Source organism: Nannospalax galili, unplaced genomic scaffold (assembly GCF_000622305.1).
Source record: "Nannospalax galili isolate Female #2095 unplaced genomic scaffold, S.galili_v1.0 scaffold1296, whole genome shotgun sequence".
In the NCBI taxonomy this organism is placed as follows: Eukaryota; Metazoa; Chordata; class Mammalia; order Rodentia; family Spalacidae; genus Nannospalax; species Nannospalax galili.
Window position 1 is genome coordinate 998,159 of NW_008338720.1, and position 72,089 is coordinate 1,070,247.

The following is a 72,089-nucleotide window of genomic DNA, read 5'->3' on the forward strand; positions in this document are numbered from 1 at the left end:
GGGAACAGCAAGTCATGATTCTTTAACAGTGTCTTGTGATAGCATGCCACTGGATAGGAAAGGGCTCCTTATTGCTGTAGGATGAGGTACAAGTTAAGGCTCCCAGCTTGGTCTTCTCTGACACAACAAAGGTAGAAGCAAGGTCTTGTTGCTAGCTAGCCTAAATGAAAGCTCCAGAAATCTATTGGGCTTTCTGTGACACCTTCACAGAAAAGTGCTGAAGTACTTGGTTATAAGCTCTTAGGGAAGAAATCTAGGTTTCACACTCATTCTTTGCTGATGGGGTTGTGGTAGGCCATCATTGTCTTTGGTACTTGGAGTGGAATGGCTTTTAACAAAAACTTTTCTGTGTTCCTAGGCTGCCCTTTATTCTCTCTGGTTAGAGACAGTGACCTTTAGTGTTTGTTTGTTTTTTCTATCTGTGCCTATTGGTGTGTCTGCATCCTGGTCTTTTTTTAGCCCCGACTCTGGAATGTATAAGGCAGAAAGAAAATTCAAGAAATTTATCGCTACATCATTCCGTGGGTCCCAAGATCCCTAGCCAGTCTACCTTCTACTTTCTACCTTTCAGAGTCATCTTACATTTATTTAATATGTAACATCCAGGTTTTAGTTGTACTTGACAGAAAGAATTGGGTAAAGTAGCTTTACTCCATTTTCTGAAAATAAAGATAATTTGTGTTGACTATTTCAGAGCTTTTTCTAAGTTCATTATAATCTTTCTTTTATGAGTTATAATGCATGGATTTAAGTTGTGGATATGTTATTGCTCAATAGATATCCCAAAATAAAGAACAAAATAATTAAAAATAAGTGAAATAAAGGATAAAATATTCTAAAATAAAGTTTTAAGAAAGATGTATATAATACAGTATAGAAATATTTACATGCAATTAAGAAAACTTCTTTAAAGTGGCCATGAGTATCTATCTGTATTAGTTGGGTTTCTGTTGCTGTTAAAAACACCATGAACAAAAGCAACATGGGGGGGGAGAAAGGGTTTATTTTATAAGTCCATCATGGAGGGAAACCAGCATAGGAATTCAAAGCAGTAACCTGGAGGCAGGAACTGAAGCAAAAATCTTGGAGGAATGGTGCTTACTGGCTTGCTTACCTGGTGGGCTCAGCTTCTTCTTTTATACAGCCCAGGCCCACCTGCAGAGGGATGGCACTGCTCATAGTAGGCTGGGCCCTCCTACATCAACTAGCTATCGAGGAAACACCTCACAGACATAGCCATAGGCCAGTCTGATGGACAAAATTCCTCAACTGAAATTCCTTCTTTCCAGTAACTCTACTGTGTGTCAACTTGACAAAAAACTAACCAGCACACTTCTTACTTGATTCCTTGGTTTACCTATCTCCCCAAAGCCTTGTGCACTGAAAAATATAATTGTCAAGTTGTATACAAAGCATTATTCTCTAGTTCTGGAAAAATCATTGATGTGTTTTTTAAGGAGGATTGCCTTTACCAGATTTTCATATATGACCATGCTCATTTTCTTTTTCCTTATTTTCTCTTCCAGTTTAAGATTTAATTTAGAAAAAACAGCACCCAACACATTCTAATTCTTGGTTCATCTTTGTTTCTATAATTTCCTCAGGTGGCCCACGTCTTTAATCCCAGCAATCAGGAGGCAGAGCCAGGCAGATCTCTGTGAGTTCAAGGCCAGCCTGGTCTACATAGTGATTTCCAGGACAGCTGGGGCTACAGGGAGACCTTGTCTCAAAAAGACCAAAAAAATAAAAATGGGAACCTGAAATTGTTCATAGTGGCATATCCCAACTCTTAGGAGACTGAGGCAGAAGGACTGCAACTTTGAGGCCATCCTCTCTGGGCTGCATAGCAAGAGTTTGTCTCAAAGTAAAATTATACAAACACACACACAGTGTGTGTATGTGTGTGTGTGTGTGTGTGTGTGTGTGTGTATGTGTGTGTGTGTTTGTGTAGACCAGATTCCTGCAGTTGCTTTGGGCAAAAGCATTACAGTTCTTGATTCCCCTCTGCCTGTTCGTCTCTTCAGCTGTATACCTGAGAACCTGTTCTTAGTTTCTTTGCCATTGCTGTACCCTGAACCACCACCACCCCTTCTACTATAGAAAACAGATCTCCCACATTGACTTTCCCTTCATTCTTACTTTTCTTTCTCTTTGCTGTTTCTGTTTCCTTTTTAATCCCCATCTGCCATGTTCTATATCTGTTTATATAAACTTTGAGCTCTATGAGGGTAGGAGGGGTATGTGTTTTGTTTGTTGCTTTACCCTATACCCTAAACCAATATCTGGCATATTGTAGAGACTCAAGTAAATGCTGCTGAATGAATATATTTATAAAGAAGTGGACAGTATGGTATACAGGTGGTTTTAGTGATGACAGTGTTATCTTCATGCTTTACACTTTAATTTGTGGTATATTTTCATATTTTGTCTCATGTTGGTGCTATAAAGTCAAAATTTATCCTTTAAGGTATAAAATTAAATCCCCTGTTTAGAGACATAGACTCTAATGTTTCTAATAATTTACCAAAATGAAGATTGGGCCCCACCTTGGTATGCTATGCATTATGTAGTTATGGAACACGTTGTGGACGGTATGCTAATGAAGAGTACATCAGAGGCTGCACACAGGGTTTAATTGCAAGTCAGCACTGCAGTTGAGTCCAACCTTTCTGCATGCAGCCATTTATCATGAGTGACAGCCAAGAGAGGAGAAACAGCAGATCCTCCCATGGATCCCCCACCCCTGCCGCTCACTTCATCCCATCATTCGGTTTCCAATCCTCTTTGTTGGCCGCAAGCATTCCCAGAGGATATATTTATCACCAAAGGGAAGACTCAAATGACATCAGCAACAGCACTTACTACTCTGTGCTGTGATCCAATAAATAATGTGTGTTCAGCGCCTACAGTGTTATCAAGCCCCACGGTCATCTGGGTCCTAGTCAGATATGCAGAATCTCAGACCCCACCTCAGGCCCGTATTTTAACAAATGTAAGGCTTCATTGTTTGTGTTGATGCAGACAATTGAAAAGCACTGGTCTAGAGAAAATGTGACTGATACCCTGTGTGGCCACCTCTTTAGGGCACAGTTTAAGACTTTCATATTACAGTTAGAATCCAATTGAAGTAAGAAAGCTTCCAACTTCTCACAATGTGAGCATAATAGAAACAAAAGTTAACACATTGACTTGACTTGTGTGGGCATATGGTTTCTAAACCCTGACTTACACATTCTTTCCATTTCCTTCAAATTAAGTATTATCTCTGTTTTCAGCAAAGTGACCCTCCTCTCTCAAAGTGACAGGGAAAGCACATGAAGTAAAGATTGCCAGGATCTGGGCTGAGCATGGTTGCACATGCCTATAATCCCAGCACCTGGGACCCTGAATCAGGAGGGCTGTAGTTCAAGACCAATCTGAGCTACTTAGCAAGAACTTGTCAAGAAAAATTAAAAAAAACTGGGAATGCGATTCAGTGGTGTAGTGCTTGCCTAACATGCATGAGCCCCTGGGTTCAGTTCTCAGGACTGTAAGGAAAAAATAGTGAGGACCAAGAGCACCCAATCTAGTTCTCATTCGGCTTATCACAAGATTTTTAAAGCCTGTCTCTCTCCCTCAGTCTCTCCCTCTCCCTCTCCGTCTTCCTCTTTCCTTTCCCCTTTTGGGACTTTGTCCCCGGTGAATGCTCATTTCCCAATTTAGTTAATGTTGCTATAGAAGACAGAAATGAAGTATGCATTTGCATTGTAGCAGTTGGAGAGTGTAGTTAAGTTGCACCACTCAGCCTTGACTTACTTCTTGATGTGTGCTGTTTCTGAATTTGCATTTGCATTGTAGCAGTCAGGAGTGTAGTTAAGTGGCACCACTCAGCCTTGACTTACTTCTTGACTTACTTATTGATATGTACAGATGTTTCTGAATATTTTTTGAACATTTTAAGCAATGGAAAAATGAACATAATTTTTGGAGGAGTAATAATAAATTGTGAAGATTTGAGAAGAAAGACATATTCAGTGGTTCCCTAAAATTTTTAAAGAAAAAAATATAAGTGAAAAAGTAGACATTATCTAGCAAGGATTATATATCCTTTACCTACAATCTTGGCTGTCTGTGGAGCATGAACAAGACAGCATTGAGTGGACTGTGTTTCTGTAAACAAAGTGATCAATGATAAAGAAGTGTCTTCCAGAGCTCCAGACTGCCCTGGAGACTTGCATTTTAAGACACTTCTAGCTCTTCTCCATACTGGATAAATGGAAGAGTCGAAAGCTTTAAAACCTTACCATTTCTCTACAAATTTGACATTAGATGGCTGTTAAAACAAATTATTAAGTGCAATGGTGATGTGGGCTTTGTTTTTTAAGTATTAATAACCAGCTCTGCTCAGGAACTTTGGAAATCCAGTTTGGAGAGAATATAACTTGGGAAGTCCCTGTATTCTCATACCAGAAGGCTGCAAGTTGTAAAAATATGGGTCAAGAAATAATAGTTGATATTCTGTATGTGCACTAGGTCTCAAAGGCCCAAGCAATACGGTCTACACAAAGGGCCATCATGTGAATTCTCTATACAGCCTGCATTGGGCCATATTTTACCAGCAATCACTTAATTAAAAATTGGAGCAGTCTAGGAGGTTCATAGCTTATTGCCATTGCTTAATATTTGTTTTATGACCAGCAAAGAAAGGGTTGTGGAAACCAGAAATTTTTCTCTTGGGGAACAGATACAATCAGAGCCATCAACCCCAAGCATACATAAAACAGCATCTAAATCACATTTATCTTTCACAAGAGGACAAGAAATACAGTGACTATGTCTCTGGAATTAAAAATTAATAGCCATGGAAGGGACTATAAAAGAGGTGAAAAGGATGTAGGTTTTGTAACAATATACAGAGGGCGCCCAGGGAGCCGTTCATTTGCATTTTGGGGCTGAGGAGCTACAAAGACGGTCCACTCCATTTTATGGTTCTGAAACGAAAATGGCTTGTTTGTAAAAACTAACTTGAACTGGGCTAAACTTTTTTTTGAAATAAAAAAATATTTAACTTGAGTTTCTAGATCTCCTCACAGTGAAATGCAAGCCCATAATTACAAAATCTCTTTATTTTGTAATGCTTAAATACAATTTTTCTAATACTATTACTCATTATTTCAATTCTTTTTTAAAATTTTTATTTATTTTTATTTTATGTATATGAGTGTATTGCCTGCATGGATGTGAGTGCACCCGTGTCATGCAATGTTGCAGAGGTCAGATGAGGCCTTCAGATTCCCCTGGAACTGGAGTTAAGGATGGTCCGTAGCTGCCATGTGGGTGCTGGGAATAGAACCAGGGTCCTCTGCAAGAGCAGTCAGTGCTCTTAACCACTTCAGTTCCGTGATTGCTAAATCAAATATTGACTCTTTTGTAAGAAGTGAAAGGAGTTGAGCTCTAAACATAAAGATGTTATCAACCAGTTTATTTCTTAAGTTTTTCTTTTTTATACTTGAACAATATGAGCAATATATTATAAAATATATAGTTATATAGTTACACATGACTCAAAAACTTACTGGCATGCAGTTGCAAGCCTAGGATCCTAGCATTTGAATTATTAAGGCAGCAGGATTGTGGGTTCCAGGCCATCCTGGGCCACATAGTAAGACCCTGTCTCAAAAAACTAAAAAAAACCAAACCAAATAATAGAAATTTCCACCAATTAAAAATTCTAAGTGATAAAAAACAAGTATTGACTCATTATAAGGAAGAAAACCTCTCTTAATTTAAAATAAAATTAATATAATCACAATATTTTCTACCCCATCTCATAATACATTAGTATATAGCTATATAGCAATTTATTCATCTGGAGATATTCTGTTTTGAATTTCTAAAATGTATTACAATTTTTTTGTGTATGTGTGTTATGCCTGCATGTATGTAAGAGCATCCATGTTGTGTAGTGCCCACAGAGGTCAGAAGATGATGTTGGATCCCCTGGAGCTGAAGGTTCAAACAGTTGTTAGCCACCATGTGGGTACTAGGAATCGAACCTGGGTCTTCTGCAAGAACAGCCAGTGCTCTTAACCACTGAGCCATCCCTCCAGTCCTCATCCAGAGATATTTTCACTGTGGCCCACTTTTTTTTTTTTGGTTAAAAAAAAAAAGGCTGTCTCTGTCATCATTTTACTCAATGTAGCATTGGAAGTTCTGGCCATTGCCTTTAGGCAAGAGAAGAAAATGAAAGACATCTCTTTTGGAAAGGAGGAAGTCAAACTGCATTTGTTTTTATCAACATGGTCTTGCATGTGAAAAAACAATGTAAAGATTTCACTAAAAAAGCACTGTTGGAACTGATATACAAATCCAGCAAAGTTACAGGATACAAAATCAACCTACAAAAAAAAAAAAAAGCAGTAGTGTTTCTGTGTTAACAGTCAGCTTTTTGAAAAAGAAATCAAGAGAATCATCCCATTTATAATAGACATGCCCACAAACACATGCACATGAACAGACACACAAAATACACTGGAATAAACTTAGTTAAGGAGGTGAAAATTCTCTATAATGAAATCTATAGAACATTGATAAAATAATCAAAGATGCAAATAAATGGAAAGATAGCTTGTGTTTGTGGATTAGAATAAATAGTAATGTCAGCATGCATCTATTACCCAAAGCATTTAATGCAATCTCTACCAATATGCTTGTGTCATTCCTTACAGAAATAGAATAAGACCTCAAATAGTCAGTGATCCTAACTAAAAGAACAAAGCTACTGAAGGCTTCACATTACTTGACTTCAAAATATACTATAAAAGCTGTAGTAGCTAAAGCAGCATGACACTGGTGCAAAGTAGATATTAAACATATAGCCCATGAAACAAATAAATCCCCCAGAAATGACCCTATGCGTTTGAAACCAACTGACTTTGTTTTTTTTTTTTTTTTTAACTAAGGTGCCGAGAGAGTGGACAATGTCTTCAATAAATGATGCTAGGAAAACATGCAGAATGAAACTCAACACTTATCCCACCGGTTACAGAAACCAACTCAAAATTAAATGAAGACTTACATGTAAGACCAGAAACTGAAACCATTAGAAGAATACATAATGGAAACATTCCAGGACATTGGCCGGGACAAAGATTTTCTGAAAATGACCCTGAAAGCCCAGGCAACAAAAGCAAACATGAACAAATGGTATCACAGTAAAACAAAATAAAAACCGCCCAAAGCAAAAGCAAACGGGATTACAACAAATTTAAGAGGCTTCTGCACAGAAAAAGATACAATCAACAGAGCAAAATGAGAAAAAATACATTGAAAACAATGTATTTGATAAAGTGTTAAGATCCAAAATATATAGGGGACTAAAATAACTCAACAGTAAAATACCCCCAAATAATCCTATTTTAAAATGGGCTAAAGATCTGTGATTCATTATATATAGTGACGGGTTTGATAAAGATGTTTTCACACAAATATGTAATGTATTTTGATACATTAATTGCCACTCTGTCCATTCTCTTCCTCCTCCATTATTCCATCATTCCCATTGATTTCCCCAGTCTTGCATCTACTCTCTCTCTCTCTCTCTTTCTCTCTCTCTCTCTCTCTCTCTCTCTCTCTCTCTCTGATTTCCCGAGTCTATATAAGATCTAGGATCCACAAATGAGAGGCTGATTTTATAACTTACTGTTGAATAATGCTGCAATAAACACAGATGTGAAAGCATCTCTGTGATATCTAAATAGACATATCTCAAAAGAAGATATGTCAATGGCCAATGGATGCATGAAAAGATACTCAATATCATGAACCACTAAATCAAAGCCACAGTAAGATCTCATTCTACTTCAGTTTGAATGGCCATTAGAAAAGAAAGAAAATACTAAATGCCAAGAGGAGACACAGAAAGAGGAGCTCTGTCCACTTAGTGGATCTGTAAGTTAGCACACCACTATAGAAAACAGCACAGAAGCCCCTCTGAATTCTAAAACTAGAAGTATTGAAACATTGTATGATCTAGAAATCTCATTATTAGACATATACCCAAAGAGACATCTGCACCACCATATTAATTGCAGCATTATTCACAGTAGCCAAGATATGGAATCAACCATGTGGTCATTAAGTGAATGAATGCATAAAGAAAATCTTGTATAAAAGCTTCAGACAGCTAAGGCAGTCTTGAACAAAATAATAATGCTGGTGATACTATCATACCTGATTTCAAGTTATACTATAGAACAATGGTAACAAAGGCAGCATGGTACTGGCAAAAATGAGGCCCATGGAATAGAATAGATGGCCTGAACATAAACCCAGACAGCAACACACATGATTTTTTTTAAAGATGCAAAAAAAAAAAAAAAAAAAAAGGCGTTGGAGAAAAGACAGCCTCTTCAAAAAATGGTGCTTGGAAAACTGAAGAAGAATTGAACTAGGTCCCTGCACAAAAAACATCTCAAATGGATAAAGATGTAAGAAATGAACCTCTGAAATTGTCTGAGGAAAAATTAGGAAAAACGTTTCCAGAAATAGAAATGGGTAAGGACTTTCTGAATAGGACTCTTGAGGAAATAAGACCAATAAATGACAAGCGGGACAGCACAGAAATAAAAAAGTTTTCTATACAGCAAAGGAAACGGTTCATTGAATGAAGAGATAGCCTGTAGATGGGAGAAAAATCTTTTTACTAGTTATACATCTGACACACAATATCTAGAATATGTAGAAATTTAAAAAACTAAACTAGTTATATATCTGACAGACAATATCTAAAATATGTAGAAAGTTTTAAAAAACTAAACATCAAGTAATCAAAAAATATGATGAATAAATGGGTTAATGAAATGGATGGATAGTTCTCAAAAGATGAAGTGCAAATGACCAATAAATATGAAAATGTCCAACCTCACTAGCCATCAGAAAAATGAAAAATAAAACTACATTGATATTCCATATTACCCCAGTCAAAATGTCACTCATTAAGAAAACAAACAACCTAAATTTAAATAATCAGAGATGAAAGGGAAGCATTACAACAGACACTGATAAAATTCAGAGAATCATAGGGAGAAACTTTAAAAATCTCTACTCCACTGAACTGGAAAATCTAAAACAAATGGATGAATCTATATACATATATATACATATATATATATATAACCTATCAAAGTTAAGTCAAGATGAAGTAACTAATTTAAATATTTTATTTTTATAACTTTTATTTTATGTGTATGAGTGTTTTGCCTGTATGTATGTAAGTGCACCTGTGGTGTGAAATGTTGGTGGAGTTCAGAAGAGGACATTGGATCCCTTGGATTTGGAGTTACAAACAATTGTTAGCCACCACGTGGCTGCTGGGAACTGAACCCAAAACCCATGTTCTCTGCAAGAGCAGCCAGTGCTCTTACCCACTGAGCCATCTCTCCAGCCCCTGAAGTAAATAATTTAAATAGGCTCATAACAACTGATGAGATAGAAGTGATAATTAAAAATTTCCCAACTAAAAAAAGCCCAGAGTCAGATGGATACAGTGCAGAATTCTACCTTCAAAAAAAAGCTAACACCAATATTCCTCAAATTATTCTGCAAAATGGAAAATGAAGGAGCACTTTCAAATTTTATGAAGCCAGTATTACCCCCTTAAAAAAGAAAGAAAATTTGTCATTAGGTTGTTAGACTAATATTCCTTCTGATTTTTTGAAACCAACTAGGCCTTATTTACCTCTCCTCTCTCTCACACTGTCTAACCCTTCTGCCACAGTCCCCCCATTTTCCCCATTTCTCCTTTGATAATGCCAGACTCCTATGGTCCCATCTCTCTTGAGCTCCTTCTTCCCCTTTATCTCCAAGTTTCCTTGCATAACCCTCCCTTCCACCTCCCATTTAAGTAACCCCATTTTTATCCATTTCTCCCTTAGTAACACTTATCTCCTACTGTTCTTTTCTCCCAGGTTTTTTCTTTACCTTTACTATCTCTACATGAGTCCATGTGTATAGCTGAAGGCTACATAAAAAGAAACAGTGATAAACAGGAGAAAGCTTCCTTTGAGCTGTTGGCCAGGGTGGTCCAAGAGACTCCCAAAATTACTCAGGCTATTGCCACAGCCCTTGATGGCCTTCCAGAACTTAAGGTAAGACCCTACTGCTGAAGACAGAGCATATTTTGGACACTAGATTTAGAGCAATAGATCTGCAACTGACCTGAAACCACCTCCCCTGAAGCCTAGCTCTCATAACTTTGGAGAGCGCCATGAAGGTGCCAAGGGAAAACATCAATTGCTGGTCCAACACCAGCTTCAAGACTTAATCACATCAATGGCCAGCACAGCAGATGCCACTGGTGCAGCAATGGCACTTTTATCTTGGGGGCAATCAATAGCTAGCTAATTGGACTAAAATCCCACTCAATGGGAGGAAACTCAAGTGTGGTATTGTAAACACAATCAAATATACATGGCTGGAGTGGTCATAGATCTTAGAGAAAAACCCCAAGACTGTCACATCCCGAGATTTATGTGATTTCTTACTATGTGAAAAATATGTATCCTATATTTACAGACAAATATACCAGTCACCACTCATCAAAGAAGCTCAATTTGCATCAGTCAGAGACTATTGCCAAGTACCATAACTGGTCACACAAGGACATTGTCTATGAATTGCCCAGGCCTAAGTGACACATCTGCAATGCAACCTCTATACCTAAAGCTCATGGAACATAGAACAGAGGTAAAGAAGAGGACACTAATGAATCTTTCAGTTCTCATTAATGAAGCTCCCTCATGCAAAGAGGGCTGGGAACACAAAAGGTCACAAATGGCCAAAGTGTAGAGATCAAGAGTCTGCTGAATGCTGGTCCTTGGAGAGGACCCCTTTATTAAACTTCACTCACCCAAGGCTCAGCAACCATCATGGAAGAGGGGCAGAAAGATTGTAAGAGCGAGTGAGGAGGTTCATAACCATATGGAAACTGAGTCCTACAAGCTCCAGGGACCCTGCTCATATGACTCTATAGCAATGGTGTCAGCATACACAAGTCCCATGCAAACTCAGGCAGACAATCCCAGCATAGAACTGGGAAAATGAACAGCAGACCCAATCTTTTCTGAAGAAATATTGGCAACTGATTGCTGCTAGGTGAGGAAAAGCTGATCTTCCTAAAAACAGGGGACTCTAGATAGGCTGACTAGACCTCAGTGGATGGACTTGCACTAGGGAACATCTTGGGACACTAACTTGACACAGTAGGCCTTAAGAGGGATGACAGAGTACATGGGCTCCAGTGCAGAGGGACTGTGGGATGGTGCTGGTGGGGACATAGATATAAAAATGATTAAGATTGTTTGAGATGTTTTGTACTAAATGCACAAAAATTCAATAAAAACAAATTTTAAAAAAGAAAGAAAATTACAGACCATTCTCTTTGATGAACACAGATGCACAAATTCTCTATAAAACACTTGCAAACCAAATTCAAGAGCACACCAAGAAGATTATCTAGTATTCTAGACATGACAGGGAAGCTGCACCCATGAAATCTTCATGGTTGGTAGCCTAGCAAGACCTGCATAATGACAACACCAGTCGACATGGCAATGTGGTTGGGAAATTTCATGGGTTCCTATCTCTAGATAAAGAGCTAAGGCAATCAATGAACGCTGATGGAGGGAGAATCAGTTTTCTCCCCCCCATATGTGTGTGTTTATAAATACATGTATATGTAACAATAATAATCAAAGAAGACAATAAATTGTGACAAAGTGAGGTGATGAGGGAGGAGCTGGAGGGGAACTGGGGGTACAAATATAATACTCATGTGTGAAATTCTCAAAAGTAAAACTAAAATAAAAAGACTATCATGAACAAGTTGACTCATCCCAGAGATAAATAACTCAACATGTATATATCAAAAAATGTAATCTGCCATATAAATAGACTCCAAGACAGAAACCACATGATCAGCTCATCAGATGTAGAAAAGGCTTTTGACAAACTCCAACATTCCTTAAGGACAAAAGGCTGGAGATTCTGGGAATACAGGAGACATACCTCAACATAATAAAGGCAATATACAACTAGCCCACACCCTACAGCATGCTAAATGGAGGAAAAGTCAAAGCATTTCCACTAAAATCAGGAATGATTCAATATAGGGCTTGAAGTATTAGCTGGAGCAGTAAGACAGGTGAAGGGGGTTAAGGGGCTACAAACTGGATTGGAATAAGTCAAAGTATCCCTGTTTGCAGATGATATGATTCTATACATAAAAGACCCTTAAGCCCACTGGAAAACTCTTAGGGCAGATATTCAGCAAAGCAGCAAGATACAAAATTAACACACAAAAATAAATAGCCTTCCTGTACAGCACCAATTATCACACTGAGAAGGAAACCAGGGAGACAATCACATTCATGATAGCCCCAAAAACCATTAAAAAATCTTGGAATAAATCTAACCAAGGAAGTGAAACACTTGTATAATAAAATTTTATGTCATTGAAGAAAGGGAAGAAGATACTAGAAAATGGACTCCCCTATGCTCATGAATCAGTAGGACTAATATTGTGAAAATGGTCATCCTACCAATGCAAGGCACAGATTCAATGCAATCTTTATCAAAATTCCAATACAATTCTTCACAGAATTAAAAAAAATTCTTAAATTTCATATGGAAACTCAAAAATTCAGTATAGTTAAAATAATCCTGAACAACAAAAATTGCTAGAAACATCACCATCCCTAATTTTAAGTTATGCTACAGAGCTCTAGTAATAAAAACAGCATGGTACTGCCATAAAGAGAGAAACATTGATCAATGAAATAGAACTGAGGTCCCAGACATAAGTCCGTGCACCTCTAGCTACCTGAGTTTTGGAAAAAGAGGTAAAAACACACATTGGGGAGAAGACAGCATCTTCAACAAATGGTGCTCATCAAACAGATAAGTACGTGTAGAAGAATGAAACTAGATTCTTATCTCTTTCTCTGCACAAAACTCAGCTCCAAATGGATCAAGGACAACATAAGATTTGATACCCTGAACCTGATTAGAGGAGAAAATAGGAAATAAACTTGAACTTAGGTACAGGAAATGACTTTTTGAACAGGACCCTGATATTGCAAGCATTAAGATCAAGTGACAAATGGGACCCTGTGACTAAAACACTTCTGTACAGCAGAGGACACCACAATTTGAGTGAAGAAGCAGCCTACAGAAAGGGGAAAAAAAATTTTGCTAGCTATCCATCTAACAGAGGGTTGGTATCCACAATATACAAAGAACTGAAAATGCGAAGTATCAGGAAAACAAACAGCCCAATTAAAAACTGGGACAAGGAACTAAACAGAGAGTTCCTGAAAGATGAAATGCAAGTGGCTGAGAAATATTTTTTAAATGTTCAACATCCTTAGTCAAGAGGGAAATGGATAAGGAAATATTCTCTCTCATTCTTTCTCTCTGTATTGTGTCTGTCTGTCTCCATATCTCTCTGTATTATGTACATAAAATCTCATACGCTTGAAAGGAGAAGTGAAACTAGGGACAAAGGGGGCTGATGGAAGTGAGAAAGGAGAGGGTCCACAGTCATGGGGGGAATGTGTTCAACCTACCACGTATGTTTGTGTGAAAGCATCCCTATGTAACACAGCACTGTGAACAATGAATGTGTACAACATGAATTTATATGTTTATGAATATTTGCAAAGAAAATGTTGATTACACATGTTACCATATGAATATTCTTCATCTCTAAATAGGGTCAAAATCCTGCCATGTGTGAGAACACGGATTGATCTGGAGGACATTGTGTTAAGTGAGATACACCAGGCACAGAGAGACAAGTTGTGCATGCACTCATTCATGTGTGGACTCTTAAAAGTTGATCTTGTGGAAGTTGAGACTAGTGGTCAGCTGAGACTGGGGAGAGTTGGAGGAGACATACGAGATATTGAACACTTAGAACTGCATTCTATGGCAAAGTAGTGTCACGGGTCAGTGACCACAATTCAAGCCTGATGGGCTTGGGGGCCCCAAGGTATAAGCGCAGAAGAAATCAGGACGCAGGGGATGCAGAGGCATGTGAACCAGTGCATGCTTTATTCTAAGAATCAACCTTATTTATAGTACAACAAGAGGAAAAGAAAATGTTCCTCTCAAGCCAAATTATCTCATCAGGATGTTTACAGAACTTTTATGATATTTGCAGTACTTTTGTGTTCCCAGGGCTCAGCCCTTTTTGGAATCGTACCTGTCCTTCCATGCCTATTAAACATTCTATTCTTCACATACAACTTTATTAGTTACACAGCTTTGTTATACAAGCTTACCTATGTATGTTTAATAGGGTTCAGTCTTGTGATAGAAATCACTGCAGAAGAACATCCAAGTTGTCAGGGAACTGAGGCTTCCTGGTCCAGTTCTGAGTTTACTTCAGGTCAGAACTCACTCTGAATTTACTTCAGATCAGAGCTCGGGCCTTCACAATTCCCCTTTCTTTATTTTTTATAACACCAGATCACTTTATAATTTTGGACAGAAAGACCATGCTTGTCTTAGGTTGTCTTCTGCAAGAGCAAAGTCTTACCTGTCATTGGTACGTAGCTTCCATCACCTATGCCCTGTCTTAGCTTGACTTTCTCCCACAAGATCTTACCCGTCATTGACTACCGGCCTTCATAAGCAAGGAAGCACAATCTCATATTATATACAATCCTTGATTTGCCACAAACCCCACTAAACCATACACAAATGGAGGTGATTATCTATTATTTTCGGTTTTCATTTTCTCATTATGATAATGCAAAGCAGTAATTAATGTTTCAGCAGATTGCTTATTAGTAAGGCAAGATACAATTCCAAGAACATATTGATACCCTATAAACACTAAAGTATTGTAAAAGTAACAGCTGAAGATCCAAGACTATGTGACAAACTTTGCCACCATCCTCGACGATCAAGACCGGAAAGGGTATCAGCTAAGGTAGTTGTTACTTGATCAATAGAACTAGTAGAAGGTATCTCTTCTGAAAATATCTCATATATCTCTTCTTGTAATTGTATCTCATTAAAAGTTACATTATCCATTTTATGTTGAATATACAATTCTATATTTTCCCATTCATATTTAGAATCGTTGTATTTATATGGGGTAATACAAATTTGAGAAGAATTCCAATCACATACATATTGCATAGTTTTTTGTAATTCCAATAACTTATTTCCCAACCAATGTAACCCCCCTTGTAAAGCCACAATTTCTTCTTGTAGTTGTGAGTTGATCTGAGCCTGATGTGTCCAAAGCTTATGAGAATCATCATGCCAATGTTCAATAAAGTCTTGTGTTTGAACAGATTTCTGAAGTGCCACACCAACAATAGTAGCAGTAGCAGCTAAAGTGATAAGTCCCAAAATAGTGGCAATAATCAAGCCATCATACGTTTGCTTAGTCATAGCAGTCTTTTGAAATATTGCATAATTAGTCCTTGAACAGGACTGCTTTCCCAGGGACGATACATCTTCACTGGAATCCATAAGGAATTTTGTTGAGTTAAAATCATGACTGATTCAAAAAATTGATTAAATATAGAATTATTAAGACAAGTATACAGATGAGAATTTTGACAAGTTAACTTCATCCCCTGTATGATTATGGGTCCTATTAATATTACTAAAGGGAAATGTACACAAGCCATAAAATTATAGGTTTTAACCTTAAAAAAATTGTAAAATGCAGAAGAAGACTTAGTACCAGCATAAGTGCCATTCAAAATATCCACAGGCTTAAGAGCAGCTAATAATTTCCATACATGTAATTGAGGAGAATACAATCTTAATCCCATTCTCATCTGAGGTCGAGGATTAGCTATTCCTCCATCCACCCAAGCCATAAGTCTATCATTCTTTATATGATTATTAATAGGTTTTTTCCTTTTGATCCTCTACAATTTTGCCATATTAAAGATTGTCTTTTAAATATCTGATTATAGGAAAAACTTTCACATTCTGAGATTCCTGTCTTCACTGGTTGATATCCACAAATGGATTCATCAGCCGGGATGTCAGAAAGAGAATCCATTTCCTATAGAAACAAAACCAAACCCTTTGCCTGGCATCAATAACTTTCCTGGTACTCAATCTTGGGATTCTCCTGGCTTAATCCAGACATTCACTGGTTCAGGTGGGAGTGATAATTCCTATAAAAAATATTTATCTGCATAAGATAAAACTTCTCCCTGGGTCAGATTTAAAAATTAATAATAAACAAAATTAATAACAAAATCTCATATATTAATAACTAAACAAATTCTCATAGAAGTCCTAAATTAATAATCAACAACATCTTATATAATAATAAACACAACCATTAATAATAAACAAAATCTCTAATTAATAATAATTTATGATTCTTATGTCCTAAAGTTCTAAATTCCTTATAATCTGGTGTATACTTCCTTCCTTTTAATTTTTTAATGTACATTTTAATATATCCATGACATTGTAGCTAGAAGGTACCCAGTTAAATATATCTCTTATATAACCATACACAGTACTGTAGTTTGTATTAATGACCACATAGAGGATCCCTATGGGCATGCGCGCTGGGCTCCCGGGGTCCCGCGCGCACTCTCGGGATGGCCCCCAACAGATCCCATTGACCATTTTTACTATAAACAATAATTCCCTCTATATCAAAGGTTTACACCTTAGCTGTTTTAACCATACAGTGTTTTACTCTTAGGCTGCTTTGTGTCTCCTTTTTGTATCACAGGATCAGGGGGCCAGTCTGAGCCTGGAGTTTTGGAGAATGAATGATTCTGAAGTGGGAGGGCCAATCCCACCTCCAGAGTCAGCGTCTCAGTGAGCTCAAACAGCAGGTGACATTTTTCCAATATATATAAAACAAAAAGACATTTATCATTCTTAGCCTAAAAGTTTTTACTCACATGTTGAGTTCATTTGAAGAGGACTGTCAATCTGGATTGTAAAAAAACATTGTATTACATGAACCCAGACCAAGCACCCATGACCTGGGGGATAGGTACTTAATCCAAGTCCATACAACAAAATGCTCCTTATAAGAAACACAGAAAACAATAGTACCTAAAAGAAAAATGCAAAGAGACAACATCATAATACTCTAGTTTTAATCTATCCAAATAAATCATTAAGCTGTTGACTGAGAAGATTTCCATTGTATCTTTATAGGATATATATGTGTATATATATATATATATACACACACACACATACATATACACATATATTGCAAAGAGACATCATACTACTTTACTTTTAATCTACAGTTTTGGCTGAGGAAAGATTTGAGGCTACACAACAAGATTGAGGAAACGGACAGTTAATTGCCCCAGATCATCTATGAGGGGGCCTGAGGAAGGCTCCGGTTCCTGTCTTGAATAATGTACAAACTCGAGCCCAATGCACACTACAGCGACAGCGGGGACATTTTTCTGGTGGTCGAGACAATACCTTAGGGCACTGTCTCTTTAAATGTCCTTCAGCCCCACAATGAACACTTTAGTTTCATTTCCAATTCCTTCTGAGAATTCAGAAACCTCAATTCCATTAACAGAGAGATGTTGAATAACTGGAAATGCAGCTTTTGACCTAGCAATTTTGGAGTCAGATCTAAAGTCAGCCGCTTGTGCCATTAATTTTGCTGATCTCTGAGAACTTGGAACCAAGCAAAGAGAAACTAAAGACTCTTAGTAATTTATGAGTTAAAGTCCTATTGTAATAGGATATGAGCTATTGGTAGTAATCAAAATTTGAATTTCACCTTCTTTGTAAAGGCAGCTAGCGTAGCCTCTGAAGAGGTAGCCTCTTGAACTTCCTTAGCAAATTTATTTTTTAAATCCTCTGGGGCATCATAAAGATTAACTGCTTCATTAGAAGTATAAAACACCTGAGTTTGTGACAAACTATTTGCACCTTGATTAATTAGTATAATAGCTGTTCTGATGAGTGCCCACACAGACCAAAAATCAAGTGGTATTGTTTCTCCTGTCTGAAATGCCTTTTCCACATTTGTTCTGACTCTGTCCCAGACTTCTAAATCTAAAGTTCCTGTATCAGGAAACCATGAATTAAACTCTACAACTATTTGCACACGATTATCTATCTGTTTTCTGGAAACTTGTGCACCATTACTATGAAGAATATGATGAATTAAAGAAACAAAAGGAGTAGACTTACCTTGTCCCATTACCCTGCAAATAATTTTTAAAAATAATTTTTATATAAACCAACCGCAGCTGCCAACCGGTACCAGCTGGTCAAATTGTCCGTCACCTCCTTTGGATGACCTTTTCTTACTTGGCCAAGACTCCCCCACCTCCTCTGGGTGGCTTGTACTTACTTGAACTGCACCTCTATCCTGAGCACCTTCTCTGAGTGCAATGTCAGGGTCCCTGTTTGGGCGCCAGCTGTCACGGGTCAGTGACCACAATTCAAGCCTGATGGGCTTGGGGGCCCTGAGGTATAGGTGCAGAAGAAATCAGGATGCAGGGGATGCAGAGGTATGTGAACCAGTGCATGTTTTATTCTAAGAATCAATCTTACTTATAGTACAACAAGAGGAAAAGAAAATGTTCTTCTCAAGCCAAATTACCTCATCATGATATTTACAGTACTTTTATGATATTTGCAGTACCTTTGTGTTCCCAGGGCTCAGCCCTTTTTGGAATCGTACCTGTCCTTCCATGCCTATTAAACATTCTTTTCTTTACTTATGCCTTTATTAGCTACACAGCTCTGTTTTACAAGCTTACTTAGGTATGTTTAATAGGGTTCAAGGAACTGTCAGTCTCGTGATAGAAATCACTGCAGAAGAACATCCAAGTTCTCAGGGAACTGAGGCTTCCCGGTCCAGGTCTGAGTTTACTTCAGGTCAGAACTCACTCTGAATTTACTTCAGATCAGAGCTTGGGCCTTCACAAAGTAGGAAGGATATTAATAATAATATACTGCATTGTACATCTCCAGATGTTTAGAGGTGAGTATTTTCAATGTGTTTACACAAAAAAATGCTTTCAAGTTTCTCTTACTATTTTGGTGTGCACGTGTACGTGTGTGTGTGTGTGTGTGTGTGTGTGTGTGTGTGTGTGTTTTCGTGTGTGTATGAGTGCATGTGAATTTTTTCTTTTCTGAGACGGGGTTCTTCACCGGCCAGAACTTGACAAGTTGGCAAGGCTATCCAGGCAGTGAGCCCAGGCACTTACCTGTCTCTCCATCACTGATATTAGAAGCATGCCATTATGTCTGGCTTTTTCACTTGGGTTCTGGGGACAAATCTTAGGTTCTCATGCTTAGAAGGTGCCATGTACCAACTTTACCTACTGAGCTATTCCCCAACCTGAACTTCCCCCACTTTCATGACCTCCCACAGGCCCTCTCTCTTAAGGTTCCACCACTTCCCAATAGTACCACCCTGGGGACCAAACTTTTAATACAAGTGCATTTAGGGTGACATTCAATTTCCAAACTATAGCAGATGCATAATAGTTTATTTTTTCTACTTTTACAGGTAACATTGAAATTGACAATTTTCCCTCTATTAAGCTCCTTTCATAACAAATTTTCAAGAATGAAATAATAAAATAACAATACTAGCAACAATCATGTCTCCTTATATTCCTGCTTGATTTCTGCTCAATTGTCTCTATACCCTTGTCATTGGAAGTCCCCTACCAGCCCTGTACATCCTCCATAGGACCAAAAGATCCTCACGGTCTTCTGAATGTGTGCCTGACAGTTTTCACTGAGGCCTGAGAACAAGGAGTATGCTGATAAATCAGTTTTCTGAAAAACACAAATCCTTACTTGTAGCATTGGCTAATTTCTGTGGTATGCATATTGCCATCCTAGATAATTTCAAGCTACAAATAATAGTAACAATCAGTTTGGAAAGTTTAATTGGCCTTTGAGAGCTAATAGAGCTGGCTCTTGCACAGTGGAAGAAATAGAATTGAAGCCTTTGGGATGTTGTAAATCTAGAACATTCAGTCTGCCTAGAACCACAGAGTCACAGAATCAGTATGTCCTATACCTTTGCTACTCAAAGTGTGATTTCAGGACCAGAAGATTCATTACCACCAGGGAGCTGGATAGAAAATCAAAATTAAAGGCTCTTCAATGGAATCAGAATCTGAATTTTTGAAAGCTGTTATGTGATTGGTGTGCATATTAAAGCCAGCACAGTAGCATTCCACCTAAACTGAAAGTACTTGAGGCTTCAGAGAGTTTGTCCACTCGGGGACATGCGGTTTGACTAATGACCCACATATGTTCGAATGCAAGAAGATCAAAGCTTGTTTTCAGTGAAAGAATATAGGAAGTCTGTTTCCTAAAACATTCTTGAATGAAAAGGCTGATGTCCTGCTACATGATATCTAGTAAGAAAATATGGGATAGCATTGTTGACCTGACTCAATCTGGAATTACCTAAGAATTGCTGGGCGTGGTGGTGCACGCCTTTAATCCCAGCACTTGGGAGGCAGCCAGATCTCTGTGAGTTCGAGGCCAGCCTGGTCTACATAGTGAGATCCAGGCCAGCTGGGGCTACAGGGAGACCCTGTCTCAAAAAGACCTTTAAAAAAATTATCCAGGAAAGGTGTCTCAATGGGAGACTATGACATGTCTGTGGAGGATTATCTTAATTCCAGTCATTGAGGTGGGATCCCACCCACAGTGGGTAGCACCATTCCCTAGACAGGGGATCTTGAACTGTGTAAGAGTGGGGAAGTGGCCGGCCAGCTTTGCCTCTGCTCTGCTTTGCTTTTCCTCCCCTTGTTCACCCCACCAAACCCAAAAAATTGAGGGTCATTAAAGTTACCGCTTTTTAGAACCAAATCTACATGCTATTCAATCCCATCTTTTGCCTGGAAGTAAAGGAATTCTGTTAATTGGAGTTGGAGCAAACCACTTCATATTTTTATTCCTATTCAAGGTGAGCTTTGTATTGGCTAAGGCTCCCTAAAGCTGAGAAGACAGCTGTATCCACCCGGCCAGGGGCACATGGGGTGGGGTGTCTTTACTTTATGCTCTCATTTAACTTGCCTTTACCCAATTCTTTAGCCCTGTATTTTTCTTCTTTAAATTAGAAAACATATGTTTTGCTTTTTTGAGATTAAGCCGGCAGGGTTTCCTCTAACTTGAGATCCTTCTGCCTTAGCCTTCTAAGTGCTAGTCCTCCATGGCGGACTGCACATTTTCAAAACAGTAGAAAAGATGCACTGACTTCATACTTATGAAAGGTCATCACTTTCCTTCAGCATCTCTTGTCCTGCCTTTCTCCATTTCCTATAGTTAATGATGATTGCTTCTGGAAATCACTGTAAATATGCCTTTGTTACTAATATTTTAGGTAAACACTATCACACTACAAATGGTTTTTAATAATTTAACAATGTCTCATACATCATTTCCTACAAATATGTCCAGACTTTTAACTACTGCTACATTGGTTAATAGGCACAAACAAGGGAAACTGGCAGAGGAGGAGGTAGGGAATGGAAGCAAAAGGAGAAAAAGAAAACAACTTGGGTGAATTTGTACACAGTATTCTGCAAGATTTTCAGAATCTAAAGGGATCTAGGGAAGCTTTTTTTGTTTTCAAAATCAAATTTTGATTTTCCAGTTTTGTAGTTTTAAATTTATTTTAATGTGGCATTACATACCAGGGAGCTCTCCCATGGTTGAGACCTTAAGTGTCCCACAAAGGTTCATGTATTAAGGCTTGATGTTCACGGCTGATGGTGCTACTGGGCAGTGGTATAACCTTGAGGAGCTGGGGGTCCAAGAGTAGGCCTGTACATCATTGGCACAGTGTGCAACTGACGGGGACTGAGGGACCCTCTCCCTCCCTTCATTCTCTTTGCTTCCTGGCCTTGACCGGAGTGATTTTGCTTTGCTACACACTCACTGCCATAGGCCTAAATTAGTAGGACCAATAGACTATGGGCTAGAGGCTTCAAACCCGAGAGTCGACAAACATAATCCTTTACTCCTAATAGGTTAATTATTTCAGGTGTTACAAAACTAACACAAATTCCATAACGTTTTCAGTGTTCACAGTGTTCAAAGTCCTTATGCCAATATGGAATCTAATTCATTCATCTTTTATTTATTTATTTTTAATTGACATGATTGTTGACTTAATAATGGAGTATATGCTCATAATATAGGTAGACAATACCTATAATCAAATTAAGGTAATACGTTTTCTATCCCATTAAATTTTATCATTGTTTCTGTTGACAATCTTGAAACTCTTCCTTTTTCATTTTACTAAACTTTTGTGAATTTCATGTGATATATTTGACCATATTTAGATCCCCTCCCTTATCCGCACCTCCCCTTAATACCCCCTCCCAATGTCATGTATTCTGTTACATAAGTTAAATCTGTCAACTGATGAATGAAATGAATAATGAAAGTGTGATACCTTTTACACAATAGAATATTATTCAGCTATTAAAATGAAATTATGAAATTTGTAAGTAAATGGAGGGTACTGGAAATAATCCTCCTGAGATAACTCAGAAACAGAAAAACAAATGTCACACGTTCTCTTTCATAAGGGAATGCTTGCTTTGAATCCACAGATATGCATGTTTCAATTGGAAAATCCATAAATGTCAGGAAGCTGGTACCCAGTTATGGGAGGGGGCTGGGCTTCTCAGGAGGGGCGATGACAGAAGGAAGGGACTCATTCGTCCTAATGGCCATGTCCATTTCACAGATATACAAATTTGTTAACCAGTCCTAGAGTGTGACACATTCTTCTGAATTTACCACAAGAAATAATGTTGCCGTGAGCATCTCCTCTGCGCCTGCTTACCTCTGTTCACCTGTGTGCTTTCAGGTACAGCTATGGATTCATCCCGCTGGTCCAGCTCCAATGTTTATTTCTGAAATTTCTTGACAATGCAAATTGTTTCTGTTAAAAAAAAAAGAGGAAGCAAGATTCTAGGTGGGAAGGTCAAGAAAGAGGAAAGGGTCCTCCCTTTCACCTCTCTAAAGTTTATCTCCAGCAAATCTTGTTGAGAGAATACAACAAGCTTGGGAGACTTTCAAAGCAGTGTAGCTGGAGGACTCTAGAAGCGTCCAGGGTCTGACTCTCCATGTTCATTGGTATATGCTGCCATTGCCGTTCATAACTGGTGAGCCTTTCCTTTCCACTGCACACAAGCAGTCTACAGATGCTAGGAGAGATGGGCAACAGCAAGACTCCTCACTGATTTTTTTTTTTTCACAACAGACCTAGTGATAAACATGTTCTTTTTCCTCAGGATGTGACAGGGACCACTGATTTGGAGCTCTTAGTGACAGCACAGCCTCAGAGATGAGCACCCCTCACCTTATTCGGAAAAAAAATTTAAAACATTTCTGAACGGGGATCAACTACCAGGCTCTGTGTGCTGCCTTGTACTGAATTCTGTTAATGCAGATCCTGCTATGTTCTGCTATAAGGCAGCATACATCTTTTCCTTGGAGAACATACCACACATTAACCAATCTGTACATACACAGCACAGGGCAGAATTTGGCTTGGCGTAATTAGTTTGCAATTAGTCAGCTAAGGGTGTGTGTGTGTATGAATGCACATGTGCAAATATACTTGCTTTTAAGCATTCACTGGAGTCTCCTGCGTAGATGGCAGTGCCCTCTGTGTGGAAGAGAAGAAAGGGACACTGAGAACGGGGAAACCCTTACAATTTCCATGTCACCATTTTTTAAAAGCTCAATGGATGCTTTTCCCTCCAGAAATTAAATCAATTTCCTATTCCTTTTTATTTCTGAAATTGGCTAGCCATGTTGGGACTCCATGTTTCATGGAGAATTTGCTATTTCTGGGTAGCAAATGAGGTCTGCATCCCTCCTTGCTTTGTGAAGATCAGCTCCCTGAGATTACTCAGTCTTAGCACATGCAGCTTACCTGATTAGTTGCCATTAAAGCTAATGTAAGACAAATACTCATCCTGTGAGAAGAGCCTGCAACTTTAATAATGCCCAAGGGAATATGTCTGACCTCACACCTCCAACCCAGACATTGTCTAACCATACTCCACAACTTGTGAATTTCAATGATTTGTTCAGAGGGGCCATTCATAATTGCCTGGTGTAAGCCTGCCTTTAGGATGCAAAGCAGAAGACAATGAAAACGCCACCCAGGCGAATTAGGGCAGCAGCACTTAAACATATAAATTAACCAGGCCTCTTTTCACAGCTCCCCTTTCTATTCTGAGAGGTTTCAGTCTGGTGACATCAAAGACCGGATTATGAGGGAAGATAAAAACTTGATCTAATGTCCATGTTTGAAGTCATGAAAGTCCTCGTCTCTCCGTGACAAAATAACCCTCTTCATAACACACACAAAACCAGGGTCCAGGTGCAAAGGAGCTGGGGGCGGGCTGATGACAGAAGGCTGCAAGAAGGCCTTGGCTTCCTGAGGCTGTAGGAGTAAAGTTGGGGGGGGGGCTGCCTTTGCTGAATGTGCTAATAGATTGTTTGTAGGCTTGAGCTGGATTTGCTCTGCAAATTAAAATGTTAAGTCTTTTCAGGCCCTGTGATGTTGGGATGGTTCTTTAATGATGTTTTAAGTAGGTTTCCTGTAATATCAACAAAGGCTACAGCAAATTTTTGCTCTTGTTATATGACAGTGATCTCTAACTTCAACACCACTAACAAATATTTCCTTTTATGTTGTCAATCAAATTTCCTGCCTAGTAGCAAACTACAGCACTTGTGTCCATTCTGCTTCAGTGGGACACAAACCATATGGATTCACAATAAAATAATAAGAATATCTGATAATATTTTTGTGGATGGGCTAGAAGTTTGTAGATGGAAATTATAAAATAATTTGAAGGCATGGTCTTACTTTGGGATTTATAGAAGTTGTTTGGGGTGACCACAAACCTCAGCCCTTTCATAAATATATGCAGCTGCACTGCCTGGCATTACAGCAAGGAAGGTTTATTTTTAAAACTCTGCAAGCTACAAGCCCATGACTTTTAAAGTCTTTAGTCTTTTAAGCACTAAATCAGCATTCAAGAGGCTGGTTTATCTCCCAAGGGCCAAAATGAAGTGCTGGGGCCTAGATTATAACAATTCAACTGTAGAAAATTCCAGTAGCATCAAACCTAGTAAGCAAGGTGCGCAAGCAGTGTTTTGGGCAAACACTCCCTTAAGTTTCCCTTTCCTCATACTTGGTAGATTCAAGCTGAAAATCAAAACAAAATAAAATGTTTTATGGTGTGGTGGTGACAGCTGGTGCTAAAATTCTGTCTAATAAAGTTAGTTGCTCAGGTTCCTTAATCGTGAAAAGCTCTTAGTTCTTTGCTGTGTTCTCAGGCTTTTTGGTTGATGTCTTGTGGTGTCTTTGTTACTGCTCATCAATGTCATTGGTGTTCATTTAAAGGTAGAAGACAGGCAGCCTACAGCAACCCATCTCTTTGGGCAGTATGTTCCATTCTGAGCCTAACCTCCTTGTGTTTATTCAACTTTAAGAAAAAGTAAACCTTCTTCACCAAAGGATGAGTCTTCTTTTCGTCGAAGTTGGTTTGTATCTCACCTTTTCCTAAAAAAATAAAAATAAAAAAAAGTTATATTCTAAGAGAAAGGCCCAAGAAGCATTGGTTTTGCAATCTAAGCAGCCCTGAATGACTACAGCCTCTCAACACAATCCCTCAATCTTCTGTTCACATACTTACCTTATTTCATTATATGTGATATTATTTATTGAATAAAATGTGTCCTTAATTCTACTTTAAAGACATTTAAGAAAGAAAGCCCATACAGGGTTAGAAAACTCATGCAAACAAGTTACAAAAGCTGTCAGCAGTTTGTTTTCCAGACTGTATGCCATATATTAGAAACTTCAAACAGTCTTGTCTCTATGAAATACTCATCCAGAATTCATGCTCTTTTGATGCTTCTTGTCACTTCATAGATTTCAATTTTTTTTTTTTTGGTCTTCTTTTGAGACAGGGTCTCCCTGTAGCCCCAGCTGTCCTGGAACTTACTATGTAGACCAGGCTGGCCTTGAACTCACAGAGATCCACCTGCCTCTGCCTCCCGAGTGCTGGGATTAAAGGCTTGCACCACCACGCTCAGCTAATTTTTTACATCTCCAGAGTGTTCTCTGTTTTGGACTGATCTGTCAATGCAACCAGACATACAATTTCTACCCCTTTTTATCACCTCCACCTCCTCTTGGCAAGCATAGTTTTGGACTCACTCTGCCTGGATTGTTAACCATCTGATGGCCTCAAGTAAATGATGGGTGTTCGTCAACAGTCTTGTTGGGAACCTAGTGCACACGCTCTGCAATGTTGCTTCCAGGCCTGGCATTTGATCTTTGCTAATCAGTGGGAACAACAGGAGAAAGATGCATCATGAATCCTTTCTGTTGTCTAAATTAGTGGACTGGCTCTGAGCTGTAAGAACTCGCTCTAGAATGATTTAGAAGGGAGCTATAGACTTTGCAGTCACCAGAGTTAGAGGCTCTATCGGGACACATTCTTCCTGGCCAGGGCACTGTTGCTGTTGCTACAATTCATATAAGATTAAAGGTTAAAGTTTTTGTTTCTTGATGGTGTTCATTTCTGGAGGCCTTGGTGGGTGATTTCTAAAACATGCCAGGAGAGAGCACCTGTAATTCCTTAGAGGCCCTGGAAAGTCATTATAGTATAGTAGCTCTGGGTGGCCCTCCTGACTCTTCTAGGCTGAAGATGGTACGGAGAAGTCACTTGAAGTGGTCTCAGTCAGTGAAATTCTTAAAAATTCTACAAATCTCAATGAGATTGTGTTGTTTCTATTGCTGTTGACGGGGAAATGGGGCCTCCTTTTAGGTTTCTTGGTCACATTCATAAAAGAATTTAAGGATGAACGCAATCAGAAGTTTAGCACAATTTTACTAGAGTTTAAAAGAAAAGCCCTCAGGGTAGGCATGCTGCAAATCTTAGCAGTTGCCCTGAGGAAGAGAATGGAGGACAAAATGAAAAAAATCATAAAGTCAAGCCAGTTTAGAGCCAGCATGGAGGTCAGACATATGGCAGAGCAACTAGAAACTGCATGGCGGGCTGGGGAATGGAGCTTAGAGAAAAAGGAAAGACACCCCAAATATTGGGGCATCCCAGAGCATTAAAGAAAGCATGCTTAGGAAAGAGATATAAAGAAGAAAAGTTATGTTTTTATGAATAATTCAGAAATGTGGGCAGACCTTTGGAAAGCTACCTGTCTATGGCCCAGTCCATAAGCACTGCACTAGAAGGCGAGGATTCTGGGCAAGAAAATTCACCATCTGATGAGTGCACTAGGTATGCCACCTATCTCTTTAGCATAACTTAAGGTAAACCCACCTTCTGGGGGTTCCATGATCAGGTGATTGAGCTGGCAAAACTGGGAAGTTCTGGTCTTCCCCACTCTCCTGACTAGATTTCTACCAAGGGATCTTTTTTCCTTTCTCTCTCTCTCTCTCTCTTTAATAATCTTTATTTTTTATTGAAGTTTTGCTATTTTTATACAATATAATTTGATGGTATTTAGATCTCCTCCTTTGCCCACACCTCCCTTATTGCCCCCCCAATTTAATGTGCTCTATTAGATATACCCCCACCCAATTATATATATATATGGAGAGAGAGAGAGAGAGAGAGACAGAGACAGAGAGAGACAGAGAGACAGAGAGTCTAATTTGTGTCCCCAAATGTCCTTCAGTATGGGTCTATCCACTGGAGCCTGGTTAACCTACCAAGAGTTCCATACTTGAAAGATACTGTCTCTGCCCCTCCGAGCAGCCATCAGGTCCTGCCATTTCTTTAGATGGGGTTGGGGTTTCTTTGCTCCTTTTTCATCTCTATGCTGGGATTTTGCCTGGTTTGAATGTGCATGGAACTTGTGCATGCTGTCACCACTGCTGCGAGTTCATATGTGTAACTGACCAGCTGTCTAGGAAAACTCTGTTTCCTTCCGGTCATCCACATCTCTGGCTCTTACAATCTTGTTCCCTCTTCCTCAATGATCCTTGAGCCTTGGGAAGCAGAAGTTTGATAGGTGCTGTATTAGTCACTTTTCTGTTGCTGTGATAGAAACACTGACCAAAGCAATTTATAGAAGGAAGAGTTTATTTGAGCTTATGGGTCCAAAGGGGCAAGAGTCCACATGGTGGGGAGGCATGGTGGCAGGGGTGGCTGGAAAAGTAGGGGAAGCTAGGCTCTACATCTTCAAGCAGGGACAGGAAGCAAGAGAGCAACTTGAGATATGGCAAGGCTTAAGAACTCTCTAAGCCCCCAGTGACATGTTTCATCCAGGATAGCCACACCTTCTAAGACCTCCCAAAACAGTGCCACCAACTGGGGACAAAATGTCCAAATACTTGGAGCCAATGGGGGACACTGTCATTCAAACCACCACAGGTGCCCTAATCAGGGGTAAGCACTCTGCAGCCTCTTGTTCTCTGCACACTGGCCAGCTGTGGGTTTCTGTGTGAATCACTGTCTGCTGCATAAGGAAACTTCTCTGGTGAGAGTAGAGAGATACATTAACCTATGGGTATAACAGTAAGTCATTAGGAGTCAGTTTACTTTCTTGCTACTGTAACACTGTGACAAAAATGCTTGGAATAATCAACTTAGAAGGAGGAAGGTTTATTTTTGACTCTTAGTTTCAAGGTTTCAGTTCATAGTCATTTGGCTCATGAAACAAAAGAAGAACAAGAGGGAAAGAAAACACTAATGCAGATCTCAATTCTTATCAAAGAAGCTCCCTCATGCAACAGAAGACCATGAACACAAATGGCCAAAGCATGGAGGATAAGAGTCTGCAGAGTGTGGGTCCTTGGATAGAACTCCTGTATTAAACTCTACCCACCCAGAACTCAGGGACAATTGTGGAAGAGGGGGTGGAAAGATTTTAACAGCCAGGGGAGAAGGTGTATGACCATGAGGAAACTGCATCTTACAGGCTCCTGGGACCTTGCTCCTATGAACCTACAGCAACGGTGTCAGCATGCACGAGACCCATGCAAACTCAATCAGAAAAAAGCCCAGCACAGAACTGTGGAAATGGGCTGCAGGCCCCAATCTCAGCCAAAGAATTATTGGCAACTGATTACTGCTGGGTGAGGAAGAGCTGATCTTCTTAAAGGGAGAGACTCTAGATAGGCTGACTAGACCTCAGTGGATGAACTTGCATTAAGGGATATCTGGGGACACTAACTTGACTCAACAGGTCTTAACACAAATGACAGAATGCATGAAATTCAGTGTGGGGGGTGTCTTTGGGAGGGTGCCAGTGGAGAAGGAGGTATAAAGATGATTAAGATGTTCTATATGAAATAGACAAAAATTCAATGAAAAATTTACAAAAGAATTTCCATCCACAATTGTGAATTTATCCATTTCTTCTTCCAGCTCCGTCGGCTTCTGCTCCATGTGTTTTAGAGTTTTCCATATTAGTTTTAAATGAGAAAATGTTTTCTTGAGGTTATATATGGGTGGTCTTAGGAGGTATGAAAAGCAGACACAAGTGTGAAGACCATGATGTCAATTAGAAACTCATGACATTTGTTATCAAAACCTAAAACCAAGCCAAGTGCCTTTAATTCCAGCACTTGAGAGGCAGAGGCAGGTGATCTCTGCAAGTTCCAGGCCAGCCAGGGCTACATAATGAGATCCTGTTTCAAAACAAACAAACAAACAAACAAATAAACAAACTAACTAACAAACAAAAGAAATGAAACGCTCCCTAAAGCCAAGTCACATCATCATGCTGAAAACTGGTGTGTGAATTTGCATATGTGTGTGTATCCACAAGCAACAATTTCTCCATTTAAATAATTAGTCATGAAACAGTATTTGTGACCTTCCAGCATTTCCATCAATAAGAGGGCAGACTTTTATACAAGATCTAGACATGAAGCTATAAATCCATTTGCTCTTCCATAATGTTTAGGAAAGATGTAAATATGAATGTATACCCCACACTGTGCATTATCTTTACAAGTAAGAAAGAAGAAATAAGAAGACTCGTTAACATCACAATGTGAAACCTTAGCAAGAAAAACCAGAAATGAGTGAAAGATAGCTACTAATGGGGACAGAAAGAAGGGGATAAAAGGGAGTTTTCCTGAATATCTTTTCACTGCTTTTAAGAACACTAGCTGTTCTTGCAGAAGACCCAGGTTTGAATCCTAGCAGCTAACAACTGTCCGTAACTCCAGTCCCAGGGGATCTGACAGCCTCTTCTGTCCTCCACAGGCATTGCACGACACAGGTGCACTTACCAACATGCAGGCAATACATGCATACACATAAAATGAAAATAATAAAATATTTTTTAAAAAAATTTAAATTACTCATTCATATGTTTATTTTTATGTGTAAAAGTGTTTTTTTTTTTTACATTGCACCCGCATGAACAAGGCCTACAGAGGCCAGAAAAGGGTGCTGGAGCACCCAGAACTGGAGTTACAGATGATTATTAGCTGTCATGTGGGTGCTGGGAACCAAATCCAGGTTTTCTTCAAGAGAAGCCACCTCTCCAGCCCCTTACTTAAATATTTTAATTGTAAGCCAACTGTGGTGGCACAGGTCTGTAATTCCAGCACATGGGAGGCTGAGACAGGAGAATCATCAGTTGGAAGCCAGCCTAGGCTATACAGTTAAGACCTTATTTAAAACAAAATAATGAGTTGTAGTAAAGTACACATAGCAAGTTTACCATTTTAGTTTTCGGTATACAGTTCAATATGGTGAGAACATTCACATTGCTGTATATTCAATCTCCCAAACTCTTTTCATCTTTCAAAATGCACCCCCTTTCTGCCGGCTACTGGCAACCATCATTCTCCTTTCTGTGTTTAACTATTCTATGCACCCCATGTTAATGGAATGATGCAGTATTTTTCCTTTTCTTGACTGGATTACTTTTCTTAACATAATGCCATTAAGTTTCATGTCCAAGGCCCTAAATTGAAAACACAGAAGAAAGTGGTATTATAACTACACGGAAGAAAAAGTAATTATTTCAAACTCTTTGCAGGATAGCAAAGGGTAATCAACTTCAAGATGGAAGAGTGAGTCACCAGTAGATTATGAAGCCATTAAGGAAGGGATGCTGTATTTCTGTATACATCAATGGCATCTGACTATAGCCACACAAATCTATTAATAACTTCAAAAATAAGAAACATCTTTAGGAAGAACAGAGTTCATTGTTGCCACCACAACCAATGATGTCACTTAGATTGGAAAACACCTGTTGTGTTCCCAAGGAACATTACCTGTGAAGTATTCTTGCCAAAAATGTTTATCTGAACCCTTAAAGACCCAGTGAACAGGAAGCAAGACAAGTTAAATGACTTCAAGAGTAAACAACTAAATATTTATGGAACGTGAAACATTACAGAAGAACTTCTTGCTCTCTTCCAAATGTAATTGTCACATTTTAAAAAGAGAGATGGAAGATGGGGGTGGGCTGAGGGAGAACAAAGAGACGGAAGTGACAGTACAAGCAAAAGCAGGCCATGTTTTTTTAAAACTTTAAAACAATTTATCGAGAATTTCATACACGCATATAAGGTGTTTTGATCAAATCCACGCCCACTCCCTCCCCTCCAACTCCTCCCAAATCTCCCCATCACTTTTTTTGTGACAACTTCAAGTATTCTTTCTTTTTTTTAAAAAAAAATTCTTATGGGGCTTTTTGCTACTCTAACATTCCCCCCCTCTGAAGAGGTAACACTAAAATCTTTTAGGGATTAGATAAGAGCTCCCAGATACTTTTGTCATTTTTGGCCTTTGGAACATTGTGTGTGCTAAGAGGCCCAAGGACAGTGTGAGTTTTAGGCAAGGAACTGGCTAATTTTCTTTGGGGTCTTTTTGCCCTAACTGCCTAGCCAATTCCTACCTCCTATTCTTATCGAACCAGCCTCTGAAGAGTTTACCCAAATTGCCAATAGGGAATTGGGATGCAGATCACTCTGGCATCTTCCATGCTGAAAGGGACACAGGGTGAGGCAATTGGAGCACCCAGTCAGTGAATCTATCTAAAAGACTCCCAAATTGCATAACTCTTATCTGTAAGGTGAAAAGAAAGTCCTTGACTGGTGAATAGGGGATGTAAAGGAGATGTAAAGGCAAAAGTGGTTAGCATTACAAGTTCTGGACAGGGAACCAGAAGAAAGGCAGAACAGCAATTTTCAAATGTTCATATGAGAGTCCATTGGAATCTTTTGACGAGAGATTCCAAAAAACATCCCACTGTTGGGTTCCTCCTCATTTTTCTTTTGTCTGCCAAGGCTGGACTTTAGACTGATGGATTCAGGATTTTCTTTCAGGCATTTTGATAGCTGTTGGAGTGGTTAGAATCAGTGTCAGTTCCCTCTCAAAGGCTTTTAAATAGGGGGAGAAAACAAATTTAGCCATCATTTTAGAATAGTGGGTTGTCTCCCTTACCTACAGGTGGGCACTACAGTATTGCAGACCAAGATTTGAAGTCTTACATTTGAGCAGAACTTTCTGCTTAGAAACAAAATCATCAATGAGAAATAATTGTCTTAATAAAATTTTATATGGATGTAAGCCTAATGTTTGGGAAGTGTAATCCCTTGAACTCTTAAAGGAATATACTGATCACTTTAGTTTTTGGTTATACTTTCCTTTTGGGTGTTTAAGACACCCTAAGATGCAGTTGGCCCAAATAAACCAATTTATTTTACTATTAAGGTTGTTTGAGGATCTGTTCCTCAGGGCTCACATGGGCTTGGGAGGAACCCCTGGCTCCTTTACTTTGCAAGTTCCATCTATGTGAAGATAAGTCAAAGATCCTGCTTGACCGTGGCTGGCTTCGCTTGGAAGCATGGAGAAAATGTTTCCTCTGTGTTGACCTTCCTCATTGTAGACTGGACACTGGTTCATGTCCATTTGGTGGGGTCTCCACGGCCTCCCTGAACAAGAGGACAGGTGACTCACCACAGGACATTTTGAGAGATGCTCATAGTCCCCTGGAATTAGTTGACCTTGGAGGGTAAGGAGCAAAAAACTGTTCTTTAAGCCCCTCTGACCAGATTAGTATAGACCTCAAAATATGGCTGTTAAACATCCAAGAAGATTAGTTCCACTAGCCTGGTACTTTTAATTACCATGTGCTATGTAGCTAAAGCTTGGGCAAAAACCAAACATTCTCAGATACACCTTGACTAGACACATATTTTGTTCCTTAAAGTAGCTGTCTAAACTATGAACTTTTTTTGTGTCATCCTTTACATATCATAACAAATGTACACAGACCTTCATCACTTGCTTAGGCTTTCTCATTTTTTCTATTTTGGAAAATATCTCTATTCCCGTATCTTTTTAACATCTTTTACCTTCTCATTTTCTTTTTTAATAATTATGAGACATAGTAATACTAACAAATTTTCTATCTGTTGTGAGAATTCTTTCCCTGGGGATACTAAGCAATGCTTATCCCCTTTTAAGGTTCTAGAGTGAAACAGTTTCTAGATCCATCCATTTACCTGCAAATTTCGTTATTTCGTCTTTCTTTACTGCTGAATAGAACTCCGTTGTATAAATATACCACATTTTTGTTAATCACTCGTCAGTTGAGGAACACTTACATTGCTTCCGTCTCTTAGCTATTGTGAAAAGAGCAGCAACAAACATGATTGCACAAGTGTCTCTACAATATGGTGAGTCCTTTGAGTGTATGTCAAGGAGTGATATAGCCAGGACAAATGGTAGATTCATTTTTAGGTTTTAAGAATTCTCCACACTGTTTTACATAGGGGTTGAATGAGTTTGCAATCCCACCAACAGTAATGAGCTTTCCCCTTTCTCCACATCCTTGCCAGCATTTGGTACCATTTGTTCTCTTGATCCTACCCAGTCTGATTAGGGTAAGGTAATACCTTAGGGTGGTTTTAATTTGCATTTACCTAATTAGTGATGATGTTGAACACATTTTAAGATATTTCTTAGCTATCTTTATTTCTTCCTTTGAGAACTGTCTGTTTAGATCTTTAGCCCATCTTTTAATTGGGTCATTTGGTTTCTTGCTTCTTTGTTTTTAAGTTCTTTATATATTATAGATGTTAAACCTCTGTCAAATGTGTCACTGGTGAAGATTTTTTTCCCACTCTTGGTTTTTCTCTTCACTTTTCTGAATGTTTCATTGAGTTCTTTGATCCATTTGGAGTTGACTTCTGTGCAAGGTGAAAGATAAGGATCTAGTTTCATTCTTCTACAGGTGGAGATCCAGTTTTGCCAGCAACATTTGTTAAAGATGCTGTCTTTCCTCCATTGTATGTTCTTGACAACTTTGTCAAATATCAGGTAGCTGAAATTGAGTGTACTCAAGTTTGGGTCTTCAATGATGTTCCATTGATCTACGTGTCTATTTTTGTGCCAGTATCACACTGTTTTTATGACTACAGCTCTGTAGTATACTTTGAAATCTGATATAGCAATCTCTGATTTGTGCTGTTTGTGCTCAGGGCTGCTTTGGCTCTCTGGGGTCTTTTGTGCTTCCATACGAACTTAAGGATTTTTTTTTTCTAATTCTGTGAAGTATGTCACGGGGATTTTGATTGGGATTTCATTGAATCTCTACATTGCTTTTGGAAGGATGGTCATTATCACAATATTAATTCTTCTAATCTATGAGCATGGGAGGCCCTTCCATCTCCTGGTGTCTTCCTCAAACTCTTTCTTTTTAAAGATTTAAAATTTTCATTGTAGGAGCTGGAGAGATGGCTTAGCAGTTAAGAACACTGGCTGTTCTTGCAGAAGACCCAGGTTTGAATCCCGGCACCCACATGGCAGCTAACAACTGTCTGTAACTCCAGTTCCAGGGGATCTGACAGCCTCTTCTGTCCTTCACAGACATTGCACAACATGGGCACACTTACCTACATGCAGTCATAACACTCATACACATAAAATAAAAATAAACAAAATTTGAAAAAATTTCATTGTAGAGATTTTTGGTGTCTTTGGTCAAGTTTATTCCAAGATATCTTTTTTTTCAGCTATTATGAATGGGAGCATTTCCCTATACTCTTTCTCCAATTGCTTGTTATTGGTATATAGAAAGGCTACTGATTTTTATAGGTTGATTTTATAACCTGCCACTATACTGAAAGTGTTGATCTGTTCTAGGAATGTTCTGGTGGAACTTTTGAGAGCTCTTAGGTATAGTATCATATCCTCTGCAAAAAGTGATAGTTTGACCTCTTATTTTCCAATAAGTACTCCTTTAATTTCCTTCTCTTTTTTTATTGCTCTTGCAAGATTTTCAAGGACTATGTTAAAAAGGAGTGGAGATAGTGGACATCCTTGTCTGGTTCCTGATTTTAATGGGAATGGTTCCAGTTTTCCTCCATTTAGAATGATGCTGGCTGTGGGCTTGTTGTATACAGCTTTAATTATGTTGAGATATGTTCCCTTGAGTCCAATTCCCTTTAGAACTTTTATCATGAATGCATGCTGAATTTTGTTAAAAGCCTTTTCTGATCTATTGAGATGACAATATGGGTTTTGTCTTTGAGTCCATTTACATGATTAATGGCGTTTATTGATTTGCATATATTGAACCATCCCTGCATCTCTGGAATAAAGCCTGCTTGATCATGGTGAATGTACATCTGTATGTGGTTTGCAAGTATTTTGTTGAAAATGTTTGCATCCATGTTCATTAAGGATATGGATCTATGGTTTTCTGTTTTGGTTGTGTCTTTACCTGGTTTGGGTATTAGAGTGATGTGGTTTCATAGAAGGAATTTGGGAGTTCTCCCTCTGTTTCTATCATTTTGAATAATTTAAACAGTATTCATTGGAGTTCTTCTTTAAATGTTTGGTAGAATTCTGCTGTAAATCCATCCGAGCCTGGGCTTTTTTCAGTCAGGAGATTTGTATTACAGTTTTGATTTCCTTATATGTTATGGGTCTGTTTAAACTGTTGATCTTTTTTTTGTTTAACTTTGGTAGTTCCCATGATTTTAGTTATACATCCATTTATTTTAGATTTTCAAATTTAGTAGAGTATAGGTTTTTAAAATTCCCTTATAATGCTCTGGATCTTTTTGGTGTTTGTTTTGATGTTTCCCCTTTCATCTCTGATTTTGTTGATTTGGATTTGCTCTTTCTTTTGATTAACTCGGCTAAGGGTCTGTCTATCTTGTTTAGCTTTTCAAAGAACCAGCTCTTAGATTCATTGATTCTTTGTACTTTTTTCTTTGTTTCTATTTCATTAATTTCTGCTCTGATTTTTGTTATTTCTTCTCTTCTGCTGGGTTTGTGTTTTATTTGTTCTTGCCTATCCAGCGTCTTGAGTTGCAGTATTAGGTCATTTATTTGGACTCTTTCTAATTTTTTAATGTAGGCACTTGGAGCTAGAACTTCCCCATCAGGACTGCTTTTAAAGTGTCCCAGAGGTTTTGCTGTGTTGTATTGTACTTTGCATTGAATTCCATGAATTCCTTTGACCCACTCATGGTTTAGGAGTATATTGTTTAATCGCCATGAGTTTGTGTAGTGACTAGGGCTTATTCCAGTGTTGATTTTGAGCTTTATCGCATTGTGGTCTGATAGAATGTATGGAATTATTTCAATATTTTGGTATTTGATGAGGTTTGTTTTGTGTCCCAGTATATGGTCAAGTTTTGAAAAAGTTCCATGAGGTGCTGAGTAGAAAGTATATTTTTTGGTGCTCAGGTGGAATATTCAAAAGATGTCTATTAGGTCCATTTGATGTTTGGTATCATTTAATTCAGACATGACTCTGTTTATTCTTTGTCCAGTTGACATTTCTAATGGAGACAATGGGGTATTGAAATCCCCTACTATTACTGAGTTGGGGTTAATCTGTGTCTTAAAGTCCTGTAGTGTTGTTTTTATGAATTTGGATGCACCAGAGTTTGGTTCAGGATTGTAATTGTTTCTTAGTGCCATTTGCTTGGATTGTTCTTTTCCATCCTTTCACCTTAAGGTAGTGCCTGTCCTTGAAGGCAAGATGGGTTCCTTGCAGACAGCAAAGAGATGGATTTTGTTTCTTAATCCATTCACTTAGCCTGTGTCTTTTGACTGAGGAGTTCAGTCCATTGATATTTAAAGTTATTATTGAAATACATTTATTGGTTGCCATTGTTTTGATTGCTGTTTATGTTCTCTGTCTAATTTTGTGTTTCCTCAATTATACCTTTATTTTCTTTCATTTCCCCTGGGGTGTAGTTGTTACTTTCTCCATTCTTTTTATTGCTTCAAGTATTGTTTAAAGGGCTGGTTTCGTGGACATTTGTTCTTTCAGATTATTCGTGTCTTGGAAGATTTTTCTTTCCCCCTCAGATGTAATAGACATTTTTGTTGGGTAGAATATTCTGGGCTGGCATCTACTGTCATTTAGAACTGGAAATACCTTGGTCCAGGCTCTTCTGGCTTTCATAGTTTGCATTGATAAGTCAGCTGTAATTCTGATGGGCTTTTCTTTATATATGTCTTATTGTTTTTCCTTTACTGCTTTCAGTATTCTCTTTGTTCTGTAAATTTAGTGTTTTTACCGTGATATGCTGTGGGGAGTTTTTTTCTGATCCTGTGTATTTGGTGATCCTTGTATTTGTATGAGGATGTCTTTCCTTAATTTGGGGAAATTCTCTTCTACAATCCTGTTTAAGATCTGGTCAGTACTGTTAACCTGAAATTCTTCTCCTTCCTCTATTCCTATGATCCATAGATTTGGTCTTTTCATGGTGTCCCACATCTCTTGCATATTCAATTCCTGTGTTTTAAATTTTTTTTCATACTCTTTGCTTGAGTGGTCCAATTGTTCAACTTTATCCTCCAGTGTTGATATTCTGTTTTCCATTTCATTCATTCTAGAGGTGAGACTTTCCCCTGTTGTTTCGAGTCAGCTTATTGAGTTTTGCACTTCCTTCTTCGTGTCTGCCTGAGTTTTCTTGAGTGTTTCTGTCTCTTTTGTGAATTCATTCAGAAGTTTATCCCTATCTTCTTTCAGTTCTTTGATTTGTTTGTTCATGTGTTCTTTAAATCCATTGAATTCCTTAATCATGTTTATGATTGCTCTTTTAAATTCTGTCTTGGGTTATCTCTAGGGGGTTCTCGGTGGAGTTTGGTGGGGACATTGTGTCTTGGCTTTCCGTTTTGTTATTCTTTTGTTGTGATTTTGGCTTGTGAATTTCTTTTGTTGTTTGTGATTCTGATATGAAAATTAAGTTGAGGTTTGCTTCTGTTTGTATTATTGGTGTGCCTTGGTTCTTTTCTTATTGGTTATCTAAAGCTGGTTGGTCCAGGTTTCAGGTTTCTCAGGTTTTATTTTGGAGGGAACTGATGGCTTCAGAGCAGCTACTCAGGAGCTCCCACAGAAGCCCAAGTCAGGTTCCAGTCAAGTACACTGAAGCTTCCTTCTAAGGTTCGGACCCCTACTAGTGGGAACTCAGAGCAAAATTTAGGAAGTTCCCTAAGGGGATCCAATTTTGGGACTCTCAGGCAGTCTGCTGAGTTCTCAGCTCATATGCCAGAGGAAGTCCAGAACAGGCACCGTCTGGTGGTCTACTGAGATCTCAGCCTTATCCTACCAAAGGGCAGAGGTCTGCCCAGGGGCCTTGGGAGGGGCCTCGTGTAATCCCAGTTAGGGGCTTGGGTAAGGTGTGATTAGAAGAAGCTCACTACTACATGGAGTCAGGATCCAGTGGCTCTCAGGCAGTCACCTGAGTTCTCAGGCCCTATGCCAGAGGGAGGCTGGAACAGCACTCTCTGGCAGTCTGCTGAGATCTCGGCCAGGAATGTTTTAATTTGATTGATGTTCTTGTGTTTCAGTGTCATGGACTGAAGCCAGGCCTATGTGCAGGCTGGGCTAGTGCTCTGCCACTGAACCCTATCTCCAGCCCCAGTGCATCCTTTTTTCACACACTCTCCCTATGTTGCTGGGGTTGCAGCTCAGTGGTAGAGGCATTACCAATCTAACAACAGTTAGATTCTTAGTACTGAAAGAAAAAACAGCCATGAAAAAAATGGGTAAATGAGAATTTGAACTATTATATGACATTAGGAAAATATTAGTTTTCTTATGATATGTTAATGATATGTGATTATATGAGGTAATGTCTTTATTTTTTGAGTCTTCCTGTGTAGTCTAGACTGGCTTTGAGCTTGATATATTCCTGCCTCAGCCTCCTGAATGTTGAGATTAAAGATGTGCACCATCACACATCCAGCTAAGGGATTATTCATCTTCTTATGCGCCTACAATATTATTTAGGAATGAAGGATCATAAAGTCATGATAGGTAAAGAGATGTATTCACATATGGTAAATATTAGTATGTTAGATATACTAATATCTAGGGATAATGTACATGGGAGTTGAATCTGTGTGGTGGATAACAACTGTTGTGCTGTTCTTTTAATATTCTCTTTGCAGTTATGTTTAATTCTTTTTCATAAACCTACCAGAGGCTTCATGCTGAAATTCCATCAGAGAACATCTCTGTTTAGCCATGGAGAGAAGAATTTGATGCTAGAAAGTTGCTCAATCTAGTGATAATTCATCTTCCTCTCTGAAAGAGACAGAATCCAGTGACTAACGTTTCAGTGTAGGGCCCCAAGCATGAGTTTCAGAAAGGGACCTTTCTGCCTTTGCTAATTGTAAATTAATTAGCTCTTCAGTGGAGAGAAGGCTCTTTTCTTTCTTAACCAACCCCCCTCAGTGTTTATGCCTGGAGCAAGAATGAGACATTTTATAAAGCTCAGAGAAGCTCTTAGAGAATATGATATGGTTACTTAGATGGTGATGAACAGAGCAGTGCCATCACTTTGGAGGATGATTAATATTTTTTCAGTTGCTGAGCTGGATGATTACGTGAAATCAGAGTTAACAGGAAAGGTTCTGGAGTCAGACTGCCTGGATTCAACATGGGGCTCCTCCACTTAGTCAATATGGGAAAAGGAAATATGGAAATGAAGACAAGGTGAAGACTTTCTTTAGAGGTGTGTGAGAATGAAGAATGGTAAATACTATACACGTCAATATGGCAGCTGCAGAGAGTAAATCTAAAGTTTTATTATTGCCATAATTCTTACTCATTGAGGGAAAGTGAACACGTATGAACAAATTGAAAGGCAGACTTCTATAAGACTTGTTATAACATCAGTAGACAGGAAGTCAATTTTAGACACTCAGTAAATTTAATCAAGCCTATTGTGAATTTACCTATTACCATGAGTTTCCTGGGAGTCTGGGAATTCTTTCAACACTGGTATAACCTGTCCCTCTTCAGCATCCTGGAGATGCTGGAGTCTTGATTCTTTGCAGAGGGCTATGAACCACATCCATTGTTTATACAGAACACTGATGCTGTTTCACGAGCACAGTGTGTGTAGAATAAATTGCTCACCTCTCACAGTGGGAACTATTTTGTCTTTTCCTGGCGGGTACCAAGATGTAAAACTACTGTTAAATAAAATAAGTGGTTATTGGAAAATAAGAAGTTTGACAACTTCATTCACCCTCCCAGCTCCCCCACCACATCTCTCCTCCTAGCATGGGCACTGGCCCATTTCTTCTCTTGGCACCCCAGACCTCTGGACTACCCTCTTGGCCCAGACTCCCAACTGCTTCCTGATCCTTTGTGCCCAGACCAATCCAATTCCTCAGGGTAGTCCCCTGGAGCCCTCAAAGCCTGTTCCCTCCTGCACCTTGCCTTTTCATATCTGAGACCAGCCTTCATCCCTGGCTGTCCCACCCTCAACCTGGATTCCTGAGACCAGCCTCCTTCCTTGACTGCCTGAGAGTCCTGAATCCTACCTCTACCTAGCAATCCTCCCAAATTGTACTGTGCCTGCTGAGTACAAAGATCTAGACCTTAAGAGAAAGCCTGAGAGCATCTGATCCTCATCCAACTTGGGCCTCTATGGGAACTCCTGAGCAGCAGGACCAAAGCCACCTGGACCCTCCAAAATAAAACAAGAGAGAGAACTTGAAGCCTAGACCAACCAGTTTTTCATGCCCAACAAGTAAACCACAAAGGCACATAAAGTTTATAAACAGAAGCAGACCTAAACTCAATAAAGGAAGGCTTGAGTTTCACGCAAGAATCAGAAACTACAAAAGAAATCCACATGTTAAAGTCACAGAGAAAAAAATAATAACATTAAAAACCCAAATAATATATCCCCACCAAGTACCAATAGTCTTGTAGAGGAGTACAATGAGAACCCCCTAGAGATATCACAGGACGTGGAATTCAAAAGAACAATTATAAACATGATAAAAGAATTCAGTGAATTTAAACAACACACAACCAAAGAAATCAAAGAACTGAAAGAAGATAGGGATAAACTTCTAAATAGATTTAGAAAAGAGCTAGAAATATTGAGGAATACTCAGGCTGAAATGAAGAAGGAAGTGAAACACTCCATAAGCCAATTAGAAACAATAGGAGAAAGCCTCAGCACTAGGATGAATGAAATGGAAAACAGATTCTCAATATTGGAAGATAAAGTGGACGGAAGATTATGAAAAATTTAAGAAATCACAAAATGGAATATGCAGGAATTGTGTGACACCATAAAAAGACAAACTTACAAAACATAGGCATACAGGAAGGAGAAGAATCCCAAGATAATGGCATGGACCAGATCTTTAGCAGAATCAGGGAAGAAAATTTCCCCAAATTAAAGAAAGTCATGCCAATACAAATACAAGAAGCATATAGAACACCAAACAGACAGGATCAGAAAAAAATTATCCACGGCACATCATAGTAAAAACACTACCAGTACAAAACAAAGAGACAATTCTGAAAGCTGCAAAAGAGAAACAGCAAGTCACATATAAAGGAAAACCCATCAGAATTACAGCTGACTTTTTCAGTGTAAATGATGAAGGCTAGAGAGCCTGGACCAAAGTATTCCCAGTTCTAAATGACCACAGATGCCAACTCAGATTACTATACCCAGTCAAAATGTCTATTATAGTCAATGGAGAAAGAAAAATTTTCCATGATATAAATAGGCTAAAGAATTCATGTCCACAAAACGAGCCCTTTAGAGAGTTCTTAAAGCAATTAAAAGAGCTGAAGAAAGGAATGACTATACCCAAGGGGTTATGGAAAGAAACTTAATGAAGGTATAACTGTGGAAATGCACAGCTACACCAAGAATGTGAACAGAAATAAAAATGACAGGAATCAATACACATCTTTCATTAATAACTTTAAATATCAATGGATTGACTGCCTCAGTCAAAAGATACAGACTAGTTGAATGGATTAAGGAACAAAACCCATCTTTTTGTTGTCTGCAAGAAATCCATCTCAGTTTCAAGGACATACACTACCTTAAGGTGAAAGGATGGAAAAAATATTCCAAGCAAATGGTACTAAGAATAAATCAGGAGTTGAAATTCTAATATCTGACAAAATAGACTTCAAACTAAAACTAATCAGAAGAGATAAAGAAGGTCACTTCATTCTGAACAAAGGAACAATTGACCAAGAAGATATTATAATCATAAACATGATGGCAATATGTATTCACCAAACTCTGGTGTACCCAACTTCAAAAAACAGTACTATGAGACTTTAAGACCCGCATTAATCCCAACTCATTAATAGTAGGGGACTTCAATACCCCATTGACTCAATTAGATAGGTCAAAAGGACAGAGAAGTAACAGAGAGACATCTGAATTAAACAATCTCATAGATCAAATGGACCTAACAGACATCTATGGAATATTGCACCCAAGCACCAAAGAATTTACTTTCTATTCAGTGCCCCATGTGACTTTCTCCAAAATCAATCATATACTGGGGCACAAAACAAGCCTCAACAATTACAAGAAGATTAAAATAATTCCATGCATTCTATCAGACCACAATGCAATAAAGCATAGCATCAACACTGGAAGAAACCCCAGTAACCACATGAACACATGGAGATTAAACAACACACTCCTGAATGATGAATGGGTCAAAGGAGAATTTAAGAAAGAAATAAAAGTATTCCTGGAACTAAATGAAAAGGACAATACAACACAACAAAACCTCTGGGACACATTGAAAGCAGTCCTTAGAGGGAAGTTTATAGCTCTAAATGCCTTCATTAAAAAATCAGGAAGAACATGAATAAATGACTTAACATTGCAACTTAAGATACTTGAAAAGCAACAACAAATGAAATAAGAAAAATTAGAGCAGAGATTAATGAAATAGAAACAAAGAAAACAATACAAAGAATCAATGAATCCAAGAGCTGGTTCTTTGAAAAGATAAACAAGATTGATAGACTCTTAGCCCAGTTAACCAAAAGAAAGAAAGAGCACCTCCAAATCAACAAAATCAGAGACAAAAGGGGAAACATCACAACAGACACCAAAAAGATCCAGAACATTCTAAGGAAATATTTTTAAAACTTATGTGCTACTAAATTTGAAAACCTAAAAGAAATGGATGGGTATCTAAAAGCATGGTAATCACTGAAACTAAACCAAGAAGAGATCAAGAGTTTAAACAGACTCATAACACGTAAGGAAATTGAAACATTAATACGAAACTTCCCAACTAAAAAAAAACCCAGGACCAGATGGCTTACAGCAGAATTCTACCAGACATTTAAAGAAGATCTATATCCAATAGTACTTAACTTATTCAAAAAATTAGAAATGGAGGGAGACCTTCCAAATTCCTTCTATGAAGCAGCATTACCCTTATACCAAAACCAGTAAAGATACAACCAAAACTATAGATCGCCACCTGTAGAAGAATGAAACTAAAGCCCCATCTTTCACCTTGCACAGAAATCAACTCCAAATGGATCAAAGACCTCAATGTGAAGCCTGAAACTCTGAAATGTTAAAAGAAAACATTGGCAATAACTTACAAGATATAGGTATAGGAAAGAATTTTCTAAAGTGGACATCATTTGCTCAGGAAATAAGGTCAAGAATCAACAAATGGGACCTCATTAAACTAAAAAACTTCTGTACATCAAAAGAAGCAACCAAGGAAGTGAAGAGAAAACCCACAGAGTGGGAGATAATCTTCCCCAGCAACACATCTGACAGAGGTTTTAACATCCAGACTATATAAAGAACTAAAAAAAAAAAAAAACAGAAACAAAAAACAAAGAATCAAGAAAGGAAGGAACCCAATTAAAAGATGGGCTAAGGAGCTGAACAGAGAGTTCTCCAAAGAAATAAAGATGGCTAAGAAGCATCTTAAAAGTGTTTAACATTATTAGTAATTAGGGAAATGAAAATTAAAACCACTTTAAAATTTCATCTTACTCCAGTCAGTCAGACTGGCTAAGATCAAGAGAAAAAATGATACCAAATTTTGGAGAGGATGTGGGGAAAGGGCGATGCTCATTCACTGCTGGTAGGATTGCAAATTTGTTCACCCCCTATGGTAAGCAGTGTGGAGAACCATTAAAAAACTAAAAATTAACCTACTATTTTATCTAGTTATGCCACTCCTTAGCATATACCCAAAGAACTCATTCTATTGCAGAGACACTTGTACATCCATGTTTGTTGCTGCTGTTTTCACAATAGCTCAGAGATGGAAGAAACCTATGCATCCCTCAACTGACAAGTGGATAATGAAAATGTGGTACATTTATATGATGGAGTTCTACTCAGCAGTAAAGAAAGATGAAATCATGTAATTTGCAGGTAAATGGATGGAACTAGAAACTGTTATATTAAGTTAAGTAACATAGACTCAGAAAAACATATGACATATGTTCTCCCTCATATGTGGATCCTAGCACCAAATCCTTATAAGTGAGTATGTATCCAGACATAACTACAGGAACCAGGATAATGAAAAAGAACCAGGGAGGTAAAGGAAAAGAAAGAACTTGGAAGAGAAGAACAGTAGGAAACTGGTGTTACTAAAGGAGATATGGATAAAAATGGGGTTATTTAAATGGGGGAAAGAAGGAGCTCAAGAGAGGTGGGACCATAGGAGAAGGGTATTATTAAGGGAGAAATGGGGAAAATGGGGGCACTTTAAATGGGGAAACCATGGTGAAAGGGTTAGATAGTGAGAGAGATAAATAATGCTGAGCTAGTTTGAAAAAACCAGAGGGAACCATATTAGTCCAACAACCTACTGACAAATTATGCACACAACTAGTTCAAGGAACAAAGTATATATTTAGTCAAGGTTTATCTGAGAACATTTGGTTTTTGCCCAAGCTTCATCTACATAGCACATGGTAATTAAAAGTACCAGACTGGTGGAACTAACCTTCTTGGATGTTTAAATAGGCATACTTTGAGGCCTATACTAATCCAGTCAGAGGGAATTAAAGGACAGTTTTTGCTCCTTGCCCTCCAAGGTTGACTAAATTCCAGGGGACTAAGGAACATCTCTCAAAATGTCCTGTAACTGTGGTGAGTTACCTGTCCTCTTGTTCAGAGAGGACATGGAGACCCCACCAGATCCTTGAACGAGTGTCCAGTCTACAAAGATGAGGGTCAACATAGAGGGAACATTTCTTTCATGCTCCATGTGAAGCCAGTCATGGTCGAGCAGGACCTTTGACTTATCTTCACATAGATAGAACTAGTAAAATAAATTGGTTTATTTGAATCAACTGTATGGTCTTAAACACCCAAAAGGAAAGTACAACCAAAGATTAAAGTGATCAATATGATTCTTTAAGAGTCCACGTGTATACCTAAAGGTTACATAACAAGAAACAATGCCAGACAGGAGATACCTTCCTTTGAGTTGTTGGCCAGGGTGGCCCAAGAGACTCCCAGACAATAACCCAGCATAGAACTGGGAAAATGAATGGTAGACCTGAATCTTATGTAAAGGAATATTGGCAGCTGATTGCTGCTAGATGAGGAAGAGCTGATCTCCCTGAAACAAGGAACTCTAGATAGACTGACTGGACTCAGTGGATGGACTTGTACTGGGGAATGGCTAAGGGTACTGACAACACAGTAGGAAGTAACAGGAATGACAGAGTATGTGGGCTCCAGTGGGGGTGGGGGAAGCTATGGGAGGTGCCATTTTGGATGCAGGTATAAAGATGAATAAGATTGTTTGGGATGTTCTGTATGAAATACACACATACAAAAAAAACCAATTAAAAAAAAAAAGAAAGAAAATGAGAAGTTCCTTTGAATTAAAAAGGTTGTTGTTTGAGAGCTTATTTCAAATACTGTTAAGTTCCTGGAAGCAAATTTAGTATCCTGTGTCCTGATTTTAATGATTATGTATCAAACAATGATACCACTTTAGGGCCTATCATCTATGTATCTATCTTATTTATTTATTCTTAGATAATTTCATACAAGTGTACAATGCATTTTGATCATATCAGTCCCCATTCCCTCTCTAATTCCTTCCAGACACCTTCTGTTACATTTCTCTCCCAACTCCAATCCTCTTTTCACAGATCTCTGAGTCTAGGTAGTGCTTCCCTTATGTGCACAGGTGTATGGCCTTCCACTAAAACATGGACATACTAAGAGGTGCTAGTCCCTGAAGAAAGCTAACTCTATGTATTCCAGCAGACTTCTACAGTCAAGGCTTCTCTACTAGATGTGGGTTTCACGAGACCCTCCCTCATATATGCTGGAATTCTGACTGGCTTGATCTTGTATAGATCTTGTGTTGTAAGTTTATGAGTATAATGTCCCTAATATGCCCCTTCACCATATTAAATATTGATATAAACTTTACCAAGATCTGTACAATGAAACTTTAAGACAGAAAAAAAAAATTGAAGAGGACACCAGAATATGGAAAGACCTCTCAAGCTCATAGATAGGTAGGATTAATATTGTGAAAATGACCATCCTACCAAGAACAATCTATAGAGTCAATGCAATCTTTGCAAAATTCCATTAAATTCTTTATAGAAATTGAAAAAAAATTCTTAAAATTCACATAATGCACAAAAGACTCCAGATAATCAAAACTATCTTGAGCAATAAAAACACTGTTAGAGGTATAACTACCCTGATTTTAAGTTATATCACAGACCACAGTAATAAAAACAGCATGGTACTTTAACAAATGGTGTTGGGAAAACTGAGTATCCACATGTAGAAGATTGAAACTAGAATTTTATCTCTCACCCTGCAGAAAACTCAACTGCAAATGGAGCAAGGATCTCAACTTAAGACCTAATACCCTGAAACGGCTAGAGGGAAATGTAGGGAATGTATTTCAACTTAGAGCCACAGGTTAGGACTTTCTAATTGGGACTCCTCTGGTAGTGAAGGAAATAAGACCAACAATCTTCAAATGAGATCTCATGAAACTAAAAGGCTTCTGTACAGCAAGGGAAATCACCCATTTTTTTTCCAACGGATTGTTGGGGGAGTAGGAATCTGTCAGCTACACAGCTGACAGAGGGTTAGTATCTAGAATATTCAAAGAAGTAAAAAACCTAAACACCAAGAAAAGAAGTAACTAAATTTTAAGAAATGGGCTATGGGCCTGAACAGAGAGTTCTCAAAAGAAGAAATATACATAGTTAAGAAAGATTTTACAAAGTGCTCAACATCCTTAGCTGAACTATCTCAGGGTACTAACATAAGTTCCCCCCATCTTCCTTTAAGACAATTAAGAGAGGCTGACCTCTGCCCGATTCCTGTAAATTCCCCAGAGAGGAGTGTGCTTGTGAGTCTGAGAAATGCCCTAACCACCAACCTGTGGAATGTTCTAATTTAGGGCTAACTGCTTATCTCACTTCTGTACACTTGCTTTGCTTGCCCACACAATAATAGGCTGTTGATTGGTGAATTCAAATTCTGCTGTGTTGTACAAACCTGACTGGTTCACAGATGTTCTGTTTGAACAATGCTTTCTGTAATCCTGTAAAAACCCTGGCCGGCTAGTATTTGGGGCTGCTTCTACTCCTGAGAGACACAGCCTGGCCGCTCATAATAAAGTTTTGCCTCGCTACTTTCTACCAAAATGGTGCTAGTGACTTTGCTCGATCATGGACCCGTAACATTAGCCATCAGAGAAATGAAAATTAAAACCATTATGAAATTTTGGTCTTTAAAGATGGCTAAGATCATAAAAACAAATGACAACAAATGCTAGCATGGACCTGGAGAAAGAGAAACTCTTATTTACTGTTGGTGGGAGTATAAACTGGTACAGCAACTATGGAAATTGGTGACTTAAATGCCTCAAAAAGTCAAAAATAATTCTGCCATTTAACCAAGCTATAGTACTGTTGGGGTACAGAATTTTCCTGGGAAGATACAACATGCACGATCAACTCACTGTAGAAAGGGAACCCTTGATAAACTAAAGTAATGATAGCACCAAAGCCCAGCTTGGTGAACCAATGAGTTTTTATTGAAGTCACTAACAGGAGTATGTGTAACTTATAGGGACAGAGATGACTAAAAAAGGCAGCTGCATCACTGAAAGCCCTCCTCCCATCCTGGGTGACAGTTCTAAAGAGTTGCAACCCAGGAGCTCTCCACACAGCTTTCAGGCAGCTGGAGAGTCTGAGAAGCCTCCTCACTACAGCTCAGCTGGTCAGAGGCTCTTGCCCCAGCAGTTGTTTACTCCTGTAAACCTGGGAAGGGGCCTTTGAGACTCTGTCAAGTTTCAGTTTTCCCAGACATGTGACCTTTTGCTTACTTCTGGTGTCTCAGGAACCTCCCTCTTCCTCTTGCAGGGGATGTTTCAATTCCCAGGAACCTGCTGTACACAACTGGGCAAATGCCCAAAGGACTTTACATCCTGCTGCAGACATATTGCTCATCCATGTTCATTGCTGCTCTAGTCACAAGAGCAAGGAAACAGAAACACCCTAGAAGTCCATCAACTGATGAACAGATATCGAAAATGTGGTGCATATATATGAATGGAATTTTATTAGGCTATAAGAAAAAATAAAATTATTAAATTTGAAGGTAAATTGATGGAATTAGAAAATTCTATTGAGTGAGGTAACCTGGGTGCAGAAAGACAAATGCCACACATTCTCTCTCATATACGGATTCTATGTTTCTATCTTATATGCATAAATATTTAGCTATAAGTGCTTATTAATATTCATATATTTCTAAAAATGAAAACTTTTGTAGGGACCAATTAGTCAAAATTCATTTTGAGTTGTCTTGAAACATAAGATCATCTCTTCCAGTTTGCTATTAGCCTACATATTTCTGAAGAAGTGTTTGACAGATGATAAAATCTATAGACATCAAAGATGATGATGGCCATCTTATTCCATAATAGAATAAGAATTTAACACCTTAATTAAAAATATAAAACTTCTTAAGGATCATTTTATGCTACCAAGAATGGAAACTCTGTAGCCCTTGGCTTGAGGGAACTGAGTATGATCACAGAGGGGGTAAGGGCGGCTTTGAATAATTGCCTTCCTGAAGCAAGAAAGGTGATACATCTCAGAAACTACCACAAAACTGCTTGCTTTTTTAAAGAATATTGACATCAAGGCAATGCAACCATGTAAAATTAATTTATAAGTTTAAATAAAACATACTTTATTTACAACAGCTGAAGACTGAGAGTTGAGCTTGTGTCAAATGCTTTGTGTTAAACAAGTGATTTTTGTCAGTATCACATGTACCACTTGCTGTTGCTAGGGATGCAGCTCAGTTGAGAGAGTGCTTGCCCAGAATGCAGGAAGCCCTAGGTGTGAAATAGAGAACTGAATAAACTGGGTATGGTGATGCATACCTGTAATTCCAGCACTTGGGAGATGGAGGCAGGAGGATAAAAAATTCAAGGTCATCAATGATCGCACAGGAAGTTTGAGGTTAAAAAAATAAAGCTAGTTTAGCTAGTTTTATGTTCTAATGTTCTACTTAAATACAACTTTTTCTGATTTTTATACCATAATTAGAAGATTAGAAGCTTGCTGGCAACTCCTCTTCTCCTAGGAAAGAAATAAAAATTATAATGAGCCTATTATTAATAATTCTGGCTATGAATCCATTAGCACTTGTTTAAAAGTAGATACAGACAATTCCTAGGATTTTTTAAGTTATTTTTGAAAATGCCCTGCTCATCTTGAATTTTAAGAACCTTTGATCAAATTATAATAGTAAGTCTTGTGTTCCAAAAGAAAATTTCCCTTCATCTAAGCAACTGAAGCGTAAAAAGCCCTAAGTTTAATGAAAGAATTTTCTCCAACTATAAAAGAGAACTAAGTAGTGCAATATGATACTTAGTGAATCTCACTTTCTGTGTTTCTACTATACTTGCCACAAATAAAGTACTTCAAAAATTTTTAACCAGATATATTGGTGCATGCCTTTAATAACAGTTCTCTGGAGGCAGAGGCAGGTGGATTTCTGTGAGTTTCAGGCAAGCCTGGTCTATATAGTGAGTTCCAGGCCAGCCAGGACTATATATTGAGAGCCTATTTTTTAAAAAAATTCTGACAATGGAAATCCAGAACTGTATCTCACAATATTTTCAGGATGATTACAGTGTCTTTTGTTCTCAAACTACAATTGTGTCCTGCAAATTATTGCTAGAAGTTTAGGCACAAACCCAGTCTCTTATAAATTACCTTCTCATTGCTATCCATAAAAAGTCAGTTGGTACCATTTTAGTTAGAAAATGTATTTGAGAGGCTGGAGAAAGGACTCAGAGGTTAAGAGCACTGTATGCTCTTTCAGAGGACATGGGTTCAATTCCCTGCATCCACCTGGTGGCTAACAAGTGTCAGTAACTCCAGTTTCAGGGGATCAGATGCTCTTTTCTGACTTCTGTGGGCATTGCACCTACCTACATGCAGGCAATACACTAGTACACATAAAATAATGAATGATTTTTTAAAAGTATTTTTTATTTTTATTTTATGTGCATGAATGTATCACCTGCATGTATGTGAGTGCAGCCGTGTAGGTCAGAAGAGGGCTTCAAATTCCTCTGGAACTGGAGTTAAGGACGGTTTGTAGCTGCCATGTGAGTGCTGGGAATGGAACCCAGGTCCTCTGCAAGAGCAGTCAGTGCTCTTAACCGCTGAGACGTCTCCCCAGCCCCTAAATAGTTTTTTTTTTTTTAAAGAAAACAAAATGCATTTGAACTGATGAATGCTAGGAAGTTAGTTCTGCATACAAAGGGTATCAATAATGTCAAGCTATGCACTTTTCAATTCCATAACCCTTCCTTCCGTCTTTCCTCCCTTCCTCCCTTCTTTCCCTCCTCCCTCCTTCCCTTCCTCCCATTCTCCCCTCCTCCAATCCTCCCTCCCTCCTGCCCATTCTCCTGTTCTCCCTCCCTCTGGTTCTCCACTTCTCCCTCCCTCCCTCTCTTCCTCCTGTCCTCTCTCTCCCTCTCCCTCTTCCTCCTTCCTCCCTGTCTTTCCTTCTTTTTCTTCTATATACTCTGCCTCCTCTCCTTTTTGAGGCAGGGTTTCACTATGGCACTCCACTGACCTGGAAATGTTATGTAGCCCAGGGTAGTCTCAAAGTAAAAAAATTCTCCTGTCTCAGTCCTCCAAGTGCTGGGAATGCAGACATGTGTCCACCATGGTCAGCTTAACTTCATGATGTTTCTATAAGCTGTGGTGAGGTGTAAAATTCAACATCTACTTCAGAAGATAGGTAAAATCAGATTTGAGGTGGTGTTGCAGACACATACACACAGGCTCCCTCATTGCCCCCCCCAAACCTTTACATATCTCCACTGGAGTGTTTTCAATCCATGTTATGCCAATTCTGAAGTCAAAGAACTGACTTGGAGTCTCATATACCAGACAGGTCTACAATGCAGAAATAATTTTTGACAGATACTTAGAGATGGAATAAAATATTCTTGGCCACTTTACTCCAGGCATTCTGTAGTACTAGCTTTAACTTTAAGCCTTTCTTAAGATACATGTTTATTGTTATTCTTTATAACTTTCATAAGTTTGAAAACAAAAAGCAGTATTTACTTGTGGGATCTCTGAAAAGCAAATTGTACACCAATGTGGGAGACAGGCTTGAGCCTAGGGTGATATTGCAACTGTCAGGGTCACATGGTTTCCAGGAATACAGGCTCTGTAATCTGAAACCCAGTATGCTAATGAGGCATCCTACCCTCTATTCTGTGATAGGACGTTAAGTCTATTATGCTAATAGGATGATGCTAATAAGGTATCCTACTTGCTGTACTGTGATAGGATGCTAAATTTGTTATGCTAATGAGGTATCCTACTTGCTGTGCTGTGATTGGACCACTATCCCATATAAGCGTGTGCCTTCCTGCAATAAAGCAGATCTGTGTCACTGAACCTGGTCTCCTGTGTCTGAATGCGGCTCCACTGACACAGTCTCCTCACCAGCCCTGGGGTCCGGGACCGGGCAGAAGCAGCGACGACAGGAGGCAGCCCAGGGCAGGCAGAAAGAGCGGCCTCAGCCCAGGGCAAGTGGAGGAGCAGCCTCAATGCCTGTGAGAACAAAGGAGTGGCACCCACGAGAAAGGAGGAGCAGCGACTGCTGGCCGTGACCGCACACCAAGTAACAAAAAAAGTTTGCATGTTTGAGTGAAATATATCACTTTTCAGATTCTATTCCCAGAAAATAACAACAATAATTGATAAAATACCTTTAGAGTGTGCTTATTATATACCATTTACCTTTCATAGTAACTTTATAAATCAACATATTTCAGGCTAAATGATCAGATAATTTAACTTATGAGAGAAAATAATTAAAATAGAAGAAAAGAAACCAAGTAGCCAACAATGTGGGTTCATTATTGTGGGGGACAGGATGTTACCTAAAGAGTGCAGCAGAAACGACGACCCCATTGATCTCTTATTGCTGATGAAACATATAACCACAAACTTAGACCTTAAACAATTCCATTTCTTAGCTTCTTCTTCTTCTTCTTCCTGTAAATCTGACATTGGTTCTGTTGGGCTGAAATCAAAGTTAGATAGAGCTAGACAGGATGTGTTTTTTGCTTTTTCCTGTTTCTCACATTCCTTGGCTCGGGGCCTCCTTCCACTATCTTCAATGGCAGCAGAGGCATCTCTCTGACCATTCTTCAATAGTCACATCTTCATCTCACCACACCTGGGAAGCTTTGCTACTTTAAAGGATCCATGTGCTTTGATAATCCAAGATATTCTCCCCATCTCTAGGTTTACAACTTAATCACATCCATAAAGTTCCTTTTGCTGCATAAGGGAACCTATGCAGGTGCTGGGATTTGGGACAAAAACATCTTTGGAGAACCATTGTTCTACTGTAGTGACTATGAAGATTACATTACAGAGGCCAAGGACCTGTATATTGTGTAATGCAGAGAAGGGAAATTGCCACCTTATAAGAATAGCTACTTTTATGAGACAAAAACACAGTTAAATTCAAACCAGTGGTAAATATACCAAATGCTAAGGGAATTCCTTAGATTAGGTGAATATTTTAAAGATATTATGGTAACATTAGTCAAAATAAAGTTGGTAGTGTCTATTTTAATTTCTGATGGAGTAGACATTGGAACAAAGAAAATTATCAGGGAGAAAAGAGAGGCATTATGTAATGATAAAGAGATCAGTTCCCCAGGAGACAACAGTCCTTAATGTGTACACTGTTAACACATGAGACAAAAACTGACAAAACAGCTAGGACAAATAGATGAATCCACTAGGCAATCCAGAAGCTACAGTACCCCCTAGTTATAATGGAGAGATTCAGGAGGTAGTACACTGGTAAGGGTATAGGTGGCTTCAGTAGTAACATCAATTGACTGAATATAATAGGTTACCATAGAGAAAATTCAACAACAGCAGAATATACATTATTTAAATCTTATGTGGAACATTGACCAAGATGGACTTCATTTGGGGCCATAAAATGTACCTTAACAGCTTCAAAATAATTGAATTCATACTACATATACTCTCAGGCAACAATGGAATTAAATTAGAAATCAATAACAGAAGATAGCTAGAATATCTCCCAAATGCCTGGGGATTATGAGATTAACAGCATACTTCTAACAAACGTATAGATCAGAGAGAAAAATTAAGACAAATGAAAATATAACATTAAAATGTAAGGAAGTCAGTGAAATGTTGCTAGAGAGAAATTTATCACTGAATGTGGGTATTTGGAAATCAGAAAGATATAAAGTTAATAATCTATGCTTTAGAGAGAGAAAGAGAAACTGCAAAGTTCTAAAGTAGGCAGAAATATTAAAAATTAGAGTAGAAACCAATGTCATTATAAAGCAGGAAGTTAATAGATTAAACATTTCAATGAAACTGAGTTCTTTGAGAACATCAATAAAATTGGCAGGCCTCTACCCACATTAAACTAAGAAGAAAAAAAAGAGAGAGAGAGAGAAGATGCAAATTACTATCATCAGAAATGAAAGAAGGGCCTGGGAGATGGCTGTCAGAAGTGTACCTTGAGGAATCAAGGGAGAGATGTGAGAACCAAATGCTCTTGCAGTTGGGGCCTTCTAATTAGCCCTGCATGCCTTTTAATTAGTGCTTTATCAACCTTTACCTTACATTTTTCTGTCTTCAAGAATCCTCACTTAGGGGCTGAAGAAATGGCTCAGTGGTTAAGAGCACTGGCTGCTTTCGTAGAGGATCAGGGTTTGGTTCCCAGTACCAATGTGGCAGCTAACAATCATCTGTAACTCCAGTTCCAGGGACTCGGATGCCCTCTTGTGGTCTCCACAGGCACTGCACACATGCGGTGCACTTAACATACATGTAGACTCCTACATATAAAATAAAAATAAATAGCTCAAAGAAAAAATTTTAAAAAGAATACTCCTTAATGTTTTAACAAAAAATGCATTCAATTATTTAACAAACAACTATTAACTATTAACCAGTTGGTAGTTTTTCTTTTTTAAACAGAAATACTGGCTCATTCACTTACTGCAGGATTTTTCACCATAGTCAAGATGCAGAGTCAGCCTAGATGCTCATTTGCAGATGAATGGGTAAAGAAAATGTGGTGTATATATATAATGGACTTTTATCCAACCTTGAAAAAATATAGTCTGGGAATGGTGGTGCACATATACAATCCCAGTATTTGGGAGGTCAAGGTAGGAGGAATCAAGAGTTCAAGGCTAGACTAAATGAAATCCTATTTCAAAACAACAAACAACAACAAAAACCCACAACCACACACACACACACACACACACACACACACACACAAACCCACAAAAAGAAAGAAAAGGTAAGAAAATTATGCTATTTGCAGGAAAATAAATGATGGAGATGGAGATGATGTTAAGAGGAAAAAAACTAAAAAAGAAATACTGCATTTTTTTCTCTCATGGAAAAATCTAAATTAATGCACACACATGCGCACGCACACACACATACACACACACACACATACACACACACATATATGAATGATCTGAAAGCAGAAGGGGGTGCTACTTAGGAGACCAGAGGGTGGAACGCAGGAGCGGTGGGGAGAACGAATAGGAGTGTACATGATGTATGGGTATGAAAATGTCATAATGAAACTCATTATTTTGTATGCTAACTAAAATTCTAGGGTTTTTGTTAGTGGTGGGGATTTGGCTTTGGGTTTGGATATCTTTTTGAAACAGAGTCTCAGCATGTAGCCTGGGCTGATCTTGAGCTTGAGGAGATCCGCTTGCCTCAGCCTCCTAGGTGTTGGGACCACAGCTGTACCCCACCACACCTAACTTTATCTCTTGTTCCTGATCCAAGTGGAAATGCTTTGGGTTTTTCTCTATTTAGCATGATGTTGGCTATAGGTTTGTCACATATGGCCTTCATTACGTTGAGATATGTTCCCTCCTTTCCTAGGCTCTTCAGAGCTTTTATCATGAAAGGGTATTAGAGTTTTTCAAAGGCTTCCTCTGTATCTATGGAGTAGATCATGTAATTTCTGCCCTTGAGTTCATTTATGTGATGTATTACATTTACTGATTTGCATGTTTGACCATCTCTTCATCTTTTGAATGAAACCAAATGGATAATGATCTTTTTGATGTGCTCTATTTTTCCTTTTTTCTTTTCTTTCTAAAGTTTATTTTTATTTGTGTGTGTGTGTGTGTTTGTCAGTATGTTTACCACATGTGTGCAGGTGCCATGGAGGCCAGAAGAAGGCAAGGGAACCCCCAGAACTGGAATTACAGGTGATTGTGAGGGCCTGATGTGGGTGCTGGAACTGAACTTGGGTCCTCTACAAGAGCAACAAGTGCTCTTACCTGATGAACCTTCTCTTCAACCCATAGATGTGTTCTTGAATTTGATTTGCAAGTATTTTATTGAGTTTTTTGTAATTATGTTCAGGGAGATTGGCCTCTCATTTTATTTTTCCTATTATGCTGATACATGGTTTGTTATCAGGATAATACTGACTTTGTAAAATGAGTTTGGTAGTGTTTCTTCCTTTCTTTTATGAATTTGAGAAGCATTGGCATTAGTCATTCTTTAAAGAAATTTTTTTATTTATTATTTTTAGTGTTTGACTGTATTGCCTGCATGTATGTAAGTGCACCTGTGTCATTCAATGCTTACAGAGGGCAGAAGAGGGTGTCAGATCCCCTGGAACCAGAGTTATGGACAGTTGTTAGCTGCCCTGTGGGTACTAGGAACTGAACCTGGCTCCTCTGCAAGAACAGTAAGTGCTCTTAGCCACTGAGCCATCTCTCTAGTCATTTTTTAAAGGTTTGGTAGAATTCAGCAGTGGATACATCTGGGCCTGGACATTTTTAGTTGGGAGATACTTTATTAATGTTTCAACTTCATTGCTTGTAATATATCTGTTTAAATTATTCATCTGCTCCTGGTTTAATTTTGAAAGGTTATATGCATCTTTATCTTCATCTATTTCTTTTAGATTTTTCTAATTTAGTGGAATGTAATCCTTCACAACAACAGTCTAAAAAACATAATCATACAGTTACATGAATAGGTGAAAAAGGAAACACTGACAAAATCCAACACAGATTTATGGTTTTAAAACCTCTCAGCAAGTTAGGAAGAAGAACTAAAATGGAAAGATACAATATTCCATGTTCACGAAAAGGGAGACTTGAATATATATTTAAAGACAGGATTTCTTTGTAGCACCAGCTGACCTAGAACTTGCTATGTAGACCAGGCTAGCCTAAATTTCACGAGGTCTGCCTGCCCCTGTCTGTGCTGGGATTAAAGGTGTATGCCACCATGCCCTGCAAGACTTGGTATTTTTTAAGATGTTAGTTCTTTCCAATGTGATCCCTATATTTAACACAATTTTGATTGCTTAGAATCCCAACAGGTTATTTGTACATTATTGACAAACCTAGGCTAAAGATTATATATAAAAACAAAAGATCCAGAATAGACAGCATAATGATCAAGACACTGACAGAAGAATAAACAAACAGATCAATGAGACAAAATAGAAATCCCAACAATATATCTACGCAAATGCAGTCAGGTGCTCTTTGACAAAGGAACAAGTGTGATATGATAGAGAAAAGAAAGTCTTTTCAGCAAATGGTGCTGGAACAACTGCACATGCATACACACAAAAAGGCAGGTCTTTGTACCCTTTGTGATCCTATAGCCTACACATACACGCACACACACACACACACACACACACACACCAAACAAAACCCTCAAGATGGATCATAGACATCAATGGAAAATTCAAAACTCTAAAACTTCTGAAAATGACACAGGAGAAAACCTACATGACCTTGTGTTTGGCAACAACATTTGGTTACAATAGCAAAGGTGCAGTCCACGAAAGAAATAACTGATAACGTGAACTTCATTAAAATTAGAAACTTTCACTCCATAAGGATATTGTCAACAGAATAGGAAGGCAAGCCACAGACTGATAGAAAGTGTTTATAAAATACACATATTAAAAAACAACTTTTCAAAATGTACAAAGAATTTTAAGACACTCAATTTAAAGATGGTCAAATGTCCTGAACACATATTTTATCAGATAAGATTACAGATGGCAAATAAGCATATGAAAAAGGTTCAACATCATATGTCATTCAGAAACTGAAAATTAAAACAATAATGAGATACCACTGAGCCCCTATTAAATGGCCCAAAGCTAGAATGCTGGCACTTTCAAGTGCTGGGAAGGACACAAAGCAACAGAGACTTACATTATGTTGGAAGAACTTTTGACAATTTCTTACAATATACTCTTTGTAAGCGTGTGTGTGGGGTATACTCATGTGGGCATCTGTGTGCATGTGTGTGCATGTGGAGGGCATAGGCTGATGTCAGCTATTATACTCAATTACTCTCCACCTTATTTTTTAGACAAGGACTCTCACTGAACCTGGAGTTTACTGATTAGCTAGACTGGTTGGCCAATGAGCTTCAGGCATCACTGATCTCCACCCTTCCAGATGAGGGTAGCCAAGCTTATATATGGGGTGCCATGATTTGAACTCAAGTCCTCATGCATGTGTGGCAGGCACTTTACTGACTGATCCATGTCCCCAATCCCAAACCATACACTTATCATGTGATCCAGTAATTATGTTCCTTGATGTTTATTCAAATGAATTGAAGACCTATAGCCATGTAAAAAACTTAGAGCTGTTCACATAATCTCTAATTGCCTTTTGTAGCCAAAATGTCCTTCAGGAAGTGAATGGATAATGAACTTTGGTGCATCCAAATAGCAGAATATTATTCAGCACTAAAAATCACTGAGATATGATCTTATGGGGAAAAAAAGCCTGGGGGAGACATATCTATCTAATACTAAGCAAAGGAAGCCAATCTGAAAACAGCCTGTTTGGTTCCAACCCTGTGATAACCTGGACAAGACAAAACTAAGCACGCAGTTAAAAGATCTTTGATTACCTAACATTAAAGGTAGGGAAGGCTATATAGGGGAAAGAGAAGATATTTGAGGTCAGTGAAATAATTCTGTATGATCCTCTAATGGTGGCCACTTTTCATAGTACATTTGCCAAAACCAAAGAATATACAATGCAAAGGGGAGCTCTAAAACATGGACTTGGTTTAATGACTAATGACATAGGCTTGCTGATCCTTATAAACACATCACAGTATTCTGGGGTGGGGGGAAGACACTCCCTTTGCCTTTGGCTCAATTTTGCTGTAAACTTTTGTGCCTAAAATAGCCCATTATTTAAAAATAAAACTCAAATCTTTACTTGCACCCATTACTAATGGCATGACATTGGCAGATACTTCTTGAGATCTCCATTTCCTCTTCTGTAAAGTAGAGGAAAGCAAAAGGTGATGTCATGAAAAATCTGATAATCCAGACAAAATGCTTAGTGCAGAGGCTAAGCACAGTAAGCACTTAACTGGTGGTAGCAGTAGGTAGCTATAGTTGTTATGTTGCCTTCCAGTTCTATACTTGGTGATCGCATCTTTCAGAATGTGGTGCTTTTGCTTGTCATAAAGGCAGTCTTGTAATGATTATAATTTACTTCATACCCTTCCTCCGAATAGAACTCAAAAGACCTAAGTTGAAGGTAAAGGTGAGCTATCTCCCGGGCTTGGAAAACTGATATGTACCTGGAAAAATTCCTTTCACATGAAATGTTCATGCTGTTTTTCTTCTTCACAAAGCTACTCTGCCTCAGGGCTTCAGGTGTTTCTACTGTTCGGTTCAACAGGTATGTGCAAACTTCAGTGGGCTAAAAATTGAGAACAGTTTTTAGAAAGCATACTGTCGTCTATTCACCAACTAGGTGAAGCTGGATTATTCACATTGTCTAGAAATGTGGTGTCTTGTTCTGTGCTGTGTGGCTGCAAGCCATGGGAAAGACCACAAAATGTGTAGCACACAAACCTCACCGTGAACAAGGCCACTCTAGATTACAAGTGATCCTCATGGCCTTTTGACAAATAGATGACTTTAAAGTTTTGTTAAGGTGTAAAATTTGAATTTAAAAAAAAAGGAAGAGAAAAAAATAGAAGAGAAACTGAATATAAAATAAAGAGGGGTTGCAGGAGGCCAGCCGAAGCCCTGAGATGCCCAGGTGCTCTGTTCGTCTGGAGCAATTTGTTCTGTATGTCACACAAAAATGTGACTTTCATTTCCAAATGACAAGTGTAATGGAGTGCTTTGTGAAAAACAACTGCATTATTGATAGCACTGTCTCGTGTCTCACGCCAACTCCTGGTTATTAAATTTAACACACTTAATGCTAGGAGAAAAAAATAGCTTTTCAAAATATACGTTTGGAAGAGCAGGCAGTTCTGAACTTGAAGTTTTCTGACATCCCAGCTCTAAGAGTTGAGGCCAACAGAACTCAGAAAGAGTTGTATAGAGGATTTAACAATAAGGTGTTTTCTCAGAACTCCTGCCAACCTCAGGCAGATGAGAGTCCCTCCCCGGGAGGCAAGTAGAACCTCACACACTCAGTTCTTTCAGGAGACTTTTCAGTTCAGTTCTGAGCACACAGCAGAGACTCAAGGCACATTGGCTGGGTGGAGTCTAATCCTGTAACAGTCCTAGCAGAAATCTACCAGCTAGAGACACCATGATGGTTTACACCCTTTTCACTTGGAATTGCAGGACACATCATCAGCTGAACAAACTAAAGAATTCTACTACTTTTCACTGTCCAGAATTCTGTGTGGTTTGTTTTCTTATTTCCCTGTAGTTCTTATCTTCCCAATCTCCTTCCATCTTCCTTCTTTTCCTATAGGAACTCCATCTTTTGTGCCTGAATCTTATCACAGTCATTGACTGATGACCAGATAATAATAGCACTGGGGATGATACCCATGAGTGAAGCTCTCAGCAGCTGAGGAAGCCTTAAGCACGCAGTGTTACATACAGTTATATACCACTAGCAAATAAGTCTCATAGCTTCAATAAACGATCAATATCCTTGAATGCTTGCTATAAACAAGATCGTGGACTAAAGTTGCTGACGGCTCCAAAATAATAAGACAAGGGTGAAATGATCTGCCATATTTGCAGTGAAATAAGATCATTTTAACCAGATAGCAGAAACAAAAAAGATTTTCACTGGGAGATAAATTTCAAAGTTAAGCTATCAGGTTGATTGCTTTAGAGAAGTTAAATAAAAGTGACTTCAAAATACTGAAGGTTGGGATGTAACTCAGTGGCAGAGCACGTGCCCAGCAAACACAGGCATAAGTTTGATCACTGAAAAAAATAAAATGACATATTGAAATATTAAGTAAGAAGTAATTAATTCTTTTTTTTTCTTTTTTTTTTTCTTTTTTTGTCATTTTGAAACAGGGTCTCCCTATAGCCCCAGCTGTCCTGGAACTTACTATGTAGACCAGGTTGGCCTTGAACGCACAGACATCCACCTGCCTCTGCCTCCTGAGTGCTGGAATTAAAGGTGTATACCACCACACCCAGCCAGTTAATTCATTTTTTAAATTTGTGTTTAGTTCCTACTAAATGCCAAGCTTTGTCTTAGATGCTAGACACACAGTACTAGTGAGCCGACCTGCTTGTGCCTTAAGGAACTCAGAGACTACAATAAAATATCTATGTTTCTACTGAGGAAAATTGCACTGCTGTCCATGAAATGGGGTATACTATCAGGTGTGGGGAGATGTAATGGATGCATAATAATCACAATAAATCAATTTAGATTAACTATCCAAAAGACAGTTGCATCTGTAGGTCTGACTATCAAGAGGGAGAGGGAGCTCGAGAAGGCGGAAGCTGGACCCTCAGCACACGTAGCAATCTGTGGCCAAGCTGAGAAGAAAAGGTAGCAGAAGCAGCCCAGAGAAAAAGAGGAGGCGAGACCTTCAAAACAATCACAACCTTGTCATTTAAGGAGGACCCACATGGAGGCTAAGAAGGAGCAATTAGAGTGGTTTAAGAAAACTAGATGAGTGCAACGCTGTGGAAACAAAGGGTGAAGAGTGCTTTAAGGAGGATCAAATACTTCCAAGAGATTAAACAAAACAGAGTCTCTGAGACTAGGATGTTGGGAGGAGCAGGGCCAGGAAGGAAGATACAGGACTGCAAGGTGTACTTTTTGTGGCTACAATAGAGTGGTTTCTGTTGGACTTAGAGGCAAGAGGGATTTGAGCTTCTTCAACAATGACAGGAAGAGTCTGTACAAAGGAAGATACCAAGTGGGAACAGGGAGAGGATCAAGTTGTTGAAGGTGGTGGTGAGGGCGGGAAAGGGAGTTATTTCCAAAGGATGGGCAGTGACAGGTCTGTCTCTCCTCATCACAGAGCCTCATATAGACTCCCAGGGGAAGGGCAGCAGTGATGTAATCAGAGAGATGGTGTAAAGAGTATCAAGGACCAGGCACAGTGACAACCTGCAATGCCAGCACTGAGGAGGCTGAAGCAGAAAGATCACATGTTCAATGCCAGCTTGGGCAATTTAGTGAGATCTCATCTTCAAAATAAATAAGTAAACAAGGGCTGTGATGTAGCTTAGTTAGAGAACTTGCCTAACATGCCTAAGTCTTGGACTCAACCTCCAGTATAATACAGGGAGATGGGGAGGGGGAGGAGGAGGAGGAGGGGGAGAGGGAGGGGAAGGAGGAGCGCCCAAAGAATAGGAGTAGTTTTTCAGAAGGAGTAAGTATGAAGGCTAGGGTGAAGTTGAAAGACATGGACTATACAATCTTTGTTAATAAAAACAAAATGTGAAATATCTACATTTTAGGGGGCTGGAGAGCTGGTTCAGCAGTTAAGAATGCTTACTACTTTTCAGAAGACAAGTTCTGTTCACAGCGCCCACATGGAGCAGCTCACAACTGTCTGTAACTGTAGCTCCAGGGGATCTGACACCATCTTCTTGACTCCAAAGGCCCCTGCATTCACACACACACACACACACACACACACACACACACACACACACAGACACACACAGACACACACAGACACACAGGGGGTGGGGTGTTAAAACATGGGGCTGGAGAGATGGCCTCAGCAAGAACACTGGTTGTTCTTGCAGAAGACCTGGGTTCAAATCCCAGCACCCACATGGCAGCTAACAACTGTTTGTAACTCTAGTCCCAGGATTTCTGAAAGCCTCTTCTGACCTCTGTGGGCATTGCACAACACGGGTGCACTTACCTACGTGCAGGCAACACACACATATACATTGAAAAAAGAAAACAAAACCCACATCTTATAAAAATATTTACATTTTGGGGCTGGGGTGATGGCTCAGTTGGTAAAGTGCTTACCATGCAAACATGGGAACCTTGGTTCAGATTTCTAGCACCCACGTAAAAGTCGGGCATGGTGGTGTGTACCTGTAATTCCAGCACCTGGGAGGCAGAGACAGGAGGACCCCTTGCTCTATCTGAACTGATAAGCTCCAGTTCAATGAGCAACCCTGCCTCAAAAAACAAGGTGGAGAGGTGCACAGGAGTTAGGAAGACAGCCTGCACTGACCTCTGGTGTCCACGTGTATGTGAGGTCTAGTATGATATTGTATATGAACATACTCTTCACTTTTTCATCATGGAATTTTAATATTTTAAATTTGTGTGTGTGTGTGTGTGTGTGTGTGTGTGTGTGTGCTACAACATGTGTGTGTAGGTCAGAAGACACACACACAGTCAGTTTTCTCCAAGGAGATCTTGGGGGTTGAACTCAGGTTGTTAGGCTTGGTGGCAGGTGCCTCTGGCAGCTAAGCCCTCTTCTCCACCCCTCATAGGATTTTAGAAAGGCAATATAGGATTGTGTTTTAAAGTTCATGCTAGGGGCTGGAGAGATAGCACAGCGGTTAAGAACACTGTTCTTGCAGAAGACCCGGGTTTGACTCCCAGCACCCACATGGCAGCTAACAGCTGTCTGTAACTCCAGTTCCAGGGAATCTGACAGTCTGTTCTGTCCTCTGCTGGCATTGCACAACACGGGCACACTTACCTATGTGCCAGCAATACATTCATACACATAAAATTGAAAAAAAAAGTTTATGCTATTGGTTGTAGATCATCTTTGAAGGTCTAGTAAAATTCTGTGAATCTATCTGGGCCTACGCTTTTTTGAATTGAGAGTCTTTAAGTGTTTAAGAGTGTTTAAGCTATTGATCTCTTCTTGGTTTAACCTTGGTGGTTTCAATGAATTTAGAAATCCATTATAGATTTATAAATTTATAAATTTATAGAGTATAAATTTTTAAAATACTCCCTCATAATGTTCTGTATTTTTTTGGTGTCTGTTGTGATGTCTCCCTTTTGTCTGTGATTTTTGTTTATTTGGATTTGCCCTTTCTTTCTTTTGGTTAACTTGGTTAAGGGTCTGTCTATCTTGTTTATCTTTTCAAAGAACCAGCTCTTTGATTCATTGATTCTTTGCACTGTTTTCTTTGTTTCTATTTCCTTAATTTCTCCTTTGATTTTTCTTATTTCTTCTTATCTGCTGGGTTTGAGTTTGGTTTGTTCTTGCCTTTCCAGATTCTTGAGTTGTATCATTAAGTCATTTATTTGTGCTCTTTCTGATTTAAAACAAATATATTTTATTGGGGGTTGGAGAGATGGCTCAGTGGTTAAGAGCACTGACTGCTCTTGCAGAGGACTGGGGTTCAATTCCTGTGGGGTCTCTCCCTCTCCTCGTGGGTCGTTGGCCACCGGTCCACGAGGAAAAAAGGAGCAGAAGCAAGGAGCGGGGTCAGGACGGCCAGTGAGCACTTCTGGGGAGGCAGGTTCAACGATGCAAACAGCTCCAGATGCAGTGAAACAGCTCCGTTTATTCAGTGGGAGAACTAGGGAAAATATAGTGTGGAGGCAGTAGCCAAAGCCTCAGCTGATAGGTGCTCATAGTATGCTTTATTTACATGTGGCAGTGGGCTCCTATTGTCCGACTATCAGGCAATGCCTGATTATCATATAAAAAAAATCTGGGGGTAGTTTTTACTCCAGGTAACTATGCCAAAGGTCATTTTCCAAATAAGGTCAGACATCTGTGCTTGGTGGCACTTTCCAGGTAAGTCAGGAAGAGAGCAGGAGGCCCCCTGTTGAGAAAGGGAGTCCATTTGGCACCGAGCCCCTTAGAGCTATCCGGACATGGAGGACTACAACCCTAACAGCAGGGTTCCCAACAGATTCCCAGCACCCACATGGTGGCTACCAGCCTGCATGTAGGTGAGTGCACCTGGTCGTGTGATGCCTGCGGAGGACAGAAGAGACTGTCAGATCCTGGAACTGGAGTTATGGACAGTTGATAGCTGCCATGTGGGTGCTGGGATTCAAACCCGGGTCTTCTGCAAGAACAGTCAGTGTTCTTAACTTCTGAGCTATCTCTCCAGCCCCATCTTTTTTATTGTATTAATGTAGGCACTTAGAGCTATAAACTTCCCTCTTAGGACTACTTCTAAAGTGTCCCAGAGGTTTTGTTGTGATGTATTTTCATTTTCATTTAATCCCAGGAATAATTTTATTTCTTTCTTGATTTCTTCTTTGACCCATTCATCTTTCATGTGTTATTTAATCTCCATGAGTTCTTGAGTTCTTGTACTTACTAGAGCTTCTTTTGCTATTGATTTTAAACTTTATTGTATTGTGGTCTGATAGAATGCATGGAATTATTTAAATTTTTGTTGTTGTTGAGGTATATTTTGTGCTTTGGTATGTAGCCTGTTTTAGAGAAACTTCATGGGCTGCTAAGTAGTATGCATATTCTTTGGTGCTTGGGTGGAATATTCTGTAGATATCTATTAGGTCCATTCTTTTTATGCTATTACAGAGTTACACAACAGATCAAAAGCAGAGAATAAGTGTCTGTGAGACACTTAGCGGAGTTACAGACGGTTGCTAGCCTCCATGTGAGTGCTGAGAAGTGAACCCAGGTCCTCTGCAAGAGCAGTCAGTGCTTTTAACCACTGGGCCATCTCTCTAGGCCCCAAACCTAAGGAACTTTTGGCAACTGATGGCTACTGGGAGAGGGAGAGACAGTCTCTTATAGGAATGGGACTTTTGGTAGGTTAATCAGGCTCCAGTGGATGGAACCACACTGAAGGACATTTGGGAACACAAATCAGACTCCACAGACTACATATTAAATTAAATTAAGGAGTACATTAAGTTGGGTGAGGGGCAGTGTGGGAGAGGGGCAAATAGGGGAGGGGATCTAAATACCATCAAATTATATTGTATGAAAATTGCAAAAATTCAATTAAAAATTTTTAAAAGATACAAAAAAAGTTCATGTTAGTCTTTCTAGTTGAATTCTTCTCCTGCCATCTATGTAACATTGAACAAATTATCTAATTCTTCTGCCTCAATTTCTATATGTACTAAGTGTGAGTACTGCTATTGTGTCCTTTCTAATAGTTTGTGGAGATTCAAGTGGCTAAAAACTGAAGTGTTTAGAATAGTGACTAGCCAGTAGTAAGCACTTTGCTAACATTAACATCTGAAAGAAGAATAAATTATAAAGGTTTTTTAGACTAACTTAAAGAAATAAAGCGACCAAGACTAAATCACTTGGCCAAGAGCAATTAGCTAATTACGGCAAGACCAAAAATTAAATTGTAGGTTTATCCCTGACTTTTTTATGTAACAAAGATTTATTTCACCAGTGTAACTGGGAAAACAAAAGGCCTACAGCTTAGCCATGTGTACACAAATGGTTAGAGCCACAGTAGAATTAAACAGAAATAACAAAGCAGTGGCAAACAAAGCCCTGGATCACACCTGTTCTGTTGTCTCCCTCAACGCCTTACCCCCTTACCCCTGCTGCAGCCACGCTGTTAGCATCCCATCTCAAAGCTTAATCAGTTTCTCCGCTCATATCCTTTGGTAAATCCACTCATATCATCTGTGGACCTATCACACCACATTTGGTGCTTATATCTTGGTTTTTGGCTGATATGCAAAAATTAAAAAGAGTAAGAAATTCCCCAAGAGACTCCACAGCTGTGCATGTAAAAGAACACAGATCTCTCCAACTAAGAGCTAGAGAAAACAAAAAACAAAAGCCCTCAAATTAATTTATGCTCCAAGCTTTCCCTCTGGATCTGCATTTTGTGAAAATCCCAGATGCTGTGCTTGTGTGTGTTTGTGCTAATTTCATCCTTCTTGGCCAAACCACCTACTCCAGGGAGTCCAGAAGTCCTGCAGGTTGGGGAATTATCGCTGCCACTAGGGAGGCCAACATCTCTGCAAACCTTCATTTAACTGTGAAGACAGCTGTAAGCCCTTCAAACTGGTAAGTGAAATTAATCACAGAATTCCCTGAGTGGGTTTGAGGCTACCCAAAGATTCCCCCAATTGAATCACTAATCCTTGAGTTAAAAAGTAGCCAGCTCAATGTTCTGTGTTGGATAGATGGCTCCCCATGACTGCCAGGGAGAGGGCAAAATGAGACTTCGTCAAATGATAAAATAAAACAAGATTTGTTGATAGCTAAGCCTGGGGAAGCCCAGGACCCCAAGAGCGGCACAAGTAAAGTAATTTCCCAGGAAGTGTGTGTGTTTGAAACAGTGCCTTGGAGGCTAAAAAGGCTCAGTTTTTTGTCTAGTTTTAAAATCTATAGTCAATAATTTTCACAACAGTCGCTCTGTTTTACGAAGAGGGAGGAAGGCTGGTATGTTTTTGATGATCTGGCTAGAAGTCAAAAGCCCGACGTCTCTTACCAGCACTGTAATTGCTTGCTGACTTTTTGTCAATCCCTCTTTCTCTTGTTCTCAGTTTGCTGTTATTGGAAACTGTATAATCTATGTCTCCACTGATTTTAACACACATACCAATTTCCTTATATAATGGGGACTCTGGGAATATTACTATTCAATTTGAATTATAAAAATGTGCTTTGTATTTCAGGAACACAACTCTGGAGGAAAATAAAATATACCCATCCATGCTATTATTAGAAAGGATAGTTTTAAATGTTTGGGAAGGGAAAACACTAACTTATTTAAGAAACACTTTCCCCATTAAAAACAGTAGAAATGAAAATTTATGTTAACTTCAGTTATAAATTTTAAAAATTTATTTGTTTTCATTTTCTATTTATGAGTGTTTTACCTGCATGAAGGTAAGTGCACCGTGTGGGTGTCAGATCTGGAACTGGAGTTACAGTTAGAGACAGTTGTTAGCTACCATGTATATGCTAGGAACCAAACTCAGGTCCTCTGCAGGAGCAGCTGACCTGCTGGACCATCTCTCTAGCCATTGCTGAACCATCTCTCCAGCCCCCAACTTTAACTTTTAAATGAGCAAACCTGAATTACTTGTGTATGTGTCATTGATCTCCTGAAAATAAAATAGCTTTCTGAGTAATTTTTTGAAAATTCAAACTTGCCTCAGTTTTGATAGGTGTCTGCTTTATGTTATATTGTTTATAAAGAAAACATCTGACTGCAAAAATTTACACTTAGTATCAGTGATTGAGAATCAACTCTTCCACTAACACATGCACAGACACACTCTCACACATACACAGACACACAGAGACAGAGAGAAACATACACAAATACAAAGACACACACAGACTCACATACATGTGCATACACACAAAGACACACACATACATACAGATATACATAGACACACATACACACACATACATAGTCATACACACATAGAGAGACAGAGAGAGAGAGAGAGAAATTTTAGTTTTATGCCTTCCCTATCTTTAAAAGTATGTCTTTACGTAAATCAATAGATCCCTTTGGGTATAAAATCATCTTGTCCAGCTCATCAAAGATGTATAGTGGCGCTTGCTCAGTTTTTCCCATTTTCTTTATTCTATTCTTTCTTATTTATTCTATCCTGTCTCCGGTACTGCAAATGAATACAAATCTGTGTCATGTTACCGAGGACAGAGGGGCATCCTCAGCCATCTCTCCCTTCCCAATGTTCTTGGTACATCAACACTTTAGAGTGTATCCAGGATTCCCAAACCTATAACGTAGTTAGGGTCAGAGTCCTGACATCTCACCCCATGCTTGCCACTGTGATAATTAATATTATCAATTTGACAGGATCTAGATAAGCCTCTGGGCATGTTTGTGAGGGATTTTTCTAGATTAGCTTAGCTGAGGTGGGAAAACTACTCTAAATGTGGGTAGAACCATTCCATGGGCTGGGTCCTGAACTGAATAAAAAGGAGGGAGTGAACGGAGCACAAGCATTCATGGCTTTCTGCTTCTAGACTGTGGGTGCGATGTGATGAGTCATCCCTACTCCCGCTGCCACGCCTTCCCCACAACTGTAAGCCAAAATAAACCATTCTTAAGTTGATTTTGTCACATATTTTAATAGCAAGTAACTAATATGCCTCTCTTTCTCCTTTCACCCTGACTCTTTTCTTAGAGAAATGATTCCTAAAATATTGGAGAAATTGAATGCTCCCTACGATTGTGGTCCCCACCTGAAATGTCAAATGAAGGCTTCTGTGATAGATGTTCATGACAAGGCTAAACATGTCTATTATTCACCCCAAATCAAGTTGATAAGAGCTCTTTCATGGGTATTTTATGAGTATTCTATAGACGAGTCAGATTGTATGTACTTGGTCTAGGATATTTGAGGACCCACCTCAGGTTCTAGGAATTGGTATTTTGGAAAACCAGGCTTCCTTTTTAGGGGATTGTTCTGAATCAGATCTCTGTTTTTTTTTTTTAATGTTATGTTCATACAAAAAATATACTATGAAGTTACCCCAGAGGAAAACACTTGAAACGAACACACCTCCACTGAGTATCCTATGTTCATTTCAAAAGTTTATCCCAGTCTGGCTTCACTCACTTTAAGTGTGTCTGTAGTATTGGAAAGGATAGAGACAAGGGGAGGCACAGATTCCTTGGGGTCGAAACTCCTTAGTTCTTTTCTTAAAATTTCATTTGTATATTTATATTTAGTATAAATATATCTATATTTAATACAGGATGTAAGTAGAAATATATAATAATAAATATAGTATGTATTTAGTGTGCAAACATGCACACATATTCTCACTGGAGTTCTCTCTAGATCTCACTTCCATGAACAAATAGACAATTAAATTGCTAGAGCTGGGAAAAAAGTATCTCAAAGTACAGCATTTTGGCATGCAAGTGCTTTGAACTAAAGAGGAACCAAGGTCTCCATGATCTTCTGCCTTTGCCCCACGAAGCATAGGGAAGGACTTACGTTCTTCTATCGGCTTCAAGACAGACTCTCAAAAAGAAACTCCATTGTCTAGAGTCTTCTTCCTGGGACTTTTATCAACCAGGGAGACGAACTGTGTCAGGTGAGGAGAGACCATGGGTTGGCACCAGAGATATCACTCTGAGGGCTGAGATGGCTCTTAGGAGCCGAGAGACTGTACCTCAGATTAGATTGCCTTCGTTCTCGAGCTGCCTGCTGTGCCTTCTTTCTTCAAACACCAAGCCTTCCTCTTCGGTAGCCAGGATACTATACAGTTTCAGTCACCAGTCCTTCGCTGACTCTCCTGCTTCCTGGGAATCCCAGGTGTATGCATGTAGTTAATATGGTTTTTCAGGAGCCAGGCATGGACCGCCATGTAATCCCAGCACTCTGGAGGCTGAGGCAGGAAGATTGCGCCTGAAGTCAGCCTGAGTTATGCAGCAAGAGGCTACATCAGAAAAAGCAAATAATGATAATAATACAAATCATATAAATAATAAAACAGTGTTTTCCTCTGACTAATCTGCTCCTTGTCTTCAGAGGTTGGAAAGTTTTTCTCCAACACAAACCAACCAAGTTGCTTTATCATTCCACATAGCAGGAAGTCTAGATGAGGTCACTAGAAGCCTCACATCAGTGAGGGACTCAGCTGCTGTGGGAGGCAGAATAAAGGCTGCCTCCTAATCCTTAGAGCCTGAGAATGTTAATCTGTATGCAAAAGAGACTTCATAAGTGTGGTTAAACTAAGGACCTTGCCTTGGAGAGTCTGACTCTCCTTCAAGTGTTAAGTGTTAAATGTTTATCATGCATATGCAGATTGTTGGGAGGCAGAGGAAGATGCAGGGACCACAAATCTTTTCCTCATTCACTGTTGGGTGAATACACGTATTTAGTATGTTTCACATGACACAGAGGCTTCGTGAGGAAATGACTGAGGAAGAGTGGAACCTGTGCCTTTCTGTGCTTAGGTGTGAGGGACAGCGGACAGTCTCTGGCAGCACTGTAATTGGATGATGGGAATGGGGCCTGCTGGCTCAGATCTTCTCAGTATCTCTGTCTTCACTTGTTTTCAGATTTAGAGTGAAGAATCGCGCTCAACACACAGGGACAAAACCAAGTTTCGGGATGCAAAAGCAAGAGGAATTTATTCATACACAGGCGCCTGCGGACGCAGAGTCCCGCTCGAGTCAGGACTTGCGTGCCGGGCTTAGTTTGGGGGGGCTTTTTATAGAGCAGAAGCAAGGTACAGAAGCAGATGCATGGTTACAAGATTATTATTAGTGCATTTCAATGGGTACAAGGTATGAGGAAACAGTATTGCCAAATTCAGAGGGGGCTATGGGTGAAACTGATTGTTATCGTTAACTTCCCAGTAGGCTGTTATTGCTAACTTCCCGGTAGGGGCCTCAGGGTGGTGGCAGGTGGTCCAACTGCAAACGTCCTATCTTCCACTGCTAGTTTCACAAGACCTGGGTTAGAATCTTGGCTTATCGAATGGCTGATTACAGTTCTTTTTCTAAAATGGCCTTCCTGCTGTCAGTCGGGTCCTTCAAAAGAATTCCCCTTTCTCTACAGCCTCCCCAACATTTGGTGTCATTAGTTTCTTGATTTTAACAAGTCTTACTGGGGAAAGATGAAATGTTAAAGTGGTTTTAATTTGCATTTCCCTAATGATTGAGGATTTGAACACTTTATGGTGTTTCTTAGTCATTTTTATTTCTTTGCTTGAGAACTCTATGTTCAGGTCCTTAGCAGATATTTTAATTGGGCCATTTTTTTTCTTGTTTCTTTGTTTTTTTTTTTGTTTTTTTTTTTGTTTTTTTTAGTACTTTTTATATTCTGGACATTAAACTCCTGTCAGATGTGCTGATGGTGAAGTTTTTCTCCCACTCAGTGGGTCTCCTCTTTGTTTCCTTAGTCGTTGCTTTTGCTGTACAGAAGCGCTTTAGTTTAATGAAGTCCCACTTGTCAATTGTTGACCTTAATTACTAAGCATCTGAGGTCATATTTAGAAAGTACTTTCCTATACCTATA